Source organism: Monodelphis domestica, chromosome 2 (assembly GCF_027887165.1).
Source record: "Monodelphis domestica isolate mMonDom1 chromosome 2, mMonDom1.pri, whole genome shotgun sequence".
Classification (NCBI taxonomy): domain Eukaryota; kingdom Metazoa; phylum Chordata; class Mammalia; order Didelphimorphia; family Didelphidae; genus Monodelphis; species Monodelphis domestica.
In genome coordinates this window covers 406,558,353-406,630,441 of record NC_077228.1, presented here as the reverse complement: position 1 = coordinate 406,630,441, position 72,089 = coordinate 406,558,353, and the positions used below count along the sequence as shown (strand labels likewise).

The 72,089-nt window shown below is 36.7% G+C and overlaps 5 protein-coding genes and 1 pseudogene across 5 annotated transcripts; all 6 read right to left on the bottom strand.

Annotated features, from left to right (window-relative positions):
- Positions 1 to 7,300: 7,300 nt before the first annotated feature.
- Positions 7,301 to 8,353, bottom strand: LOC100031204 (trace amine-associated receptor 6-like). Its single transcript, XM_001380485.3, has one exon. It carries the CDS (start codon positions 8,351 to 8,353, stop codon positions 7,301 to 7,303), a length of 1,053 nt encoding a protein of 350 aa, XP_001380522.2.
- Positions 8,354 to 28,108: 19,755 nt separating this feature from the next.
- LOC100031197 (trace amine-associated receptor 6-like) lies at positions 28,109 to 29,120 on the bottom strand (annotated as a pseudogene).
- A 1,482-nt stretch (positions 29,121 to 30,602) lies between these two features.
- Positions 30,603 to 31,655, bottom strand: LOC100031188 (trace amine-associated receptor 7a-like). The gene has a single exon (XM_001380472.3). The coding sequence runs from the start codon at positions 31,653 to 31,655 to the stop codon at positions 30,603 to 30,605; it is 1,053 nt and encodes a 350-aa protein (XP_001380509.2).
- Positions 31,656 to 45,747: 14,092 nt separating this feature from the next.
- Positions 45,748 to 46,785, bottom strand: LOC100031181 (trace amine-associated receptor 6-like). Its single transcript, XM_001380465.2, has one exon. It carries the CDS (start codon positions 46,783 to 46,785, stop codon positions 45,748 to 45,750), a length of 1,038 nt encoding a protein of 345 aa, XP_001380502.2.
- A 12,320-nt stretch (positions 46,786 to 59,105) lies between these two features.
- LOC100031169 (trace amine-associated receptor 8a-like) lies at positions 59,106 to 60,143 on the bottom strand. Its single transcript, XM_001380456.2, has one exon. It carries the CDS (start codon positions 60,141 to 60,143, stop codon positions 59,106 to 59,108), a length of 1,038 nt encoding a protein of 345 aa, XP_001380493.2.
- A 4,155-nt stretch (positions 60,144 to 64,298) lies between these two features.
- On the bottom strand, positions 64,299 to 65,336 carry LOC100031163 (trace amine-associated receptor 8a-like). Its single transcript, XM_001380451.2, has one exon. The coding sequence runs from the start codon at positions 65,334 to 65,336 to the stop codon at positions 64,299 to 64,301; it is 1,038 nt and encodes a 345-aa protein (XP_001380488.2).
- Positions 65,337 to 72,089: the final 6,753 nt, after the last annotated feature.

Here is a 72,089-nt window from a genome sequence, read left to right as displayed (position 1 = left end):
TGTACCTGTTGATTCCTCAGATAAAATGTAAGCTACAGGGATTGCTGTTCATATATCTGATGCCGACTGCTGTCTCTGACATATTATAGTAGATACTTAATAAGTGCTTGCTTATTAATTGATTTATGATTACATAATTTCCTCGTGATCCCAGTTCATGTAATGATTTCAGTGTGTATTATTACCAATAATCACTTTTATTTTCCATTATTTCATGATTAGACATGAAATTTAGGATTTTTGAATGAAAATCATGCTAAACTTATCTTTGGAGAGTACTTTACTTGAAGAACAGGATATCTATCAATAAAAAAAACATTTATTAGACATCTACTGTGTCAGGGTTTGTGTGCACAGAATATACAGAAAATATTGAAGAACAATTTCTCAAAAAATATAGTAGGGCACCATATCAGCAGGAAAGTACTCTCCTATACAACTTACTTATTTCTCTGAAGTCACTTTTCTGCTTTTATCATTTGCCAATAAATACATAGGAATGATTTTACTTTTTTTCTAATTCAATAAGCAAACAGTGGATTCTACATAAGTTTTATGGTAGATAATATTTTCTGTATATTCTGTGCACACAAACCCTGACACAGTAGATGTCTAATAAAAGTTTATTTATTGATAAATATTGAATATATTTTAGTTGATGAGTTGAGAACTAAATATATCCACCTATTTCAATATTTGACAACACAGAACACTATTTTCTTTGATCCAGAGCACAGACCTCAATCGTTCCTATAACCAGTAATGTAACACTCTAATAATGTTACTACTCAGGAACTTATAAACTAGACTGCTTTTGGCTCCATGTGGCTTGGCTAGGAATCTTTCTTACAAACTCTACTTTGGGGTTGTCTTGGATAATTGTATTGCTGAGAATAGCTAAACCATTCATAGTTGTTTGTCTTACATTATTGTTGTTACTGTGTACAATGTTTTCCTTGATCTGCTCACTTTACTTTGAAATACTTCATATAAGTAGTTCCAGTTGATAAGCTCAACCCTCTTCCCCCATACTTCCACATATTTGAACTATCCCTATTAACCAAGCAAAATGGTTAAGCAACAACATAATCAATACATCGACTATGTCATTAAATATATGCAACATTCCTTGCTAAAAAGAGGTGAGTATATTTCATTATCCACTTCAGGACCTATTATTGGCTTTTCAATTATTGAGTTCAATTTCATTTTCATTATATTTTTATTTATACAGTGCTGGGCATTACAAAATTATTCTTCTAGGCCTATTATCATATAAGATCACATCTCCAGAGGTTCTATTTTATTTATCCATCAAGACACAAACTTCTCTGTTTGGAATCAGGGTCAAGCATACCTTTCTAGAATTTTTATTCCCTTCAAGAATACTACGATCTAGCCATTCTGGTCTTTGTGCTGGTTTTCACAGATAACATTCAATTTGCCATCTCTGTGCCTTTTAAACAGACTCCCCCGATGCTTAGAGTAGAATTTATCCTCACTCCTACCATTTAGAATCCCAACTTTTTTCAAAATTTATCTTATGCACTACCTTTTACATGAAACATTTTCTAATCCCCCCAATTTTAGTGCCTCCTACATCCTAAAGTTACCCCATGTTTATTTTGCATGTATTTTCTTTATATTTAGAAGATCACAGATTTATGAGAGACTTTAGAAGTCATCTCATTCAACCTTCTCATTTTACAGGTGAGAAAACAGATCAAAAGACATGATATGTATTTCCCAGTGTTAGAAGGGTTAGAAATAGCTTTTGAACTCAGGTTTGTGAACTCCTAAGTTTGCTATTCTTTTCACTACACCACATATCCTCAATATGTTGTCAACCTTAAACCAAACAAGCATACAACTCTGAGGCAAAGATGTTTATTATCCCTGAAAGAATTCAAATACACAAATATGGGGGCAAGTTGGTATTGGACAGACCCAAGGTCCCCCCTCAAGATACCGATACAAAGGAGGTACAGGCTTATATAGTGTTTCAAGACAAAGATCAGGGGTGATCTTTTAGAATTAGCTAATGCAGGAAATTTCAACCCATCACAAGAAATGTACTATCACTCTTTTGCAATGGCTAGTATGCAACTTTGATAAGTAGTAGAAGAAAGTGTGGGCACTGTTCAGGGCACGTTGACCATTTTGGGCTGGAGCATTTCAAAGTTACTTAAGGTATACATCTCCACTCAATAATCTTGATGTTCCAAAGTAATTATAAACATCAAAAAAGCCATTAGGAACATGTTAAACCGTAACAGTATATATGTGTAGGAAAGGTAGCAATATGGTACAGTGGAAGAATAGGGTCTTTGCCATCAAGGGTTGTTGATGTTGTTTAGTCATCTTAAGTCATGTCTGACTTTTTGTGATCCTTTTTGAGGTCTATTTGGAAACGATAGTGGAGTTGTTTACCTTCGCAGAGAAACTGAAGCAAACAAGTAGCCAAGGGTTATACAAATAGTAAGTATCTGAGGCCAGATTTTTAAATTTCCTGACTCCAAGTCTGGTAGTCAATCCACTCTGCCACCCAGCTGCCCCTAACTTGGCAACAAAGGATCTTGTTCAATTCCTTCTTCTGCCTATATAATTTGTGTGATCTTAGTCAAGTAGCTTAATTTCTCTGAAATTCAATTTCATTATTCTTAAATTTTTTAAATGAGAGGAGGTAGATTACATGACCACTGAAAATCTTTGTGGTGTGGAGGAGGGTAATAAATCTATGACCCTATGTAGTTTTCCTTGATAAAACTTTAATATATTTGAGGGCATGATCCATTTCATTTTTTGCTTCCAGTCCCCAGGACCTAGCATTGTAGATGGAGACTTTTGCTAAGCCTAGATCCCATTTCCTTTTTATCCATGTCAGTAAATAAGATCCTGGAGCTCAATGACCTCTGAAGTAAGTTGGCATTCTGGGAGTCAATATCCTATGCTTAATTAAACTTTTACATTTTATACAACAAAAGTCTGAATCAAGAAAGAAGGAAGTTTGGGTAGTAGATAGCTCAATTACCTTGTAAGTATTTATAAATAATTTCAACAATATTTAGAAATTGTCTTCCTACCTGCTGCCTTATTATTTAACTTTTTAGTCTTTTTTGTTTTGTTTTGTTTTGCTTTCAGCCATGTCTCACTTTTTGTGACTTTATTTGGAATTTTCTTGGTAAAAATATTAGAGGAGCTTTCCAAGTCCTTTCTCCAACTCATTTGACAGTTGAGGAAACTGAAGCAAACAGGGTTAAGCGATTTGCCCAAGATTGTGCAAACTAGTATCTGAAGCTAGATTTGAACTTGAGAAGATGAGTCTGACCTTGAGCCTACCATTCTATCCACTGGACCATCTAGTGCCTTTATTGAGCATTGGATTGCCACATTATTTTCATAAGCTTCTTGTATCAGGGGATATGAGAGAAAGTGTGCCATATTTTGAAATAGAAATACAGTGGGATTCACTGGACACCAATAAGAAGGATAGTATCTCCAAAGAGGAATCAGAAATGTCCAACTTATTGAAATAAAATTTTTAATGTATCTTAGAGGTCATCTTATACTATTAAAATATTTAATATAAAAAATCTGAGACCCATGTAGATTAAATTTAAGTCATATAAGGCATAAGTTTGGACTTCTGAACAACTAGACTTAAATATGACCTTTAGGGAAGACAATAATGGAGTGAATTTTGTGAATATAAGTGTTATGGCAGGTCAGAGACATTTTTTTCAGAATATGGAACCATATATTACCAGGGAATGTTTGAATTTGAATAGCTAGTTGCCAACCAGAGCTATGTAAGCCATAAAAGGCTTAGAAAAATCTTGATTCCATATATTATTTCTGGCCCCGAAAAATCAAGATGAAGGAAGGATCAGAGAGCATCACAATGATTTTATGTCCTAGAAATAAACATTTTTTTCCATGAAGAATAGGTTGAATCAAATCCTGTACCTCCAGTAAAGATGCAGGGGATTTCTCATACCAATATTATCAGCAAGAGAACAAGATGAACAGATTATAATATAATCAACTTGGAGACTTTAGAAACATCAATTTGGGAGTGAGGCCTTTGTAATCTGTGCCTACTCTCCAAACATTGGAACTATTAGATGGCTAAATGGCAGAGTATACAGGATGCTGGATATAAAGTCCAGAAGACCTGAATTTAAATGCTCTCTTAGACATGCTCTGGACAAATGATTTAACTGTGTCAATCCTCAGTTTTCTCATTTTTAAAAGGATGGACTTAAGTTTGATGGTCTCTAAGGTCCCCTCCAGGTCTAAAATGATGATCCTTTATGCTCCGTTTTGATTTGTTATATTTCATTTCTCCTATTCATATTTTAGAGAGAGAACTTTGTAATAAGCATATTGAGATATCTGGCAAACAAAAATATAGATTGTCTCAGGATTCTGAAGAGGAGCTGGAAACTATAGAGTATAATATTCATCACAGATGGGCCCTTTGTCCACTATAATAGCACTGAAATATATGTTATTTGACCCTTAAAGATGGTAGATGATCAAGTGCTATTTCTCTGGTAGTATCAGGCTGTAGACCAGTCTGGTGGGCCTTTTCCTTTTCCAATGATACAACACAATCTGACTGCTATCTTTTCTAAACAAAAAGGGTTTATTTGGGTGTTTTCACACAGGGAAAGGAAAGGAGGGTCAAGGGAGATTTCCCTAATGTGTAATTCTCTAGATCTCCTCCCCAAGCTATGGATCTGCCTTCTGTTCTTCCAGCTGTTTACCTCTACACTAACTGTCTCTGAACCCCCAAATATCCTATCTAGCTTTCTTGACTATTGGCCCCCAAAATAGTATTGGTAGACAAAAGATAATTCAGGTTGCTTTGATAAGGTGAAGGAGAATGGCAAAGTCACCCCAAGGGTTCAGACAAGAGGTTGCAGGTGTCACTTGATGACAACAGATCTTTCTGGCTCAGATTGGCTCTTCACAGTAAATAAGATAATAAATAAGAAACAAGAACTCTGGAACACGGTCATTAAGAACAGCTATAACTCTGGTAGATAAATCTCTTTTCAGAGACTGAATAGAAGATGGAAGAACTCTTGGGTGCTGGACAAATGGCTTCCAATCAAAAGTCCATTATTCATCCTGGCAGGAAGTGAAGTCTCCAAGTTCCCCTAGAGACAGGAACCAAAGACCCCCTCCAGCAATCTGCTCCTCATTTTATATCTTCCTGACATTCCTTGGAACTTAATCACTAGTGTTCCGTGCATGAGCCATCCTGGATTGAAACCCAAACCTCTGTCTTTTGTGAATCTTTTTTCTTGCTTTTTCTCATTCCTTTAGTACTGAACTAGATTCTCTCTTTTTAAGGCAAAAGCCAGTTAGAAACATGCTGTGAAAAGTCTAAGGTGTAAAATCTTTCCATACCCACTACAGATTCCATCTGGGGTATGCAACCAGCCAGCATTCCTTCTACATAATCAATAGAGTAAAATGAGTACTGAAATCATCTTCAGACCACTTAAGTAAATTAAAATGTTCAAGTACTGAGCAACAAAGGTTGAGAAACTTTCAAATATACCCCAAGAATGGATAAGCCCTTCTCTAAAAATCTGTGCTCTAAGACAGTCCAGGGCCTATATTCTGGAATATCTGGTTCCCATTAGGAGAATGCAAGACTAATATCAGCAATGTATTCAATTATAAAGAAGACACATTTCATATGACAATTTAATATTCAGTTTACAAATCACAGCACAAAGAGAATCATTATCTAACTGCTGTGCATTGAAATATAAAAAATTAAAACATTTTAACATATATATATAACTATAATTTAGTTCTTAAAGATTTAAAATAAACACATCTACAATCTTTTAAAAAATATCCTGTACTTTTTATTTAAAGAGAAAAGAATATATATCCATGGGCTGATGACTATGTAGCAAGTAGTAAGAAAAAAGTATAGTATACATTGTTGAAGCATAGTATGTATGATGGATAATAACGTATATATTTATATGTATACATATATATATTCATATACATACGTATATTTATTTATATATATATAGAATTGCAATTGCAACCTAAAATCAATTGCATTCAATGTTAATTTTATACTTATTTTTAGATGAATAAAGGAACCTCATATTAATTGACTGAGCAAAATAATGTTTTTCTAACATAGTCAATAACAGTAACAATTATGTTATATAATGATAAAATTATAATAATAGTTACAAAAATTAGAATCTGCTATAACTTGTGATTTGTAATATTATTATTATTACTGATATATATTTATTGTTGATAATGAGACAGCTACTTAGTATAGTGAATACAAATGCTGGACTTTTTATCTGAGATCAAATCCAACCTCAGATCCTTGTGTTTCTGGGCAAATCACTTTACTCATCTCTGCCTCAGCTTCCCGAATGTAAAATGGGAATAATGATAGCACCTACCTCTCAGGGTTGTTGTGAAAAACAAATAAGAAAATATTTGTAAAGCACTTAACACAATGCCTAATAGATAGTAAATTGTATATAAATGCTTGTGATTATTAGTATTATTACTGAATTAATGGTGTAAGAAGAAATTATAAAAGGCAATTACATTCCAAAAAAAAAACCACCTGTATGTGACTGAGAAAACTGCAAGCAGTATTCTCAGTAAGAAAGACAAAGACTTTTGGGGTAGAAAATCATTGTCATTGTATAATTTATTTTCTGGGGGAAATCCCTTCACTGTTTTTTTTAAAGGAAAAGATATAGAAAGAAAAAACCCTCAAATTTTATCATTTGGAAAACAGCTGAAAAGGTTTAGGATCTACTGATTCAAATAAATACAATTAATAGCAACACAGAGAATTATTCAGATTCATTAACAGTGAAACTTTTTTTAAAAAATTTAAAAGGAACAAAATATATCAGAGATGTTTTTGGAAGGATTCATAATAGGCAAAATAGGTGCCTTATCTCCTACAAATTAAAGACCAGGAGAGGGAGGGGATTAAATAAGATTATACAATATTCTTTAGGGAAGAAAAAAGTCCTTTTGTGCCTTCCTACTACACAGTTAAGGAATAATGAACTAAAACAAATATCAAATGAAAAAAGACAGGAATTGAGGTCATCTCTGAACACAGCTTTTAAACACTATTCACATGTAAATTGGCATGGTAAATGAATTTTATTAAACATGAAGTCTGAAATTCAGATTAGGATCGAATGTAGAGAACACACTTTAAACTCACAATAATAATTCACCTGTTTCACTTTTAACTTTGTTACATATTTTAGCATCTTCAGTCTAAAGCCTTAATTTGTTCAGAAAACAAATCTATTGTTGAAGAGTGACCTGTGAAGACTTTCCCAGTGACAATCAGTTTAATTGCTCTTCGAAACCAAGGGTAAAAGAAAGCATAAATCAGAGGGTTCATGGCTGAATTATAATAGCAAAGCCAAACTATAATTTCATATATATATGTTGGGGTGATGAACCCTAGGAATGCATCAATTATAGTTTCAATAAAGTAAGGGAACCATGCAATCAGAAATGCAGCCACTGCGATACCCAGTGTTTTTGCTGCTTTTCTCTCTCTCTTGGACACCCTGGCTTGGTAACTCTCTGAGGAAGACTCAGTTTTGCTGCTCATACTTTCAATCTTTCTAGCCTGGTGTTTAGCTACCAGAAAAATCTTACAGTAAAGAATGACCATAACCAGGGTAGGAATCAAGAACAACAGGAAGTCGATCAATACCCAGGTTTGATTCACAGCTATCTGACAGCCTCCCACACAGGTGAGGGCACTTACTAATTCCTCCAGCCCATCATCATTGACACCTGTGTAGAAAACTGAAAAACTAAATGTCAGGGCCAGGAGCCAGGAGAACATAATGCACATCCCTGAAACTGACAGAGTGAACTTGGTTGGGTAGACCAGAGGGTCAGTGACAGCAATATATCTATCAATGGAGATGAAACACAAGTGAAAAATGGAAGAATAACAAAATGACCCATCAAAACTGGAGTGAAATTTACAGAAACTCTCCCCAAAATACCAGCAACTCTCCACTGACCTCACCATACTGAAGGGCATCACAGTGGCTCCCATCAAGAAGTCAGCACAAGCCAAGGAAGCAATGAGAAAATTGGCTGGAGAGTGCAGCTGCTTGAAGTGAAGAATTGAAATCATTACCAGAAGGTTTCCCGAAACAGCCAAGAGAGCCCCAAATCCAAAGGTCAAGTAGAGGATGACTTGAAATCCTGGGGAATAGGAGGTTTTGATACAGGACCCATTTGTGTTTTCATAGCAGAACTGCACAGCTGCAGGCTGGGATCCATTGTTGTTGCTCATTGTTCCACTTTCTGAGCTTGGGAGTATCTCTGTATTTCTTTGGAATCACAGAGAAGTTATCTCTGAAAATGTAAATATTACTGGTTGCAGGAAAAAGATAAATTAAATGTATGTCTGTCCAAAGACTCCATGCATTATGATCCATTTCCCTAGGTAATATTTGTAGAACACATAGCACATTAATGACCTTGCACATAATGGGCACTAAATAAATGTCTAATTCCCTCCTTCCTGGATATCAACAAAGAATTCCCACCCTCTATTTTATTAATCATATGTCCATTCAACTCAGAACTGCTTCCCTTAATCTAAGCCACTAAATAAATGAATAGATTTGAATGTCTACTAAGCATTGGCATCATTACAGTGAATACTTATCAGCATGGTTAAATTCCCCCTTTAATTCCCTAGTTCTTACCTCTGACAAGCTCCTCAGCAAAGTTCAGTGAAATGCTAACGGATTCTTCAGTTCAAGGGTCACCTTTTATTACTTTGCTCTGTTTGCCAATTCCAAGGTAATGCCCATAGTACCCTGACGTTCCCGGAGCTCAGCCAAAGAAATGCCATTCATAGAAAACCCATAAGATAGAATCCCTTTGGTGTTAGGTGTGAACTAGGAGAGGAAACTTTTCCCAATAACCATTAATAAGAAGTTTATTCTGCTACACTACTGTGTATAAGAACATAAATTATTCATTTTGTTTTGTAAGATTTTGATATTTGTGTGTCTGCCATTATGTTTTGTGGATTTCACTTTTTGATGGACATATTTCTGGTGAATATCCAGGCTTCTCACATGTATGTATATAAACACACATATTTCTGTTGGTATAAATCCATATATGAGTTTCAAGTATATATTCAAATGTTGACACCCATATACCTATAGACATTTCTATATATTTGCAGGTATAGCCCTCAAAGAGAGAGAAATAGAGCGAGATAGAAAGATACACACTATATCTATATATACACAAGTGTATATTTGAACAGTTTCTCCTGATCCTTAAACCATAAGTATATAATTCATTTGGTATTGGCTGTCCATGTAGAGCATAACTGCTCAATAAATTATGAGACATTTTTTCTATTTCTGGCCGGTTCCCCAGACCACAAATATATGAGTTGTTATTACTTCATCCATTCTTTAAGTCTGTTTACTTTGGATCTGCATGAATATACTTGGATCCACTGATAGAAACTTTGAGAACCCTTGGCCATTTCCATATTACATTAAGGCATCAGAGAATGACTTTATTGGAAGCTCAGTATCTATATTCTATATGTGTGTTCATATTTCCTCAATGTGAGGAACTTCCACTGTGGAAATTTCTTTCTACAAAATGGATCAGCAACTACTGTGCAATTTATAATGTTAAAGAATTGCTGAAGGAGCTCTAAGGGAGGGTATTCAGAGGCTAAAAGACTAGTCAAGGCTCAGGGCTTCATAATCACAAAGCAAGTCTTCTTTCTACTTCTCAATGCTGGTGTCCCAAAATTACTAATGCAGTTTAAAACTTTAATAACTTAAAACTACACTAGGACTTTTATGATACCCTGTATACATACATTACATATTCATGTGCATTACATATTATACATAGATATATGTGCACAACTTAAATACATTCATATATAAAATGTATGTAAACAGTGCAAGTACACTAATACACTCACATCTATGCTTATTAGACATGTTCATTATATAGGAAAGAGAAGGACAAGATGTTAGAATTAAGTAAATACCTTGGAATCTAAAACACCAGTTGACCACTTGGGTGAGTTTCTGTGTAGCATAAAGAACCCCACTATCTGTCTATAAGATATCAAGCAAAGCCAGCCTAAAACTTCATACTGGCAACTCCCCTCCAAACTATATTCTCTCCTATTATAGCTACTCAATAACCGCAATTGGTTAGACTCTAGGTGACAGGACTGGGGTGAACTGTGCCTATTTATGATTTCATTCCTTTGGGCAAATGGTGGTATGGAAATTCCCTTCACTAATAAGAGCTAACAACTTGTGGGTATTTGTAGTCCTTGAGAGTTGGCTATAGGCAATGAGAGGTTATGTGACTTGCCCTTGACCACAAGTGAATTTAATGTCAGAGAAAGGAAAAGATCCCAAGACTCTATTTCAGAATTCTGACTTCAAAATCAAGCCATCATCCATGATGTCATGCTGCACCTTTTTTGCATTAATTCTAAATAAGTAGTTAGTCCTCTATGCATACAGTAACTTAATAGACATAAAATACACACTATGAATTACAAGTTAGTAAGCCCCTGTTTAAAATGAGCAGAATTTTTTTTTAACCTTGACTTTCTGTCTTAATAACACTCTAAGACCAAAGGGCCAGGCCTAGGCAAATAGGATAAAGTGATTTGCCTAGGGTCACATAGCTCAGAAGTCTCTGTCACTATGAAGGAAGATTTGTACCCAGGACCTCTTTTCTGCAGGGCTGGCACTCTATCCACTGAACCACAGAGCTGTCCCATGAGAAATTTCCAAGGAGGGCAAACCTTTGTCAGATTCAATAAAGGGGAAATTAGCTTTCCTGAGGGCAGTGTAATTATGCATGCATCTTGAATGGCCTATCCCAAACTCACTTCCAAGTGAGTAGTACTTGAAAGCATCTAGCATTAGATAATTTCCCTTTGTTCTTCTAATACCTTTTGGGGGACCAGTGAGGAAAACTGAACTTTTCCAATCAACATATTTTTTATTTTACATACAAAAACAGAAGCAATGGCACTGAATGGGCTTATCCAGCATGTTGAGGATACTCTGGACATATCATGAGATCTCTTCAGTTCCATATTACCATTGGCAATTAATTGTCAATTGTCAATGTGGTTGACAGTTACCACAATAGGGAAAAGAGACACCAACATTGTTCAGTGTATAGGGAGCCAGGCCTATAGATGGAAAATCTTGGATTAAAATCTGGCCTCAGGCACTTTCTAGCTGTGCAACCCCAGGTAAATCACTTAAACCCCCTTGTTTAACCCTTACCACTCTTGCCTTAAACCAATATCTTGTATGGATTCTAGGACAGAAGGTATTTATTAAAAAAGAAAAGAAAGAAAATAAAAGGGGAAAAAGCCACCTCTCCTACCAACTCCTAACACTTTGGGATGGACTCTCAATGGGTTTCAAGACTGATGATTGTTTGTTTATTGAGAACCAAAAGACATCAAGATGATGAGATATCTTTTTATTTGCTCATAATTTGCATTTATGTGAGGCAGAGTTGTACAAAGTCATAAATCTGCATCAGTTATACACAAAATTATGTCTCAATTTGCACCATGGATTCATCACTTCTTTGTCAGAAGATAGGTAGCATACTTCATCATTAGTCCTTTGGAATTATGTTTGATGACTGTGTTGTTCACAATTCCCAAGTTGTTTTAAATTGTTTTTCTATACAATGTTGTTGTCATTGAATTAATTGTTCGTCAGGGTTTGTTTACTCTGCATCAGTTCATATGAGTCTTCCAGGGTTTCTCTGAAACACTCGCCATCATTTCTTATAGATCATTTGTATTTCCCCTCATTTATATAGCATTACATCTTTAGCCATTCTCCTAGTTGATAGGCAACTCATCAGTTTCAAGTTCCTGGATATCAGAAAAAGAGCTACTATAAAATTTTCATACATATGTGTTCTTTTCCTCTGTCTCTGATCTCTTTAGGGGTAGAATCATAGAAGTATCATTGGTAAGTCAAACGGTATACAGAATTCCATAACTTTGGGACCATTTTTCCAAATTGCTTCCCACAAGGACTACGCCAATCATAGATTCATCAAAAGTCTATGACCTTTATAGTTCTAAGAGTTTTTGGAAAGAAATTCAAGTATTCAACAATGATCTAGTCTTGGAGGAGACTAAAATCTAAATAGAATTCATGACACACAAATTATATCATGATATATACCAGTCTTCTCCAGAAAATGGTCAATCTTATTCCATGTGGGAAGAAAAGTCACAAAGAAAGGTAACAAGTTAATTCTTCCTTCTTGCATTATCCTTTAACTTTTCCTGTGTATCTATTCTATCCCCAGGACTTTCAACAGTAAGGAAGATACCATTTATTGTATTTTTTTTGTCATGCAGAATGTTGAATGATATTATACAGATAGTGCATGCTGTGAATTTTAGATGTACTCCACTCTGCTTAGTTTTTTTTTTTTTTTTGGCTTTCCAGGTACCAAGTACCTATTCTTTTTTTTTTAATTTTATAGTATTTTATTTGATCATTTCCATGCATTTTTCATTAAAGACAAAGATCATTTTCTTTTCCTCCCTCCCACCCCCTGTGGCCGACGCGTGATTCCACTGGTATCATATGTGTTCTTGACTTGAACCCATTGCCATGTTGTTAGTATTTGCATCAGAGTGTTCGCTCAGAGTCTTTCCTCTGTCATGTCCCCTCAGCCATTGTAGTCAGGCAGTTGCTTTTCCTCAGTGTTTCTACTCCCTCAGTTTGTCCTCTGCTTATGGATAGTGTTTTTTTCTCCTTGATCCCTGCAGATTGTGCAGGGACATTACACCGCCACTAATGGAGAAGTCCATTACGTTCGATTATACCACAGTGTGTTTGTCTCTGTGTACAATGTTCTCCTGGTTCTGCTCCTCTCGCTCTGCATCACTCTGCATCACTGGAGGTCGTTCCAGTCTCCATGGAACTCCTCCACTTTATTATTCCTTTTTGCACAATAATATTCCATCACCAACATATACCACAATTTGTTCAGCCATTCTCCAATTGATGGGCATCCCCTCGTTTTCCAATTTTTGGCCACCACAAAGAGCGCAGCTATGAATATTTTTGTACAAGTCTTTTTGTCCCTTATATCTTTGGGGTACAGACCCAGCAGTGCTATGGCTGGATCAAAGGGTAGACATTCTTTTATCGCCCTTTGTGCATAGTTCCAAATTGCCCTCCAGAATGGTTGGATCAGTTCACAACTCCACCAGCAATGAATTAATGTCCCTACTTTGCCACATCCCCTCCAGCATTCATTACTTTCCATAACTGTCATGTTAGCCAATCTGCTAGGTGTGAGGTGATACCTCAGAGTTGTTTTGATTTGCATCTCTCTGATTATAAGAGATGTGGAGCACTTCTTCATGTGCTTATTAATAGTTTTGATTTCTTTATCTGAGAACTGCCTATCCATGTCCCTTGCCCATTTATCAATTGGGGAATGGCTTGATTTTTTGTACAATTGATTTAGCTCTTTATAAATTTGAGTAATTAAACCTTTGTCAGAGGTTTTTATGAAGATTTTTTACCAATTTGTTGTTTTCCTTCGGATTTTAGTTACATTGGTTTTGTTTGTACAAAAGCCTTTTAATTTGATGTAGTAGAAATTATTTATTTTACATTTTGTGATTCTTTCTATGTCTTGCTTGGTTTTAAAGTCTTTCCCTTCCCAAAGGTCTGACATGTATACTATTCTGTGTTTACCCAATTTACTTATGGTTTCCTTCTTTATGTTTAAGTCTTTCACCCATTTTGAATTTATCTTGGTGTAGGGTGTCAGGTGTTGATCAATTCCTAATCTCTCCCACACTGTCTTCCAATTTTCCCAGCAGTTCTTATCAAATAGTGGATTTTTGTCCCAAGACCTGGGATCTTTGGGTTTATCATATACTATCTGGCTGAGGTCACTTGCCCCCAGTCTATTCCACTGATCCTCCTTTCTGTCTCTTAGCCAGTACCAAATTGTTTTGATGACTGCTGCTTTGTAATATAGTTTGAGGTCTGGGACTGCTAGGCCCCCCTCATTAGTGTTTTTTTCATTATTTCCCTGGATATCCTTGATCTTTTGTTATTCCAAATGAACTTTGTTATGGTTTTTTTCCAAATCAGTAAAGAAATTTTTTGGGAGTTCCATGGGTATGGCCCTAAATAGATAAATAAGTTTGGGCAGGATGGTCATTTTTATTATATTGGCTCGTCCTACCCATGAGCAGTTAATGTTTTTCCAATTGCTCAAGTCTAGTTTTAGTTGTGTGGCGAGTGTTTTGTAGTTGTGTTCATATAGTTCCTGTGTTTGTCTCGGGAGATAGATTCCTAGGTATTTTATTTTGTCTAAGGTGATTTTGAATGGGATTTCTCTTTCTAGTTTTTGCTGCTGAGCTGTGTTGGAGATATATAGAAAAGCTGATGACTTATGTGGGTTTATTTTGTATCCTGCAACTTTGCTAAAGTTGTTGATTATTTCAATTAGCTTTTTGGTTGAATCTCTAGGATTCTTTAAGTAGACCATCATGTCATCTGCAAAGAGCGATAATTTGGTCTCCTCCTTGCCTATTTTGATGCCTTCAATTTCTTTTTCTTCTCTCATTGCTACTGCTAGTGTTTCTAATACAATGTCAAATAATAGAGGTGATAATGGGCATCCTTGTTTCACTCCTGATCTTATTGGGAATGCATCTAGTTTATCCCCATTGCAAATGATATTAGCTGATGGTTTTAGATATATACTGTTTATTATTTTTAGGAATGACCCTTCTATTCCTATGCTTTCTAGTGTTTTTAATAGGAATGGGTGTTGTATTTTATCAAAGGCTTTTTCTGCATCTATTGAGATAATCATGTGGTTCTTGTTGGTTTGCTTGTTGATGTGGTCAATTATGTGGATGGTTTTCCTAATATTGAACCAGCCCTGCATCCCTGGTATAAATCCTACTTGATCATGGTGGATGACCCTTCTGATTTCACTTGCTGAAGTCTTTTTGCTAGTATCCTATTTAAGATTTTTGCATCTATATTCATTAGGGAGATTGGTCTATAGGTTTCTTTCTCTGTTTTTGACCTGCCTGGTTTTGGAATCAGTACCATGTTTGTGTCGTAAAAGGAGTTTGCTAGAACTCCCTCTTTGCTTATTATGTCAAATAGTTTGTATAGTATTGGGATTAACTGTTCTCTGAATGTTTGATAGAATTCACTGGTGAATCCATCAGGCCCTGGGAATTTTTTCTTAGGGAGTTCTTTGATGGCCTGTTGGATTTCATTTTCTGATATGGGATTATTTAAGAATTCTATTTCCTCTTCTGTTAGTCTAGGCAGTTTGTATTTTTGTATATATTCATCCATATCACTTAAATTGGTATATTTATTGCCATATAATTGGGCAAAGTAATTTTTAATGATTGCCTTAATTTCCTCTTCCTCAGAGGTGATGTCCCCCTTTTCATCTTTGATGCTGTTAATTTGCTTTTCTTCCTTCCTTTTTTTAATTAGATTGACCAGTACTTTGTCTATTTTGTTTGTTTTTTCAAAGTACCAGCTTCTTGTCTTATTTATTAAATCAATAGTTCTATCACTTTCAATTTTATTAATTTCTCCCTTAATTTTTAGGATTTCTAGTTTGGTTTTCTGCTGGGGGTTTTTAATTTGGTCACTTTCGAATTTTTTTATTTGCATTTCCAATTGATTGATCTCTGCTCTCCCTTGTTTGTTAATATATGCACTCAGGGATATGAATTTACCTCTGATTACTCCTTTGGCTGCATCCCAAAAGGTTTGAAAGGATGTCTCGCCATTGTCATTTTCCTCAATGAAATTATTAATTGTTTCTATGATTTCTTCTCTAACTAAACGATTTTGGAGTATCATATTGTTTAGTTTCCAATTAGTTTTTGATTTGGTTTTCCATGTACCATTACTGATCGTTATTTTTATTGCCTTGTGGTCTGAAAAGGCTGCATTCATTATTTCTGCTTTTCTGCATTTGTGTGCCATGTTTCTGTGACCTAATGTATGGTCAGTCTTTGTGAATGTGCCATGTGGTGCTGAGAAGAAGGTGTATTCCTTTTTATCCCTATTTATTTTTCTCCATATGTCTATTAACTCTAATTTGTCTAAGATTTCATTTACTTCTTTTACCTCTTTCTTATTTATTTTTTTGATTTGATTTATCTAAATTTGATAATGGTTGGTTCAAGTCTCCCACTAGTATGGTTTTATTGTCTATTTCTTCCTTCAATTCTCCTAGTTTCTCCATTAGAAATTTGGGTGCTATATTATTTGGTGCATATATGTTGATTAGTGATATTTCCTCATTATCTAAAGTCCCTTTTAACAAAATATAATTACCTTCCCTATCCCTTTTGATCAGGTCTATTTTTGCTTTGGCTTTATCAGATATCATGATTGCCACTCCTGCCTTCTTTCTGTCAGTTGAGGCCCAGAAGGTCTTACTCCATCCTTTAATTCTGAACTTGTGGGTGTCAACCCGCCTCATGTGTGTTTCTTGGAGACAACATATGGTAGGGTTTTGGATTCTAATCCATTCTTCTATTCGTCTACGTTTTATGGGTGAGTTCATCCCATTCACGTTCAATGTTATGACTGTCACTTGTGGACTCCCTGGCATTTTGATATCTTTCCCTAATTCTAAGCTTTCTTCTTCAGCTCTACGTTTTAGTCCAGTGATTTACTTTAAATCAGTCCTCCTTGTATTTCCCTTTCTACCCCCCTCCATTCTTATTCCCTCCCTTATTTTCCCCTGTAGTCTTTTTAAAAATCCCCCCCCACCCTCTCCCTCCCTTGTACTGCTTTCCTCCCCACCAGTCTGTTTTTTACCCTTCTACTCCCCTATAGGGCGCAAATCTGTTCTCTTCCCCAATGGATTGGATTGTTCTTCCCTCTTTGGGTCAGTTTCAAAGTACGTAAGAGTTGAATATTTCCTATCTCCAACCGCTTTACCCTTCCAGTGTATCGATGTTCTCCCCCCTCCCGCCATGAGCTTCTTTGTGACATATAAATTTACCCCCATTTGATTCTTTTCCCATTTCTTTTAGTCATAACCTCTTTTCTTTTTTAGTTTTAGTCATGTATATATATACATACATATGTATATGTATTTATGCATGCATATCTCTATATACCTATTTATGTCTTGTCCTTTCATCCTATACAGTTTGTCACTGTTCCCCCTCTGAGTGTAGTTCTTCTAGCTGCTTAGGTGATAGCAACAGTTTTTAAGAGTTGCCAATGACCTCTTTTCTTATAGGGATACATATCATTTTAACTTATTGAGTCTCTTAAAAAAAAAAAAAACCTTTGTTGTTGTTGTTGTTTTTCCCCTCTTTTTTAATTACCTTTTGATGATTCTCTTGAGTTCTGTGGTTGGACTTCGAATTTTCTGTTCAGGTCTGGTCTTTTATTTATGAATGCTTGGAATTCCTCTGTTGTGTTAAATGACCATACTTTCCCCTGTAAGAATATAGTCAGTTTTGATGGGTATTTTATTCTTGGCTGTAGGCCTAGTTCCCTTGCTTTCCGGAATATCATATTACATACCTTTCGGTCCTTCAGTGTGGATGCAGACAGATCCTGTGTTATCCTCACCATGTTTCCATGGTATCTGAATGGTTTCTTTTTGGCAGCTTGTAATGCCTGTTCTTTTATCTGATTGTTTTTGAATTTGGCTATAACATTTCTTGGTGTTGTCAGTTGGGGATTAAAAACAGGGGGTGATCTGTGGATTCTTTCAATCTCCACTTTCCCCTCTTGTTCTAGGATTTCGGGACAGTTTTCCTGGATAATTTCCTCTAGTATTATGTCCAGGCTTTTTCTTTTGCCGTGATCTTCTGGTATTCCAATTATTCTTAAATTGTCTCTTCTTGAACGATTTTCTAAATCGTCTGTTTTGTGAATGAGATGCTTCACATTTTCCTCAATTTTTTCATTCTTTTTGTTTTGTTTTATAGTGTCCTGCTGCCTTGTGAGGTCACTTGATTCTAGTTGTTTTACTCTGGTTCTTAAAGATTGGATTTCATCTTTGGCTTTTTGGTCGTCTTTTTCCTTCTGGTCTGAGTTTCTTTGAAGATTGTCTTTCATCCTCTTTATCTCATCTTTCATCTCCTTTGCCTCATCTTTCATCTCCTTTGCCTCATTTTCCAGCTGGATGATTTTGGCTTTCAGGACACTATTTTCTTGTTTTAGTTCAAGTGCCTCTGTTTCCATATGACTTATCTTAATTTTTAAGTTCTTTTCCCAATTGTCTTCAGCCTCTCTTAGTTGTGTTTTGAGTTCTTCCACAGCCTGTATCCAATTCGCTGGGATTTCTGGTTTATCGTTTGCTGATCTCTCCCCCTCTGTTCCATTTGTTGAGTAGTAGCTGTCTATTGTAGTTTCTTTCTTCTGTTTCTGTTGTTTGTTCAAATTCACCCCTTCTTTCCTCCCTGTATTTGTCTGTGCTCTTGTTCCTCTCATTTTTTTGTTTTTTAGGGACTTCTATCAGTCTCCCCTCTTGGAGCTTTAACAGAGGATCTCTTGGTGTAATCTCTGAGGGAGGGTTGTTGGGGGTTTGAGCTTTCCTGTCCTCTGGAGGCTTTTGATTGGCTTAAAGTCCAGCAGTCAGTGAGGATGGATGGGGAGCCTGGGCTTCCCTGTGTTCTGGAGACTTTTGATGGGATTGAGTTCAGCTTAGTTGGGCTGGGTTTATTCTGAGTTTTAAACTTCCTGGACAGCTGGAGCAGATATGGAGGATCTCTAAAGCTCTGGCCAGGCTGCCAGGTCTATGCTCCTTCTAGGCTGCCATCTTGACTTCGCCTCTAGGTTTCTGTTTTTTCAGAAGACCCAGCTCTCTAAGGGGGGAGAGGTTGTGGCTTGCCTGGACTCTGAGGGCTCCTGATGAGATTAGGTTCAGGTGGTGTGGGCCAAAAGATCCCAGAGCCAAAAAAAGGAAGAAAAAAAAAAGCAGCCACCTCCTCTTCCACAGTCTGTGTTGAGTGCCCAGAAACTGGCCCGGGTTACTTTCAAGGAAAGCTCTTTGGAGCAACCCCTTTGCCAGCCCTGAGTTTTCTGTCCTTTCAGTAGCTCTGAGGGCTCCTGATGGGATTAGGTTCAGCTGGTTCTTTCAGAAGACCCTGCTTTCTAAGGGGGGAGGGGTAGTGGCTTGCCTGGACTCTGATGGCTCCTGATGGGATTAGGTTCAGGTGGTGTGGGCCAAATGATCCTGGAGCCAAAAAAAGGAAGAAAAAGAAAAGCAGCAACCTTATCTTCCTCAGTCTGTGTTGAGTGCCCAGAAACTGGCCCGGGTTACTTTCAAGGTAGTCTCTTCGGAGCCACCCCTTTGCCAGCCCTGAGCCCTCTGTCCTTTCAGTAGCTCTGAGGGCTCCCGATGGGATTGGGCTCAGCTGGTGCCCCAAAGCTGGGACCTCCCCCAAGACCCAGAGGGAAGAACCCAGCCAGGGGGCCACAGGCTTCCCCCTTCTCTCTATGCTTCCCTGCCGTCTGTGTTGGGCGCTCCGGAGACTGGCTCGGGTTGCTTTCAAGGTGAGTCCTCAGAGCCCTGAGGTTCCCGCTGCTGCCTTGGGCTCAGCACTCTGGGTTGGGGGGGATGGTTCCTGGGACTTTCTTTCTGTCTACCCCTTAGATCCGAGTGATCTAGGGTTCTGGCTTTTGGGGTGTGGTACCTTTTGATCCAGATCCAGGAGGAGGTTTCCCCAGGTCTATCCTGTTGTTCAGCTTGAATTTCGGTGGCCTAGGAGCACTCTGTTTGCGATCGGTAGGGAAGGGTTTCGGAGGTCTGAACTTTCGCTGCTTCTACACTGCCATCTTGACCCCAAGTACCTATCCACTCTGCTTAGTCTTTATAATTCTAGCAACCAGGAATGTATACACCCCCACTTAAGGATTAACTATAGGGGAGGATGGTCTATGACATGTGTGTACTAGCAAGTGAGAAATCAGAAACAACTGTCTGACCCCCTGGGCTGTCCTAAGACAAGTTTAATCCACCATTGGTATATGTGAGACACAGGAAATGATATAAAGAGCAGCCTTTATATTTTGCATGACTTCCTGTGAGGGGGGATTTTTTGGCTTTTGTGGCTTTTGCGGACTTGGGCGATGGAATTTGACTTGGAGGAGCTCTGAAGCATGGGTCTAGGTGGGACTGCTTCCCTTAAGTGACTGTGTGGTGAGTGTTAAGGCTGACTTCTCTTTCCCTTGACCCTTCTGAAGGTTCCAGCCTCCAAAGAGGCCCTTCATCTTGGAGGAGGCCTCCTAGCTAGAAGCCAAGTTAGATTTAATCTTCTGGGAAGGCCCCCTAGCCAAGAGGCCTTGGAACTCCCCTTGGCTCAGGCCAGGCTGGAGTAGATCTTTACCCTTTTCCCTCTTTCTCCTTCTTTTTAATTTCTTCCTCCTATTGTAAATAAACCACCATAAAATCCCATTCTGACTTGAGTATTTCATTGGGATTTAGAATTTAAATCTCTGGCAACCCTTAAATAATATATTTAGTCTCAACCCTAAATTTTACACTTGTGTTTGTTGAGTGAAAATATTGAAGGCTTTGTGAGAACAAAGCCAAGAAAAGATTTAATATTTCAAAGCCATTTAAAGGAGAAATGCATCGATACTCAGGTAAAATATGATTTTATTATATGAAATGAAAAAACTCCAGAGACATGTATGAAGTAGAAATTTTTGCATCAACAAGGTCATGAAAGCAGGCCAAGGCAGCAAGAACAGACAACAGTTTTCAATCTAAGCAAAACTATTTTGAGCCCTTGGAGGTGAAAGGGCATTGACATTCCAGCTAACAGGCAGAAATAGTCACAGTAAGACAGTCACTGTTAGAAAACTATACCATAAATATCACACACTCAAACTTAACCAGAGTCTGCACCTAATAAAAATTATTCTGAGAGGGCTTGACCCAGGGCTTGTCAAGTTTTGTGAGAAGTCATGAACACTTAGGAAGCAAAACACACAAATGACAAGTGAATATAAAATGATTGACTGGACTATTTCACAGGATTCTGAGAATGCGAAGGAAAATTTTGGAGCAGGAAAATGAACTAGAAGATATGAAATCATTTGAGATTACACATCGAGACAAGAAATGAGAAGTTAATGGAATTAAGAAGCGAGAGAGACCTGAAAAGCCAGGAGAGTTTATAGAGCTGAAGCAATTGGTAAATATTAGTTCTATATAATATTAGGCAGCAATTCTTAAATAGCAGAATCAGAGGTACACCACAGTAAAAATTCTTAAAAAGTATTATGACCTACTCTAACAAAAAATGATTCTTTTCCCCATCATCTAAAAATTCACTGTCAGATTTCTTATTATAACCCTTATTCTTGTTCAAAAAATTCATGGGAAGAGAGTCAAGATGGTGGCTTAGAAACAGCAGCAGTTCAGACCCCTGTAAACTCTTCCTCACCAATTACAAGCACAGTGCTTTGAGGGGACTGAAAACCAAATCTAACAACAGGACAGAGCTAGGGAACCCTCCCCCTGGACCCAACATAAAAGGTATGCCCCTCAAAAGCCAGAATTCTAGAACATGTTGTTTTAAGGGGAAGGAAGAAGGAAAGTCCCAGGACCACTCCCCCACCTATAGCACTGAGCCTCCAGCAGTGGGTGGAATCTCTGGGCAGGCAAGGACACTAGTCTGGAGTTAGTACCTTACTGGCAAAGCAGAGCCAAGCTCAGGGTGTTGAACACAGGCAGTGTAGAGGCAACTGGAGGAGAAGCTCAGAGAAGGCATCCTAGTCTCAGCCAAGATGCTCCATCCTGCCCCTCCCCCTTTTCTGGAGGTTTTGGCCTCAGGGCACAACCAGTTTTGCAGATCAACTCCTCCACCCTGGTTCAATCTCATCAAAAGGGCAGATAAGTCAGAGGGCAGAGAAGCTCAAGCTCCAACACCCCTCCCTCACAGACTGATCTGAGAGCCTTGCTTACTAAGCCCCAAGGGCAAAAGCTGCAACAAATTACAGGCAGCAACCTTGACAACAGGGTAGGAAGCCCAGCTCCTTTTCATCTTCTGTTGTCAGCTGGGAAAGACCTGACTAACCTGATCAATCAGCAGAACAGAGAAGAAGCCCCTTCAGGACAGAATAGCCCAAACCTACAGATCCAGTACATAATGAGAGGAACAAGATTACAGGCAATGACAGAGGGGAAAGAAGGGGGAAATATGAGTAAACAACAGAAAAAGAAAAAAGAAATTACAATCAACAGCTTCTATCCAGGCAATAAACAAAGAGCAAACGGAATAGAGGACAATCAAGGAACACCAAGTAAAAACACAGAAACTCCATTGAATTGGACACAGGATTTGGAAGAACTAAAAATACAATTCAAAAAATAATTAAGAGAGGCTGAAGACATAAAGAACTTAAAAGAACTTAAAAAGCAAAATAAATCAACTGGAAACAGAAAATAGTGTCTTGAAAGCCAAAATTAATCAGCTTGAAAATGAGGCAAAGGAGATAAAAGATTAGAAGGAGAAGGATAATCAAAGAACCAGGGATGAAATTCAGAATCCAACAACTAGAAGCAAACAACTTTACAAGGCAACAGGAAACTATACAACAAAATCAAAAGAATGAAAAGATTGAGGAAAATATGAAAAACCTCATCCACAAAATGGAAGATCTAGAAAATAGGTCAAGAAGAGACAACTTACGAATCATTAGTCTACCAGAAGACCATGTCAAAAGAAAATGCCTAGACATCATTCTACAGGAAATTATATAAAAAAAAACTGCCTTGATATTCTAGAGCAAGAGGGAAAAGTGGAGATTGAAAGAATCCACAGATCACCTCCTGTATTTAATCCCCAACTGACAACACTCAGAAATGTAATAGCCAAATTCAAGAACTATCAGACCAAAGAAAAAAATATTACAAGCTGTCAAGAAGAAGTCATTCAGATACCATGGAACCACAGTTAGAATAACATAGGATCTGGCTGCACTTACACTGAAGGACTGAAAGGCATGGAAAATGATATTCCGGAAAGCAAGGGAACTAGGTCTACAACCAAAAATCAACTACCTGGCAAAACTGACTATATTCTTGCAGGGGAAAGTATGGTAATTTAATAAAATAGAAGACTTCCAAGTATTCATAAAAAAAGATCTAACTTCAACAGAAAATGTGATGCCCAAACACAGTACTCAAGAGGATTACCAAAAGTTAATAAAGAAAGGAGGAAAAAACAAACAAACAAAAACCTTTTTTTAAAGGAACCCGATTAGTTAAAATGATTAATATCCTTACAAGAAAAGAAGATATTGGTAACTCTTAAAAAATTTTATTATCACCTGAGTAGCTAGAAGAAATATACTTAGAGGGAACAGTAAAAACTGAATAGGATGAAATGCAAAGACACACACACACACACAACTAGAGTTAAAAAAGTGGTTAATAATAAGAGAAATGGGAAAAGAAATAAAATAGGGTAAATTTATATGTCATAAGGAAGCACATGGCAGGAGTGGGGGAGAACACCAATACACTAGAAGGGTAAAGATGTTGGAGACAGAAAATATTTAATTCTTATGTGCATTGAAATTGACTCAAAGAGGGAAGAACAATCAGATCCATTGGAGCAGAAAATTGATTCATGCCCTATAGAGAAGTAGAAGGATAACAAAAGGACTGGGAGGGAGGGAAGCAATACAAGGGAGGGAGTGGGTGGTTTGGATAATTTAAAAAGACTGTAAAGAAAATAAGAGGGGAATAAGAAGGAAGGGGGGTAGAAAGGGAAGTAAAATAAGGGTGGGAATTAGTGGGATTGATTAAAAACAAAACACTGGTGTAGAAGGAAATAGTGAAAGAAGAAAGGGCAGGACTAGGATTGGAAATCAAAATGTTGGGAAATACACAGCTGGTAATCATAACTCTGAATGTGAATGGAATGAACTCACCCATAAAATGCAAGGAAATAGCAGAGTGGATTAGAAATCAAAATCCTACTATATGTTGTCTAAAAGAAACACAAATGAAGAAGGTAGACACACATAGGGTAAAGGTAAGCAGATGGAGCAAAATCTATTGGGCATCAACTGAGAAAAGGAAGGCAGGAATCAAAATCATGATATCTGATAAAACCAAAGTAAAAATAAATCTAGTCAAAATAGATAAGGAAGTTAATTACATCCTGATAAAAGGCAGTATAGACAATGAGGAAATATCAGTACTCAACATGTATGCACCAAATGGCATAGCATCCAAATTTCTAAAGGAGAAACTAGTGGAGCTCAAGGATGAAATAAATAGAAAAACTATACTAGTGGGAGACCTGAACTTTCCTCTATCAGAACTAGATAAATAAACCAAAAAGTAAATAAAAAAGAGGTAAGAGAAATGAATGAAATCTTGGAAAAATTAGTTAGTAGATATGTGGAGAAAAATAAATAGGGACAACAAGGAATACAACTTTTTCTCAACAGAACATGGTACATTCACAAAGATTGACCATGTAGTAGAGCATAAAAACATTGCAAAAAAAGTGCAAAAGAATAAATAATAAATATCACTTTCTTAGACCACAATTCAATGAAAATAATAATTAGTAAGGGTACATGGAGAGGCAAATAAAAATTAATTGGAAATTAACTATGATTCTCCAAAATCAGTTAAAGAATAAACCCAAGAAATAATTAATAATTTCATTGAAGAAAATGACAATGATGAGACATTCTTTCAAAATCTATGGGATGTAGCCAATGCAGTACTTAGGGGGAAATTTATATCCTTGAGTTCATGTATTAACAAATTAGGGAGGGCAGAGGTCAATGAATTGGGCATGCAAATTAAAAACTAGAAAGTAAACTAATCAAAAATCCTCAGATGAAAACTAAATTAGAGATCTAAAAATTAAAGGAGAAATTAATAAAATCAAAGTCAAAGAACTATTGGTTTAATAAATAAGCCTAGAAGCTGGTACTTTGAAAAAATAAATAAAATAAACAAAGTACTGGTAAATCTAATTTAAAAAGGAAAGAAGAAAACCAAATTAACAGTATCAAAGATACTGCTAATGAAGAGGAAATTAAGGCAATCATTAAAAATTATTATGTCCAATTATATGGCAAAAATATGGCAATCTGGGTGATATGGATACTGACAAATTATGAATTGCCTAGATTAACAGAAGAAGAAATAGAATACCTAAATAACTCTATATCAGAAAAAGAAATTGAACCAGCTGTCAAAGAACTACCTAAGAAAAAATTCCCTAGGACCAGATGGATTCTATCAAACATTCAAAGAAAAACTAATTCCAATACTTTTCAAAGTATTTCACAGAATTAGCAAAGAAGGAGTTCTACCAAATTCCTTTTATGAAACAAATATGGTACTGATTCCAAAGCCAGGCAGGTTAAAAACAGAGAAAGAAAACTATAGACCAATCACCTTAAAGAATATAGATGCAAAAATCTTAAATAGAATATTAGCAAAAATAATTCAGCAAATGATAATGAGAGCTATTCATTATGATCTGGTGGGATTTATTCCAGGAATGAAAGGATGGTTCAATATTAGGAAAACTATTTACATAATTGACCATATCAAAAACAAACCAACAACAATCATGATTATCTCAATAGATGCAGAAAAAACCTTTGACAAAATACAACACTCCTTCGTACTGAAAACACTAGAAAGTATAGGAAAAGAAGGGCCTTTCCTAAATATAATAAACAGTATATATCTAAAACCATCAGCCAATATCATCTGCAATGGGGATAAACTCGAAGCCTTCCCATTAAGATCAGGAGTGAAACAAGGATGCCCATTATCACCTCTATTATTTAACATTGTACTAGAAACACTAGTAGTAGCAATTAGAGAAGAAAGAAATTGAAGGTATTAAAAAGGCAATGAGGAGACCAAGCTATAACTCTTTCCAGATGATATGATGGTCTACTTAAAGAATCCTAAAGAATCAATTAAAAAACAAGTTGAAATAATCAACAACTTTAGCAAATTTGCAGGATATAAAATGAACCCACATAAGTCATCAGTATTTCTATATAATTCCAACACATCTCAGCAGCAAGAATTAGAATGAGAAATTCCATATAAATCACTCTAGACAATATAAATACTTAGGAATGTATCTGCCAAGGAAAACAAAGGAACTATATGAACACAACTGCAAAACTCCACACAATTAAAACTAGATCTAAACAACTGGAAAAACACCGATTACTCATGGGTAGGACAAGCTAACATAATAAAAATTATAATCCTACCCAAATTAATTTACTTATTTAGTGCCATACCCATTAAGCTTCCAAAAAACTTTTTACTGAATTAGAAAAAACTATAACAATGTTCATTTTGAAGAACAAAAGATGAGGGATATCCAGGGAAATCATGAAAAAAAAAATGCAAAGGAAGGTGGCCTTGCAGTTCCACATCTCAAACTATACTATAAAGCAGTGGTCATCAAAACAATTTGGTACTGGCTAAGAGACAGAAAGGAGGATCAGTGGAATAGACTTGGGGGAAGTCAGATCAGCAAGACAGTCTCTGGTAAACCCAATGATCCCAACTTTGGGGACAAAAATCCACTATTTAATAAAAGCTGTTGGGAAAATTGGAAGACATTATGGGAGAGATTGGGTTTTAGATCAACAACTTACCCTACACCAAGATAAACTCAGAATGGGTGAATGACTTGAATATAAAGAAGGAAACTATTTAAAAAAATAGCTGAATACAAAATAGTATACATGACAGATCTTTGGGAAAGGAAACATTTTAAGACCAAGCAAGAGTTAGAAAAAATTACAAAATGTAAAATAAATAATTTTGATTACATTAAATTAAAAAGTTTTTTGTACAAACAAAACCAATGCAACTAAAATTAGAAGGGGAGCAACAAATTGGGGGGAAATCTTCATTACAAAAAACTCTGACAAAGGTCTAATTACTTGAATTTATAAAGAGCTAAATCAATTGAACAAAAAATCAAGCCATTCCCCAATTGATAAATGGGCAAAGGACATGAATAGGCAATTTTCACTTAAAGAAATCAAAACTATTAATAAGCACATGAAAAAGTGTTCAAAATCTCTTACAATACTAGAGATGCAAATCAAAATAACTTTGAAGTATCACCTAGCAGATTGGCTTACATGACAGCAAAGGAAAGTAATGAATGTGGGTAGGAATGTGGCAAAATTGGGACATTAATGCATTGCTGGTGGAATTGTGAAATGATCCAACCATTCAGGATGGCAATTTGGAACTATGCCCAAAGGGTGCTAAAAGACTGTCTGCTGTTTGATCCAGCCATAGCACTGCTGGGTTTATACCCCAAAGAGATAATAAGGAAAAAAATTATATAATAATATTCATAGCTTTGCTCTTTGTGATAGCAAAAAATAATGGAAAATAAGGGAATGTCCTTCAATTGGGGAATGGCTGAACAAATTGTGGTATATATTGGTGATGGAATCCTATTGTGCTCAAAGGAATAATGAACTGGAGGAATTCCATGTGAATTAGAATGACTTTCAGGAATTGATGCAGAGTGAAAGGAGCATAACCAGAAGAACATTATATACAGAGACTGATACACTGTGGTACAATCGAATATAATGGACTTCTCCATTAGTGGCAATGCAGTGATCCAGAACAACTCAGAGGGATTTATGAGAAAAAAAAACACTATCCACATTCAGAGGAAAAATTGTGGGAGTAGAAACACAGAAGAAAGACAACTGCTTGATTACATGGGTCAATGGGGATATGATTAGTAATGTAGACTCCAAATGATCATCCTAGTGTAAACATCATCAACATAGACATAGGTTTTGATCAAGGAAACATGTAAAACCCAGTTGAATTACATGTCACCTATGGGAAGCGGTGGGGGAGGGGAGGGAAAGAATATGATTCTTGTAACCAAGGAAAAATGTTCTAAATGGACTAATTAAATAACATTTCAAAAAAAAAAAGGAAAGAAATTAATGGTTAGGGTTGAAGAATCATCTTGTAAGATTTTTCCAGTGACAATGAGTTTTATAGCTTTTCTAAACCAAGGGTAAAAGAAACCATAAATTAAGGGATTCACAGCTGAGTTATAATAAGGAAACCAACAGCAAATCTCTTAAACATAAGCAGGAATGATGAAGCCTAGGAAAGCACCAATTACTGAGTCAAGTGAGTAGGGTAACTATGAAATCAGAAATAAATCACAGCTATGCCCAATGTTTTGGCTGCTTTTCTCTCCCTCTTGGACACTCTGGCTTTATAACTGTTTGCAGATGAAGATTCCCCTGTACTACCTGTACTTTCAACCTTTCTAGCCTGAATTTTAGCTACAAGAAAAATCTTAGAGTAAAAATGATCATAATGTGGCTGGGTATGATAAACAACAGAAAATCTATTAGGATACATTTCTGATTCACGGCAAGCTGGCAGCCTCCCACACAAGTGAGGGCACTTATTAACTCCTCCAGTCCACCTGTGTAGAAAACAGACCCACTGTAAGTCATTGTGAAGGCCCAGGAGAGAGCTATGCACAACCCAGAGACAGAGAATGTGAACTTGGTTGGATAGGTGAGAGGGTCAGTGACAGCAATATATCTATCAATAGAGATGAAGCACAAGTGAAAGAGGGAAGTTAAACAAAATCCTGCATCAAAAGTAGTATGAAGTTTACAGTAACGGTTGCCAAAGTACCAACAACTCTCCACAGACCTCACCATGCTGAAGGGCATCACAGTGGCTCCCACCAGAAAGTCAGCACAAGCCAAGGAGGCAATGAGGAAATTGGCTGGAGAGTGCAGCTGCCTGAAGTGAAGGATGGAAATCATGACCAGGAGGTTTCCCAAGACAGCCAGGACAACCCCAGTGCCATAGGTCAGGTACAGTATGCCTCAGTGTCCTTTGGAGTATGGAAAATGAATGCAGGAGCCACTGATGTTATCCTAGCAGAGTTGCACAGATGTACGCTGGGACACATTGCTGTAGGTCATGATTCTTCTCTCAGCACAATGCAGTCTTTATATGCTTTGTGATCAACCAAAGAACTAACCACTGAAATCTCCAATGGCATTTTAAAAAGAACATATTAATTTGATGTCCATGTAAGAATTACCAGTTACACCCTCAAAGCCTGAGGAACCTGTTTTATTTTAATGATCAATCTCCAGTCACTTTATCTAGCCAGAATTTGGTGATAATATCAGTAAGCAAGTAGATATTTAATTTTAACCAAAAAGCAAGCAAGGAATTTATTTTGGCCAAGTCTATAATGGATTTATATCATAAGCACAATATGCCTTATCTGATGATTTGAGAAAACTGCCTTTGGATTGTCTTATCCAATAACTCTAACAAATTTCTTTTTTGTAAACAGCAAGGAATTGTGATGCATTTAGCTACTTTATTACTAATACTCTATAAATGCTGGTTGATTATATTATTGTAATTATGGTAACATATTGTTGCAAATAAAGCAGCTATTTGGTATAGAGTATACAATACTGGAACTTGAATTTGAGATTAAATGTAATCTCAGACACTTGTGACCCTGGACAAGTCACTTCACCTCTGTCTGCCTCAGTTCCCTGAACTGTAAAATGGAATAATAATAGCACCTACCTACTAAGGTTGTTACAGAGAACAAATAAAAAAATATTTTCACTTCGCACAGTGCCTGATATATGTTTGATTCAATATAAATGGTTGTCGTTATTTTTATTAATGAATACATGGTGTAAGAAGCAATAATAAAATGCATTTACATTCTAAAAAACACCTGTGTGGGGCTAAGGTTAGTAGAAGTAGCTTTTTTCCTTGATGAAAGACAGAGACTTTTGGGACAGAAAACCAGTTTCATTGTATCACTTTCCCTGTAGTTTCAGTTTTCATTATTGGCCATAGGAGGGATTAATCCTTCCCTTCACTTTCTTAAAAAAACAAGAAAAGGGAAAAGAGAAAAGAGAAGAGCCATCAAAATCTTATCATTCAGAATATAGTGGAAATCTTTTAGGTTCTACTGATTTAGATAAATTTAATTAATAGCAACACAGAGAATTATTCAGATTTACTATCTGAAATTTTTTTTTCAAAAAATTTTTAAAGGAAGAAAAGATATCAGACATTTTTGGAAGGAATCATAGTAGGCAAAATAAGAAATGAAAGATTAACAGAAAGAAAGGGATTAAATAAGATTATCAGATATTCTTTAGAGTATAAAAAGCCCTTTTGTAGATCCCTAGTAGACAATTAAGGAATAATGAAAAATAAAATAAATGTCAGATAAAAAAGACAGGAACTGGAGGTCATCTTTGAAGATAGATTATAAACACTGTTCACCTGTGTTTTGGCTTGGCAAAAATTTTTATTAAACATTATTTCTGAAATTGGGATTAGGACTGAATGTCAAGAGCACACTTTCATCTCACAATAATTTACCTGTTTTACTTTTAACTTTGTTACATATTTTAGCATCTTCAGTCTAAAGCCTTAATTTGTTCAGAAAACAAATCTATTGTTGAAGAGTGACCTGTGAAGACTTTCCCAGTGACAATCAGTTTAATTGCTCTTCGAAACCAAGGGTAAAAGAAAGCATAAATCAGAGGGTTCATGGCTGAGTTATAATAGGCAAACCATAATAAAATTTCATAGACATATGTTGGGGTGATGAACCCTAGGAATGCATCAATTATAGTTTCAATAAAGTAAGGGAACCATGCAATCAGAAATGCAGCCACTGCGATACCCAGTGTTTTTGCTGCTTTTCTCTCTCTCTTGGACACCCTGGCTTGGTAACTCTCTGAGGAAGACTCAGTTTTGCTGCTCATACTTTCAATCTTTCTAGCCTGGTGTTTAGCTACCAGAAAAATCTTACAGTAAAGAATGACCATAACCAGGGTAGGAATCAAGAACAACAGGAAGTCAATCAATACCCAGGTTTGATTCACAGCTATCTGACAGCCTCCCACACAGGTGAGGGCACTTACTAATTCCTCCAGCCCATCATCATTGACACCTGTGTAGAAAACTGAAAAACTAAATGTGAGTGCCAGGAGCCAGGAGAACATAATGCACATCCCTGAAACTGACAGAGTGAACTTGGTTGGGTAGACCAGAGGGTCAGTGACAGCAATATATCTATCAATGGAGATGAAACACAAGTGAAAAATGGAAGAATAACAAAATGACCCATCAAAACTGGAGTGAAATTTACAGAAACTCTCCCCAAAATACCAACAACTCTCCACTGACCTCACCATACTGAAGGGCATCACAGTGGCTCCCACCAAGAAGTCAGCACAGGCCAAGGAAGCAATGAGAAAATTGGCTGGAGAGTGCAGCTGCTTGAAGTGAAGAATTGAAATCATTACCAGAAGGTTTCCCGAAACAGCCAAGAGAGCCCCAAATCCAAAGGTCAAGTAGAGGATGACTTGAAATCCTGGGGAATAGGAGGTTTTGATACAGGACCCATTTGTGTTTTCATAGCAGAACTGCACAGCTGCAGGCTGGGATCCATTGTTGTTGCTCATTGTTCCACTTTCTGAGCTTGGGAGTATCTCTGTATTTCTTTGGAATCACAGAGAAACTATCACTGAAATATTTAATATTACTGGGAGGAAAAAAAAGATAAATTAAATGTCTGTCTGTTTGAAGACATTCATGCCTTATGATCCATTTCCCTAAGATAACATTTGTAAAGCACTTAACACATTGCCTTGCACATAGTAGGCACTAATTAAATTCCTAATTCTTTCTCCCTTTATTATAAACATAGAACTCCCATTCTGTGTTATGCTAACCATATGCCCAATTCAGATCAGTAGAACTGCTTTCCCAAATCTAAATTATTAAATAAATAACTAAATATCAATGAAGGATTTTGATCATGACAGTTAATTCTTATCTACCTAGTAAAAATTCACTTTAATTCCCTAGTTCTTACCTCTGACAAGCTCCTCAGCAAAGTTCATTGACATGCTAAAGGATTCTTTGGTTCAAGGGTCACCTTTTATTACTTTGCCCCATTTTATAGTGCTAACTCTGAGTTAATGCCCAAAGTACTGGGGCTTTTTAGGAACTTAGCCAATGAAATGTCATTCACAGAAAAGCCCAAGATAGAATCCCTGTGGTGCAAGGTGTGAACTAGGAGAGGAAACTTTTCCCAGTAACCATTAAGAAGTTTATTCTGCTGTGCTACTGTTTATAGGAACATAAACTATTCATTTGTTTCATAAGATTTGGATATTTGTGTATGCCATTTTGTTCTGTGGATTTCATTTTTTGGTGGTCAGATTTCTGGTAGATGCCCTGGCTTCTCCCATGTATGCATACAGATACATATATGTGTTGTTATAAAGCCATACATGAGTTACAAGTATATATCCTTATGTTTACACACATATACCTATAGACTTTTGTATATATTTGCAAGTGTAGCTACCACAGCATAAAATGGCACTCTTTTAGGACATCTTGCCTACATGTATATAAACACACATATGTATATACATACATGTGCAAGTTTTAATGGTTTCTCCTGTTCCTTAAACCATGAGTTATAATTTCTCTGGTATTGTCAGGCCTTATAGAGTTGTGTTGGCAAACCTATGGCACCCATGCAGAGGGGGTTGCTCCCTTCCCCTTCTCCACCTTACCTGAGCACATTTTTCACATCACCCACTCCTCTGCCCAGCAGCCCAATAGGAGTGCTTCTTCCCTCCCCTGTCTGGAGTAAGGGAGCAGCTCACATGTGGTGTGAGAGGGTGGTTTGGGCACTCAGTCTATAAACAGTTTGTCATCAGTGATATAGAGCATAACTTCTCAATAAATTATTAGAAATTTTTATATTTCTGGCTGGTTCCCCAGACCACAAATAAATGAGTTGTTATTACTGCATCCATTCTTTAAGTCTGTTTACTTTGGATCTGCATGAATATACTTGGATCCACTGATAGAAACTTTGAGAACCTTGGGAATTTCCATATTACATTAAGGCATCAGAGAATGACTTTATTAGCTCAGTATCTATATTCTATATGTGTGTTCATATTTCCTCAATGTGACGAACTTCCACTATGGAAATTTCTTTCTACAAAACAGATCATCAACTACTGTGCAATTTACATTGTTTTTTTTTCTTTTCTTCTTTCTTTTTTTTTCATTTTAAACATTATTTTATTTGGTCATTTCCAAACATTATTCACTGGAAACAAAGATCATTTTCTTTTCCTCCCCTTCCCCCCTCCCACCACTTTTCCCTCTCCCATAGCCAAAGCAACAATTCCACTGGTTATCACATGTGTTCTTGACTCGAACCCATTTCCCTGTTGTTGGTATTTGCATTAGAGTGTTCATTTAGAGTCTCTCCTCAGTCATATCCCCTCAACCCCTGTAGTCAAGCAGTTGCTTTTCATCGGTTTATCCTCTGCTTGGGGATAGTATTTTTTAGATCCCTGCAGATTGTTCAGGGACATTGCATTGCCACTAATGGAGAAGTCCATCACCTTCGATTTTACCACAATGTATCAGTCTCTGTGTACAATGTTTTCCTGGTTCTGCACCTTTCACTATGTATCACTTCCTGGAGGTTGTTCCAGGCTCCATGGAATTCCTCTACTTTATTATTCCTTTTAGCACAATAGTATTCCATCACCAACATACACCACAATTTGTTCAGCCATTCCCCAATTGATGGGCATCCCCTCATTTTCCAATTTTCGGCCACCACAAAGAGTGCAGCTATGAATATTCTTGTACAAGTCTTTTTCCTTATTATCTCTTTGGGGTACAAATCCAGCAGTGCTATAGCTGGATGAAATGGCAGACAGTCTTTTATCACCCTTTGGGCATAGTTCCAAATTGCCCTGCAGAATGGTTGGATCAATTCACAACTCCACCAGCAATGAATTAATGTCCCTACTTTGCCACATCCCCTCCAGCATTCATTACTTACCATAGCTGTCATGTTAGCCAATCTGCTAGGTGTGAGGTGATACCTCAGAGTTGTTTTGATTTGCATCTCTCTGATTATAAGAGATGTAGAGCACTTTTTCATGTGCTTATTAATAGTTTTGATTTCTTTGGCTGAGAACTGCCTGTTCATGTCCCTTGCCCATTTGTCAATTGGAGAATGGCTTGATTTTTTGTACAATTGATTTAGTTCTTTGTAAATTTGAGTAATTAAACCTTTGTCAGAGGTTTTTATGAAGATTGTTTCCCAATTTGTTGCTACCCTTCTGATTTTGGTTACATTGGTTTTGTTTGTGCAAAAACTTTTTAATTTGATGTATTCCAGATTATTTATTTTGCATTTTGTAACTCTTTCTAAGTCTTGCTTGGTTTTGAAGTCTTTCCCTTCCCAAAGGTCTGACATGTATGCTATTCTGTGTTCGCCTAATTTTCTTATAGTTTCCTTCTTTATTTTCAAGTCATTCACCCATTTTGAATTTATCTTGGTGTAGGGTGTGAGGGGTTGATCTAAACCATATCTTTCCCACACTGTTCTCTAATTTTCCCAGTAGTTTTTATGAAATAGTGGATTTTTGCCCCAAAAGCTGGGATCTTTGGGTTTGTCATATACTGTCTTGCTGAGGTTGCTTGCCCCCAGTCTATTCCACTGATCCTCCTTTCTGTCTCTTAGCCAGTACCAAATTGTTTTGATGACTGCTGCTTTATAATATAGTCTGAGAACTGGGACTGCAAGACCCCCTTCCTTTGTATTTTTTTTTTCATTATTTACCTGGATATCCTTGATCTTTTGTTCTTCCAAATGAACTTTGTTATGTTTTTTTTTCTAAATCAGTAAAAAAAAAATTGGAAGTTCCATGGGTATGGCACTAAATAGAGAGATGAGTTTGGGTAGGATGGTCATTTTTATTATATTGGCTCATCCTACCCATGAGCAGTTAATGTTCTTCCAATTGTTCAAGTCTAGTTTTAGTTGTGTGGAAAGTGTTTTGTAGTTGTGTTCATATAGATCCTGTGTTTGTCTCGGGAGATAGATTCCTAAGTATTTTATTTTGTCTAAGGTAATTTTGATTGGGATTTCTCTTTCTAGTTTTTGCTGCTGAGCTGTGTTGGAATTATATAGAAATGCTGATGACTTATGTGGGTTTATTTTGTATCCTGCAACTTTGCTAAAGTTGTTGATTATTTTTATTAGCTTTTTGGTTGAATCTCTAGGATTCTTTAAGTAGACCATCATGTCATCTGCAAAGAGCGATAATTTGGTCTCCTCCTTGCCTATTTTAATGCCTTCAATTTCTTTTTCTTCTCTAATTGCTACTGCTAGTGTTTCTAATACAATGTCAAATAATAGAGGTGATAATGGGCATCCTTGTTTCACTCCTGATCTTAATGGGAATGGATTTAGTTTATCCCCATTGCAGATGATATTAGTTGATGGTTTTAGATATATACTGTTTATTATTTTTAGGAATGACCCTTCTATTCCTATGCTTTCTAGTGTTTTTAGTAGGAATGGGTGTTGTATTTTATCAAAGGCTTTTTCTGCATCTATTGAGATAATCATGTGGTTCTTGTTGGTTTGCTTGTTGATGTGGTTAATTATGTGGATAGTTTTCCTAATATTGAACCAGCCCTGCATCCCTGGTATAAATCCTACTTGATCATGGTGGATGACCCTTCTGATCACTTGCTGGAGTCTTTTTGCTAGTATCCTATTTAAGATTTTTGCATCTATATTCATTAGGGAGATTGGTCTATAATTTTCTTTCTCTGTTTTTGTCCTGCCTGGCTTTGGAATTAGTACCATGTTTGTGTCATAAAAGGAGTTTGGTAGAACTCCCTCTTTGCTTATTATGTCAAATAGTTTGTATAGTATTGCAGTTAGCTGTTCTTTGAATGTTTGATAGAATTCACTGGTGAATCCATCAGGCCCTGGGGATTTTTTCTTAGGAAGTTCTTTGATGGCCTGTTGGATTCCTTTTCCTGATATGGGATTATTTAAGAAATCTATTTCTTCTTCTCTTAGTCTAGGCAATTTATATTTTTGTAAGTATTCATCCATATCACCTAGGTTGGTATATTTATTGCCATATAGTTGGGCAAAGTAGTTTTTAATGATTGCCTTAGTTTCCTCTTCATTGGAGGTGAGTTCCCCCTTTTCATCCTTGATGCTGTTAATTTGCCTTTCTTCTTTCCTTTTTTTAATTAGATTAACCAGTACTTTGTCTATTTTGTCTGTTTTTCCAAAGTACCAGCTTCTAGTCTTGTTTATTAGCTCAATAGTTCTATCACTTTTGATTTTATTAATTTCTCCCTTAATTTTTAGGATCTCTAGTTTGGTTTTCTTCTGGAGGTTTTTAATTTATCAGTTCTCAAGTTTTTTGATTTGCATTTCCAGTTCCTTGATCTCTGTCCTCCCTAATTTATTAATATATGCACTCAGGGATCTGAATTTTCCTCTAAGTACTGCCTTGGCTGCATCCCATAAGGTTTGAAAGGATGTCTCGCCCTTGTCATTTTCTTCAACAAAATTATTAATTGTTTCTATTATTTCTTCTCTAACTATCCGATTTTGGAGTATCATATTATTTAATTTCCAATTAATTATTGATTTGGTTCTCTGTGTACCCTTACCGATCAATATTTTTATTGCCTTGTGATCTGAAAAGGCTGCATTTATTATTTCTGCTTTTCTGCATTTGAGTGCCATGTTTCTGTGACCTAGTGTATGATCTATTTTTGTAAATGTGCCATGTGGTGCTGAAAAGAAGGTGTATTCCTTTTTGTCCCTATTTATTTTTCTCCATATGTCTATTAACTCTAATTTTTCTAAGATTTCATTCACCTCTTTTACCTCTTTCTTATTTATTTTTTGATTTGATTTATCTAAATTTGATAGTGGTTGGTTCAAGTCTCCCACTAATATGGTTTTACTGCCTATTTCCTCCTTCAGTTCTCCTAGTTTCTGTATTAAAAATTTGGATGCTATACCATTTGGTGCATACATGTTGATTAGTGATATTTCCTCATTGTCTATACTCAATTTTACCAGAATATATTTACCTTCCCTATCCCTTTTGATCAGGTCTATTTTTGCTTTGGCTTGGTCAGATATCATGATTGCAACTCCTGCCTTCTTTCTATCAGTTGAGGCCCAAAAGGTCTTACTCCAACCTTTAATTCCAACCTTGTGAGTGTCAACCCGCCTCATATGTGTTTCTTGAAGACAACATATGGTAGGGTTTTGGGTTCTAATCCAATCTGCTATTTGTCTATGTTTTATGGGTGAGTTCATCCCATTCACGTTCAAAGTTATGATTGTCACTTGTGGATTCGCTGGCTTTTGATATCTTCCCCTAGTTCTGACCTTTCTTCTTTAGCTATATCCTTTTGAACCAGTGATTTACTTTAGGTCAGTCCCCCTTGTCCCCTCCCTTGAGATGCTTCCCTTTCTAGCCCCTCCATTTTTATGCTCCCTTCCCCTCCCCCCTCTCCTTCCTTCCCTTTTTATACTCCCTAACCCCCCCCCCTCCTTAATTTTCCTTTCTTTCTTGCCCTATTGGATAAGGTAGAATTCAGGATTCCACTGGATCTAGATGTTCTTCCCTCTCAGATTTGATTTCACTGAGAGTAAGGTTTAAGTAATTCCACTTCACACTCTCTTCCTCTCCTTCTCATATGAGAGTTCTTCCCTCCCCTTCTCATGTGTATCTTTATATGGGAAAGATCATTCTATTAAGTCCCCCCCCCCCTATTTCTTGAAGTAAATATTAGTATTATCGAAGGTTCCCCCCTCCCTTTTCCTTTCTTTGCCCCCACTTTCCCCAAATCTTCTTAATGCCCCAATCTTTCCCTATGCATGTTTCTTCTAACTACTCTTATGATGCTACAATTTTTGAGTTACACAAAACATTTTCCCCACTTATTAATATATATAATTTGATGTAAACGTAGTCCTTATAGAAGAGAGTTTGACTTAAAGAAAAAGATAAGATTTATCTCCTTTCCCCTTTCTTTCATATTTACCTTTTCATGTTTCTCTTGCTTTCTGTGCTTGGATATCAAATTTTCCATTAAGTTCTGGTCTTTTCTTAGCAAATGCTTGGAAATCTTCTATTTTGTTGAATGCCCATACTTTCCCCTGGAAGTATATAGTCAGTTTTGCTGAGTAGTTGATTCTTGGTTGGAGACCCAGCTCTCTTGCCTTTCTAAATATCGTGTTCCATGCTTTACGGTCTCTTAGTGTGTTAGCCGCTAAGTCATGTGTGATCCTTATGGGAGTCCCCCTATATCTGAAGCTCCTCTTCTTGGCTTCTTGTAGGATTTTCTCCTTTTCTTGGAAGCTCTTGAATTTGGCGATTACATTCCTGGAGGTTGTCTTTTGGGGATTTAGTATAGAGGGTTTTCTATGAACCCTTTCTATTTCTATTTTGCCCCCTTGCTCCAGAATGTGGAGGCAATTTTCTTTTATAATCTCCTGTAGGATAATATCGAGTTTATTGTTTATCTCTGGTTTTTTTGGGAGACCGATAATTTGGAGGTTTTCTCTTCTCCCTCTGTTTTCCAAATCTGTGACCTTCTCAGTGAGATATTTTATGTTTTCTTCTAAATCATTAATTTTTTAGGTTTGCTTTATTGATTCTTGCTGTTTTATGATCTCACTTTCTCCCGAGTTGCTTAATTCTGGTCGTTAGGGACTGGTTTTGCTTTTCAGCTATGTCTGCCCTTCTATTGGATGCTTCGAGCTCTTTTTCCAATTGAGTAGTCTTATCTGTCATACTGCTGATCTCTTTCTCCCATTTTTCTTTCCAGGTTTCCATCTTTTGGATAAGTTCCAGTTTGAGATCTTCCAGAGCTTGTTGATAGTTTCCATTTTGGGAGGCATGTTCTGATTTTTTTTGGATTTCCTCCTCATTCTCTTCTTTTCCTTGGGTACTTCCACCATAAAAGTTTTCAATAGTCACCTTTTTCCCTTTCTTCCTGGAGGCTTGATTTTGGGCCATGTGAGCCATCCCTTTGGTGGTTTTATTCCCCATTCCTTTTTGGTCTGGGGTCTGGGTGATATGGGCGGGTTTTTTTGTGAATTTAGGTTGCCTCAGACTAGTTCTTCCCAGCCTCCGAGGTTTCTTAGAGTGCTGGGGCCCTGATCACAGCCAAACTGCCCAGGTGTTCAGCTCAGCCCAGATAATCAGCACGTGGTCCACCCCTGGTGTTTAGCTCCAAGGAGATGTTCAGCGCAGCCGCCCCAAGTACAGCTCCGCAGACCCCTATGCTCAGAGCTGGGTTCTCCCGTGAAACCACCCTGAGACGTTTTTTGCTGGCAGTCCTCAGATCCCAAGGACCCTGGAGTGCCCCTCCCCCCCAGACAGAGACTTTCCCCACTCACTCACTGTCCCAATGAGCGCTCAGGTAGCTCACTCTGGTTTGGTGGGGGAGGGAGGGGAAGGGCGGCTCAGTTCACGTTTCTGTGCAAGCTTTTCCTCCTTATTATAGTGTGGAAATGTTCAAATCCCACGTACCTTCACCTCTGTGGGATACTGGGGAGTACTGGGTTGTCCTTCTTTTCCTCCAAAGGTGATTTTTATGCTCCTTTGATGTAGTCTATTTCATTCGGTCCTGGGGAGAGGAAGCTTGTGGAGTCTAGATTGCAGCCATGATTACCCGGAAGTCTCTCACAATTTACATTGTTAAAGAATTGCTGAAGGAGATATAAGGGAGGGTATTCAGAGGCTAAAAGACTTGTTCATGGTCATATGACCAGATGTCATATGTCAGAGGTCAGGGCTTCATAATTACAAAGCATGTCTTCTTTCTACTTGTCAGTGCTGGTGTCCTAAATTATTAGTGCGGTTTTATAGTTGAATAACTGAAAACTACACTAGGACTTTTATGATACCCTGTATACATACATTACATATTCATGTGTATTACATATTATACATAGATATATGTGCACAACTTAAACACATTCATATATAAAATGTATGTAAACAGTACGTGTACACTAATACACTCACATCTATGCTTATTAGAATGTATATCATATAGGAAAGAGCAGGACAAGATGTTAGAATTAAGCAATACCTTGGAATCTAAAAAATCATTTGACCACTTTGGCGAGTTTCTGTACAGTATAAAGAACCCCACTGTCTGTCTATAAAATATCAACCAAAGCCAGCCTAAAACTTCATACTTGCAACTCCCCTCCAAACTATATTCTCTCCTATTATAGCTACTCAAAAACAGCAGTTAGTTATCATTCCTACTCCAAGAAGACAAAAATGATATCACATAATTATATACAATCATGAGATGCCTTTTGACTAGCTCATAAATTGAATTTACATGAGGTAGAGTTGTACAAAGACAGACTGTGATGGCAACTGGGTAGTGTGAAGGATGTTCCTAGGAATAAGTTGAGTGAAGTAATTATTAATACGTAAATTTGGCATCTTACACAATTCATACGCAAAAATATATGTCTCATTCTGCACCATGAATTCATCACTTCTTTGCCAGGAAGTGGATAGCATACTTCATCATTAGTCCTTTGGAATCATGTTTTCTCATTGTATTCAGATTTCCCAAGTCTTTTAAAGTTGTTTGTCTTTACAATGTTGTTATGGAATAAATTGTTGTTCTGGATCTATTTAATCTTTATTGGTTCATACAAGTCTTCCAGGGCTTCACTAAAACTATCTCCTTCATCACTTCTTACAGGACATTTGTATTTCATCTCATTTTTACATATAACTTAATCATTAATATATAATAATGCCCTAATTGATGGCAATCATATCAGTTTCAAGTTCTTTGATATCACAAAAAGATGTTATAAATATTTTATATGTGTATTATTTTCCTCTTTCTTTAATCTCTTTAGGAGTATAACCATATTTGTATTCATAAGAAAATCATGAACTGAGCATAGCTCCATCAAAATGCTCTAATAGTCCTACTTTCCCACAGACTTTGCAAATATATCATTTTCCTTTTAAAAATGTCAGATGATGGGTATGAATTAGAATATCAAAAATTACTTTAATTCCCACTTCTCTAATTATTAGTGACTTAGAACAATTCTTTAAATTTAGCTCTAGATAACATTAATTTTTTAAAAAGAACTAGCAATTTATGCCCTTTCAACATGAGCAATTGGGTAATAACTCATTCTTATTAATTCGAATCAATATCTTATCTTAGAAATGAGAGTTGTCTGTGAGAAATGATATAAAATTTTTCACTTTTTTAGTTTCCCTAGTAATTTTAGTCCAATTTAGATTAATTTTATGCAATCAATTATCCAGTTTATCTTCCTATTTCTTTTTATTTTCTAATGAACTCTTACCTTATACAAATATCTGAAAGGTAATTTCTTCTAATTTGTATTTGCTTTCTTTTATGCATATATCATATATTCATTTGATTGTTATATTTATTGAATTGTTTTTTATAACTAGCTTCTCTCATACTGTCTCATTTTTCCTATTAGCCTTTATTAGTAGGAAATTTATTCCACTCCCTGGGATTTTTAGTTTTATTGAACACTAGGCTGTTGCGTTATTTGCTTATATGTTCTATATAAAATTTGCCTACGTTTGTTTATAATGGACTCTCCTTGGTTTAGGTGTCAAAACCTAAACTTAAATATGTATAATAGAAGGAATTTAGTAGGTTCCTTATTATAAATGTTTTTTTCAAATTTGTATGCAACATGGGATATAATTAATAGTTAGACTTTCTATAATTTGTTCTTTGATCCATCATTCTTTAGAATTAATTTATCTAAACTTCAATTAGTTTTAGTCATTTCTTTAATGGCTTTTTACTGAATACAGTTTTTATTGTGTTATGGTCATTAAAGGATGTGTTTAAATTTTCTGCATTTGTTAGTGAAGTTTGTGCCTTGACACAAAGTCAGTTTTCACCATCATCTTGAATAGCTGAGAAATAGCTATAGTCCTTTCTATTCCCAATATTTTTTTAAACCCTTACCTTCAGTCTTGGAGTCAATACTGTATATTGGTTCCAATGCAGAAGAGTGGTAAGAACCCCTAGGCAATGGGGGTCAAGTGACTTGCCCAGGGTCACACAGCTGGGAAGTGTCTGAGGCCAGATTTGAACCTAGGACCTCCTGTCTTTAGGCCTGACTCTCAATCCACTGAGCTACCCAGCTGCCCCCTGGATTATGCTTTCTGTGCTGCTATTCTGTTTTATGTTTGAATTCATCCCATTCCCATTTTTATTTTAGTATCATTAATTACATATTTCCTTCCATTTTATACTCAATTTTACTTCTTGCTTCCTCCTTAGAAAGAAGAGGTGAGAAATGAAAATTGCTTTGTACTAAATTAAATCTGTTTCTACTCTTCTGTCCTTTTCTCTTTCCCTTCCTTTACCCTAAACCTAGATTATTCCTTTTTTCCCCCTGTCCTTTAACCTTTAACCATAATTTACTCTTAATGGTTTGATTAGTTTTGCCTCTAATTCATTTCTTCCTTGAATATAACTTCCCTCTAATGTGTTCTTCCCTTCTCTCTGTTCACTCTTACTTCCCTATTGGGTCAAACGTATTTTTGCACACAACTCTTTGGTTATGTACATCCCACCCTACAGATGAAAGTTACATTCCAGTGATGTCTTATCTCTCTTGTATTGCTCCTGGGGACAACCTTTCACAGCCCATCCTCCCTTAACTGCTGTCCTCCAGTGTTAGGTCAATAAGCATTTATCAGACAGCTACTATGTCCTGGGCAATGTGGAGAACACTGAGTATATGATGGAAGGCATACATATCCAGTACTCTAGTCACTAGTACTCAGGCTCTTTAGAGGGGAGAAAAAATTAAGCATTATGAAGAATTAAGCTATGGGAGTAGGAAGTGCCTCAATACAAGGAGATGACACAGGAAGCTTTGCAGTAGTCTGGGTGAAAGTTAATGAGAGCTTGGGAATGTGAGTGATGAGGAGACTTTTGTGAGAACTGTGGGAACATCTTTCTCATGTCTTTCCTTCACTCAAATACCCTCAGTAGCTCCTCTTAGCTTAACATACTAATTCCAGAGACTGATATTTGAGGTCCTCTACAAAATGGTACCAATAAACATTTCTATCCCTATCTCCTACAACTTACCTTCTCAGACTCTGTCTTTTTGATAAGCCAGTATATTTAATTATAAGGTCAGAGATTTAAGGCTGAATGGAAACTCAGGAGTTATCAGAACCTACTCAAAGTCATATAGTTATGATGGAGATAAGGTTTGAATATAGACCTTCTGAACCCAAATGCAGGTTCTTTGTCATTAGAACACATTACTTCTGACCAGTTTCTGTCCTCACTCTTACTTCTATTTTCATGTCTTTACTCATTCTACCCAGTTTTTCTTGGAAGATACTCCTCCCTCTCTTTCAAACTATTGAAGTCTCTTCCTTCAAGGCCCAATTCAAACACCATTTCATCCTTTAAGAAATTCCAGACACTCTCCCTTCCCACCTTTCTGGGTCAGAGCAATCTCTACCTCCTTCCACTTTTGGCCAAAGTTGAAAGAGAACCTGGTAAAATGGAGAGAGCACTGGACTTGGACTAAGGAAGACTTCAGTCCTAATTCTCCTTTAGATATTTGCTATGTGAAGATACTGGACAAATCATTTAACCTCTCTAAGCCTCATCCATAAAATAAATGCTATATTCTATGACCTATGATACCACATAGCTCTAAATTTATTATCCTAGTCTCATGGTTTTTTATCTCACTCTCTCCTTTGCATTTTTATCATTCTCCTTTTAAATCATAATTAGTATGCATAGCTTCCTCCTAGATACATTATAAATTATATTATAAGTATAATCTGAATGTGTATATGTGTATATGAATATATGTATATATTGAGAGAGAGAGAGACACTTGTGCCTCTGGAGACTAACACAGTACCTATTAAACAAGTAAATTTTCAAAAAATAATTGTGAAGTTTGTAAATTAATGTTATTATCATTTATAACAAACAAAAATTATTAATCCATTTTACCACATCCATGTGAATTGCTAAGTAAGTAGCTGAGTAAAGTCATGGGGGCAATAAGGGTAAAGTACTTTGAGTAGGTATTTGAGGAAGTTATTGGCCCATTCAGATTTACTTAAACACTAATTTGAATTCATATCAACCAACAAATACAAAAGGAAAACTATAGACTTCCAATTAACGTTTTTAGGGGAAAAAGAAGCTGGTGAATTTCATAGTTGACCACAACCCATAGGTATAGAAGGGCTTTTTGGGGGGGATTCAAGTATTCAACAATGATCTAGTCTTGGAGGAGATTAGAATCTAAATAGAATTCACAACATATAAATTATACTATGATAGATACAACTTTTCTCCTAAAAAGGAGCATCTTATTCCATATGGGAAAAGGAAGTAGTCATGAAGAAAGATAACAAATATATATTTTCTTCTTGCATGATTATTTAACTTTTCCTGTGTCTGCACAGTTTTAATATTTTGAAAGGAACCATTTACTGTATTTTTTTTAAATTAATCAGGATATTGAGTAGTACTATACACATAATTTGTTCTTGTGTGAATATATTGAAAGGTTTGGGAAAACAAAACCAATAAAGCGCCATTTTAGAACCACTTAAAGGAGAAATACATCAATAATCAAGTGATTTATATTTTTATTATATGAAATTAAAAACTCCAGAATGTAATAAGCAGAAATTTTTTTAACAATAAGTACATGAAAGTAGCTTGAGGCAGCATCAATAGAAAACAGAGTTTTCAGAGTACAGGAAATGTGTGTTTGAACTCTTGCAGGTGAGAGGGCATTGACATTCCAGTTAAGGGGCAGAAGTAGACACAGTAAGACAGTCAATATTAGAACACTCTCCCTCACACATAACACACTCAAACTTAGTGTAAGCCCATCCCTAAGGAAAAAAAAACACTCTGAGAAAGCTTATCCCAGAAATTGTAAAGGTGTGTGAGAATTTACAAAGAGTAGGAACCAAAACATGCAAATTTATTTCACAGAATTCTGAGAGTGGGAAGGAAAATTTTTGAGCAAGAAAATGAACGGGAAGTTGTGAAATCATTTGAGATTACATATCAGGACAAGAAATGAAAAGATAGTTGAATTAAGAAGTGAGAGAGACCCAATAAGCCAGGAGAGTTTATAGAGCTGAAGCACTTGGTTAATATTAGATCCATATGATATCAGAAGGCAATTTTTAAATAGTAGAATCAGAGATATACCACAGTAAAAATAATTTTTTTTAAACCCTTACCTTCTATCTTGGAGTCAATACTGTTTATTGGCTCCAAGGGAGAAGAGTGGTAAGGGCTAGGCAATGGGGGTCAAGTGACTTGCCCAGGGTCACACAGCTGGGAAGTGTCTGAGACCAGATTTGAACCTAGGACTTCTGGTCTCTATGCCTGGCTCTCAATCCACTGAGCCACCGAGCTGTTCCCCCCACCCCCCAGTAAAAATTCTTAAAAAGCATTATGGCCCAATTTAATGGGAAAAAATGAATCTTTTCCCATTTTTCTAAAAATTGCTAGTTTTTTACATTTACATTTTACATTTACTTGGCAATTATGAAGGTTGAGAAAACTATAAATATCAGGAGAAATTCATTGTCAGATTTCTTATTCTAGTCCTTATTCTTGTTCAGAAAATAAATTCATGGTTGAAGAACCATCCTGTAAGATTTTGCCAGTGACAATGAGTTTTATAGCTTTTCTAAACCAAGGATAAAAGAAAGCATAAATTAAGGGATTCACAGCTGAGTTATAATAACCCAACCAATAGCAGATCTCATAAACATAGGCAGGAGTGATAAAGCCTAGGAAAGCATCAATTACTGAGTCAAGTGAATAGGGTAACCATGAAATAAGGAATGCAATCACTGTGATGCCCAGTGTTTTGGCTGCTTTTCTCTCCCTCTTGGACACTCTGGCTTTGTAACTATCTGAAGAGTCCCCTGTGCTCCCTGTATTTTCAATCTTTCTAGCCTGAACTTTAGCTACAAGAAAAATCTTAGAGTAAAGAATGATCATAATGAGGCTGGGTATGAAAAACAACAGAAAGTCTATTAGGACCCAGTTCTGATTCACAGCAAGCTGGCAGCCTCCCACACAAGTGAGGGCACTTACTAACTCCTCCAGTCCATCAGCATTGACACCTGTGTAGAAAACAGACCCACTGTAAGTCATTGTGAAGGCCCAGGAGAGAGATATGCACAGCCCAGAGACAGAGACTGTGAACTTGGTTGGATAGGTGAGAGGGTCGGTGACAGCAATATATCTATCAATAGAGATGAAGCACAAGTGAAAGAGGGAAGTTAAACAAAATCCTGCATCAAAAGTAGTATGAAGTTTACAGTAACTGTTGCCAAAGTACCAACAACCCTCCACAGACCTCACCATGCTGAAGGGCATCACAGTGGCTCCCACCAGAAAGTCAGCACAAGCCAAGGAGGCAATGAGGAAATTGGCTGGAGAGTGCAGCTGCCTGAAGTGAAGGATGGAAATCATGACCAGGAGGTTTCCCAAGATAGCCAGAACAATCCCAGTGCCATAGGTCAGGTAAAGCATGACTCGGTGTCCTTTGGAATAGGGAAAATGAATGCAGGACCCATTGATGTTCTCGTAGCAGAGCTGCACAAATGAAGACTGGGACCCATTGTTGTAGGTCATCATGATTCTTCTCTCGGCACTGTGCAGTTTTTATATGCTTTGTGATCAACCAAAGGGCTTACCACTGAATTCTCCAATGGCCTTTTAAAAAGAACATATTAATTTGATGTCCATGTAAGAATTACTAGTTACACCCTCAAAGCCTGAGGAACCTATTTTATTTTAATAATCAATCTCCAATAATTTTATCTAGCCAGAAGTTGGTGATATCAGTAAGCAAGTAGATATTTAATTGTAACAAAAAATAAGCAAGGAATTTATTTTGGCCAAGTCTGCAGTGGATTTATATTGGCATAATTTGTGCTTTATCTGATGACTTGAGAAAATTGCCTTTTGGATTGTCTGTTCCAGGACCTCTGAGAAATTCCTTTTTTGTAAACAGCAAGGAATTGTGATGTAGTTAGCTATTCTATTCAGGGGACACCCTTTATTAACATTTCCTTTCCCATTCTGCTAGATAAAAGTTAATGACCCAAGCTCCTTATGCTCTAAGGAAGCCAGCTAATGGAATCCCATCCCCTGAAAGGCCCTAAGAGAGTCCCTGTAGTGTAAGGTGTGAATTGTTAAAATACATTTTTTTTCTCCAGTAATTACTTTGAGAAAGATATTTTGGAAACAGCCTTTTACTATATAATTTGAGGGTAGGTACCTCTACTGGTAATTTTCCAGTGACTTGTCCTTCAATGATCCAGTTACTTCTACTACCTTAAGGATATAAAGATGTAATTCATGATCATTTCCAATGATTCTATCTACCAATATCAGTTCCTTCAGTTGCTCTATTTATTTGTTTATATTATTTATTTATAAGTAGAAAGCAAGATTCTTAGAGGTCATAAAAAGAATAAAATCTCCTACTTTAATATCCAATATCTAGGATTTTAATGGTGATTGTTTCCAGTAACCATGGTCAATCCATGTCTATACAATTCTTGCCTATTCCTTTCCTCAAATTAATTTCATTAGGGTTCATAATGAGACATATATGGGCATATGCAAACATGTGTATAATATATATGCTTTGAATACATTGAGATAATTTGTTTTGTTTGTTTTGCACATATTTATTAAAAGAAACATTGTTCTTTTCTTTTTTCCCTAATAGGAGTAGAGGTTTGAAGGAGATAGAGTATATTTCTGTTCATTTTAAAAATTGATATGGGAGCATATACCATGTGAAATGTTACAGATGAGACCATCATATTATTATTGGCTTTACTCACCTGTTTTTCTTCATTACAAATAACTCCTGATGGAATATGAATAACCTCTAAATGGTTGTAATGTAAAAAAAAGGCATCAATTAAAAAAAGATTCCCATTCTGAAAAAAGCAACAACAATGGTCTTTAGACCTATATATTATTTGCCAGTGACAGGAAATGGGTGGGTCAATAAATGAAAAAGCACTTATTACTCAAGACATCATGCTAAGGACTGAAGATATCAATTAAAATCTGAGAGTCTCTGCCCTATAGAATCTTACATTCTAATAGAACAAGCTAAGACACATAGTCAAGGTTGGCCAGGGAAGAGAGTTTTGGATACTCACAGAGAATTGTGAATGAGGATATTCATGTCTCATATCTCTGAGACCTAGTTTTGATGAAGAAAATGATGATAATATAATAACAAAAGCTTGCATTTATATAACATTTGGAAGTATACATTGTACTTTAAAAATATTTTGTTACTTAATCCTTTCAATAACACTAGGAGTTAGGTGCTAATTTCCAGATATGGATACTGAGGCAAAAAATTTAGAGTTGGCCAGAGGAACATAGCTAGTGATGTCTAAGGTTAGATTTGAACTGAGGTCTTCAGGTCTCCAAGTCCAGCAAATAATTTCACACTGAGCACATAGAGCAATAAGCAAAAACAAAATTATCCAAGGAGGTATAAATCAGAATCAGAGAAAGTAAACAGTAGAGTTATACATGCTAAACAATACAAAGTTAAGAAGCTCTTCTATTGGGAATGAGATAATTCAACTCAACCAAGAATGGAGGCCCAGATTTCACCTAAGGGTGGATTCCATGAATTCTCTAGTGTAACAAGTTGGGATAAAAGCATGATAGAAACTACAAGCTCCTTTCAAGTTGCATTCTTCCTGAGCCTTATTCTCCCTAAGGTATCCTGAAGTGGCGTTGCCATCATCCATTTGTACCAAAACTGGAATCCAGATGTTCTAGAAGCAACTTTAGAACCTGAAAAAACTCTAAAAATGTCCTAAGAGAATCTGAACCATTCCTCTGAAGCTTTAATCAGTTCTTCCTGATCCCTCAGGCAGGTGCAAAGGACTCCTTTATCAGATGAGGAAACTGAGTCACACAGAAATTAAGTACCCAACTCAAAAACAGAGCTAACAAGGAAAATGCCATAAAAGCAAAGAAAAATAACAAAGCAAACCTAGAAGCAATAGAAAGACATAACTTCAAGTGAAACAAGCTAGGAACTGTAGTAGAGTTCTGAAAATAGTTTATGAACACTGTTGACCAATAATTCTACTTGTCAAATGGATTTTGCCAGCCATCACTGGGACTGAAAAAGGGAGTTTAGTTCTAAAGTTAAGAAAATATCTATCAACAACAAAACATAAGTGAAAAATGGAATCACAAAATGATCCTTTGAAATGAGTGAAATATATACATATGTATAAAAATAAAAATATTTGTGTAAATATATATGTGTATACATATATATTCTATCATCTCTCTGATTATACATCACTATATCTGTAACCTATGATTTCATTGAGACAGAACAGTCATATAGAGCATAACTCTTCTGAAACTGTAGAACTTTCCCCAGCATTGCTATAGGAAAAAAGGTAATGATTATGTAGTGAGTAGAGTCAATTTAGCCAAGCAGATGCCTACATGATAGATTTCTCATCAATGGGATCACCACTGAAACCAATCTAGAAGCCTTTCAAATTTGTCTTTGACATCACATTACAAGGCGAAGCCTTGAAGAGAGCAGGATGACCTCTACTTCATAGAAAGCACTGGAATAGGACTTTACTAAGGCAATGAAGACATGGTCCACCTATCTATGGGTATTGTGTATATTTGCTGTGTATCTGTGTGTATAGAGGTAGGTAATGTTATAGCTAGGTGTTAGAACTAGATAAAATCCAATTATATTTGCCCAAATATATCCAAGTATATTTACATGAGAAGCCCTGAAAAACAGAGTTAAGCATGAATAAAAGGGGAATAAATACCATTACCAGCCTGGTTCTAGCAAATGTGAAAAAAAAATGAAAATATATTTGAGGAGATTGTGGTAGGAGCCTCACCTGTTCCAAAAGATCCTAACACCCTACTTTAGTGTCATGACATGTTACTAGTGTTTTGATGAAGGATATTCTGCCGTCACAAATGACTTGATACAGGAAAGAATGATATAAACTAGTTCTGCTTTTAATTCCAAGAACCTTAGAACAATGATAGGTAAAATCTAGGCAATTTCATTCTGAATGCCCACTGCATAAGTCAGAGTAAATATGGTTGAACTTTATTATTCAGAAAGATCATAGGGCCATAGATTTATATCATGACTTGGAGCTAGAAGAGATCTCAGGGGTTGTTGAGTCTAGTCCTCTCGTTTTCTCATTTTACAGATACAGAAACTGAGACTGATAAAAAGTTAAGTGACTTTCCTAGGGTCACATAGCCAATAAATTGTTATGAAGCAAGATTTCAACTCAGGTTTTCCTGTATCTAAATAAGTACTCTATCTACTGTGCCACCTAACTGACTAAGATTCAACTTCATTAAAAAAATAATTATTTATTTGTTTCATTAAAATGCCCAACTAACTTCCTCCCTCTTTCCCCACATTAGAGAAAATACCATTTGGCAAAAAGATATATATATATCTTTATATATATATATATGTATATGCATACATATATATAAATATAAATCTATGTCTTACTTATTTTTATCAGTTCTTTCTCTGGAGGTGGACATACACCAGTAATTCTTCAAACAATATCTCTGTTGCTTTAAATAATATTTTCTTGGTTCTGTTTCACTCTTGATAATTTGAATTTTACTTTTTATTCAGAGTTCAGGGTCCAAACTTATTTTTTTATTATTCATGCTAAATTTTATCATTCATAGAAACTTATAAAAAAGAAACTAAATTTACATATCAGACATAATAGCAGACACTTCTAAAGATTATAAACATTTTAGTGACTAAATCTTAACCACATCTCTTAGTAACAACCTCCCAGTAGCAAGTGTGAGAGGCTTATTCTAAGGGCCAGTTTTTCACCCATTTGTTGTTCATTTGGTCAGTTGTGTCTAACTCTTTGTGACCCTATGGACCACAGGATGCCACGCCCTTCTGTCCTCTACTGTCTCCTAAAGTCTGTCCACGTTCACGTTTTTTTGCCTGCATGACACTATTCATATTGATCTTCACAGCAATGGACTTTCTTTTTGTCTTCAGATGCAGTATTTGTACCTGAGGAAGGGCTGGTCTCAGATAGACTTCTGTGCCTCTCCATCTCTGCCACAGCATCCTGTCAGGAGGGAACCCATTTTAAGACTTTACATGTACTTGTTCATTATTCTCATGGCAGTGATTGTAATGTGGCTTAAACCAGTATATCCAGGAATGGGAAATAAGTGATCAAGTCAGGGATTCAGTGGAAGTGACCTACCTTTTGTGCTCAGGTGGTGATAAAATTTAATGCCGTTATGAACCTAGTTCCTTTCTAGGAAGCAGGGTCCTGCTGTTATTTTGGGGATAAAGAATACTCTAAGATGTACTTGTTCTGTGGCTGAAGAGACCTACCCATTTCCTTCTTTTCTTCTAAACCTTAACCTTCTCTCTTAGAATTAGCATATAGTATTGATTACAAGGCAGCAGAGAAGGAAGGCCTGGCCAATGGGGGTTAAGTGACTTGGCCATGGTCACACCATCAGTAAAAGTTGGAATTCAAATTTGAACCCAGGACCTCCCATCTCTAGATCTAGTTCTGAATCTACTGAGCCACCTAGCTTCCCTGACCTACCAGTTTCTGAAGGAAAATGTCTGGCTTTCTCTCATCAACTCTGATTAGAACCATCTATGGGCAGTACAATGGATAGAGAGTACAGACCTGGACTTAGGAAGACCTAAATTCAAATACAGCCTCAGACACTTACTAGCTATGTGACTCAGGGCAAATCACTTAACCCTGTTTGGCTTCACTTTTTCCATCTATAAAATGAGCTGGAGAAGGAAATGACAACATTCCAGTATCTTGGTCAAGAAAGTCATAAATGGGTTCTCAAAGAGTTGGACATGACCGAAAAATGACTGAACAGCAAAAATTTCTCTCATGCTTCTGGATGCTACAATTCTCTGTCACTGGGACAAAAATTCACCTTTTTTTTGATCTATCACTAAATCTGATGAACAGAGAGAGCACACAAATGAAGTCTCAGAATATACTCTGATCTATTCTCTCACCAGGGACCAGGGTTAGTGGGGTCAGACCTGCTACCATCAAGTTGCTGGGCCATCTACTGATTACTCAACACATGCCACAGTCCATGCAGTCACCCAGAACATTCTAGAGGAAAAGTGGTTTCTAATAATGGTATCTTGTTATGTTTTCCCTTGCATTTCAGTTCTCAGAGTCACTACCTGGTGGAGTTGGAGGCTATTGGCCATGACTTGCAAACACTCTGCTAATAGCCAAAGTTGACTACAATCAGGGAGAGGGTTACTTTTGCAACCTTGGGCTGTCTTAGAGTACAAACAATGGTTGTGAAGAGTTTTACATACCCAAAAAGGGTTGATCTGATCCTTGAGATAACAGAGAAAGACTGGAATTTATGGCATGGGGAGGGGCTGTCTGAAATAGCAAGACCTGCTTTTTTAGGGAAATAACCTTTGAAGCTATGTGAAGGATAGATAGGAGAAGGGGATGCCTTCAAGAAAGATTACATAGGAAGCTTTTGCAGTAGTTTGGGTGAAAGTTAATGAGAGCTTGAACTAAAGTCATGGTAGTGTGAGTGATGAGGAGACTTTTGTGGGAAATGTGGGGACAACTTTCTCATATCCTCCCTTCACTCAAATACCCTCAGTGGCTTTTCCTAGCTTAGTATACAAACTACAGAGCCTGTTATTTAAGACCCCCAATAGTCTGACACTAATGGACATTTCCATCCCTATTTCATAACACTTCTCATCACCTCAAGTTCGGTGTTCTAGATAAACTTCAGTATGCTTAGTCATGGGAGATGACAGAGATTTAGGGTTGGGTTTTCAATTTACAGCTGAGGAAAATAAATCTAGATTAATTTAATGACTTATTCAAGGTGTCACTGATCCTGACAGAGGCAAGATTTGAACCCAGATCCTCTGTCTCCAAATACAAATTCTTTGTCACTGAGCACACAGAATATATGACCAACTTCTGTGCTTATCCTTACTCCTCCTGCTTCATATCTTTGCTCGTTCTCTCTAGATTTTCTTGGAAAGTACTTCAATTACCTCCCTTCTCAAACTATTGAAGTCCAATCCTTCAAGGGCCAATTCCAACACTATTTCATTCTTCAGGTGATTCCAATTACTCACCCTCCTGGATGTAAGCAATCTTCATCTACTTCCATCCTCAGCCAAACTCGAAAGGGACCCTGCTTTAAAGGATAGAGCACTGGACTTGGACTTAGAAAGACTTGAGTCCTAATTCTGTCTCAGATATTTACTAGCTGAAGACACTGGACAAGTCATTTAAACACTACACGCCTTAATTTCCTAATCCTTAAAATAAGTGTTGGACTCTATGAGCTCACAACTGTAAACTGTGATCCTATTCTCATAGATTATTTTCTCAATTGCCTGTTTGCACTTATTTCATTCTTCTTTGTATTGTAGTTGTGAGTATACATAGCTCCTTCCCATATAGACTATATAATAATCATATATATATGTATATATACATACACAAACATCTTTAACATTATCTAATATCTATCTAATGTTTATAGCTCAGGAGGCTGACACACAGCATCTACCAAATAGATTTTAAAGAAATGTCTGCAAAATTTACAAATGAACTAATATGTTGTTACTGTCATTAATAAGTCATGGTACAACATCTATGCAGGCTTTCAAGATTGTTGAATGAAGTCATGAGGACCTGAAGGGTTAAGGAAACCACCAGTCATGAGTTGGGGGAGCTAGCAGCCTATTCAGATTTACCCAAATACTGATTTTTCTTCATGCCAGCTGACAACTACAAAAGGAACTTATATAATGTGCCAAACCTATAAAATTCCATTTTAAGTTTCTATGAAAAATTTTAAAATTTGGGAATTTAATGGGTCAAAATGACATGTAATTATAAGAGAGTATTTTGGAGCTGTAGATATTCAGCAATGTTTTTTACCAGAGAGGCACTTGTAATCTAAGGGATATATAACAAAAAAGGGACCAGCTAGGTGGCTCAATGGATAGAGATTGGAGATTCGAGGTTCAAATGTGGCCTTAAACATTCCCTAGTTGCATATCCCTGGGCAAGTCACTTAATCTTGACTGTGTAGCCCTTACACCTCTTCTGGCTTGGAACCAATACTTAGAATTGGTTCCAAGACAGAGGAAGTAAGGGTTTTAAAAAATAAAAATGGGGTGGAAATGGCCATTGGACATTTTCTTCTATAAAGAGACATTCATATGCCATATGAAGAGAAGAAGTAGTCTTGGGGAGAGTTTATAAATGAACCCTTCTTTCCTGCATGTTTTTTAAATAATAATTTTTCCAGATTGTATATTAAAACAATATTTCAATATTCATTTTTGATATTTTAAATTGCATGTTCTCTCTATCCCTCTGAACCCTCCCCAAGAATGCAGGTAATATACATTATACTTATATCATCATATAAAACATACTCCCATTGTCATATTATGAAAAGGACATATATTGCTTTCACAAAAGAAGAATTCTTGCAAGAAATAAAGAATAGTATGCTTCAAATTTCATCCAGACTTTGTCTATGCCTTCTTGGCAGTAGATATCTTTTTTTTTTTTGTCAAAGGTCTCTCGGAGTTCTCTCCTTTATGATCCTTTAACTTGTCTTGGGCACATGTTTTTGTTCTTGATTTTTATTTTTACATTTAAACTATTATCTTCCTTCTGAGAATCACTAAGATGTTTTGTTTCCAAGGTAGAAGAGTGGTAAGGGCTGGGTCTTGTTGGAATTACTTGGTGTCAGAATTTGGCCTGGAAGGATTAGACTTCAGTAGTTTGGGGAGATTGGCACAGTTGAAGTGCATTCTGAGAAAAGCTGGATAGAGTGAGCAAAGATATGGAAGTGGGAGAAGTAAGGATAAGCCCAAGTGACTTGAGCAGGCTCACATAACTAGAAAGTATCTGAGGTCAAATTTTGAACCCAGGACTCGTGTCACTAGACCTAGCTTTCAATCTACTGAGCTACCTAGCTGACCTCTCTACTTTAAATTATAAGGAAGGGACCATTTATTGTATTTCTTGTATCACTCAGGATGTTGTTGACACACAGTAGGTACTTTGTGTTGAATGAAAAGGCTGAAATATTTGTTTCTGTTATTGTTGAGTTGTGAAGAAATAAGTATCAGACTGACTATATAATGTCAGTCTGAAAAGTTTGTACTCAGGTATCTAGATGGTTTACCTCAGTCACTAAACTTATAGTGAAGTACAGGGAATACTTCTCCCTGTACTGGGCCAGTACACACCACTGTCTTAGAGATCAAGGGTTTATAAAAATAAAAATTTATTCATCTAAAAAATGATTAAAAGGGTATTAGATAAGGAAATCCCTAATCTAGAGTTTATCTAGCTAAAGGTTTCCCAAACTACATAGTCCTCATAGACTAGCCTTCTGATCTTGCAAGTCCTAACTCTAAATCCCTCTTATCACTTGACTAACCCCCCCCCCAAAAAAAAAACACTTATCTAACTGCCCTGTCACTAAAACCATATCTCTTTACATACATACCAGTGTAACCTGGTAAACCCAAAGATGTCAGGGCCTACCAACTGGCTTGGCAGTGAGGTGAAACCTCAAAATGCCAGCACACCAAAAGTCTGAGTCCTCCTACTCCCTCTTCCTTCAAGTATTCCTGCTCACAGTTAATGATATCTATAGTAAGAATCCAGAAAACCTTTGGAGGTAGTCAGAATCCCTTCTAGATCAAAGATGACTCAAGAAAGATTTACAAAGTCCTCAAAACCAACTCAGGGACTTTGCTATCACTAGGAGGTCTTTCCTAATAATCAGTGTTGTTCTCTCCAAAATATTGCCCATGGGAACAAAACCAGGTTTAAATCTCTCCAGTCCAGATGAGACCCTCAGAGAAAAACAAAAGCAATCTGGACCTGGTCAGTAACCAAATCCAACTGACTTCCAGTACCTCCAGTGTTCTCATCTGCCAGCTGAAGAATTTCCCCTGGATGCCCCATGTTCCAGACTCCTGGTCATACCTGTATAGTCTTGCATGAGACTGATTTACTTTTGCAAACTTATTTATATAGCAATACCTAATTACCTTATTTCTAATTCTACCACTACAGTTGTTTCAATCCTGTCCAACTCTTTGGGACCCCATTTGGAGTTTTCTTAGCAAAATACTGGACTAAAGGGGGTACCTAGGTTACTTAGTGGATTGAGGGCCAGGTCCTGGGTTCAAAACTGACCTCACGCACTTCCTACTTGTGTGATCTTGGGCAAGTTAGTTAACGCCCATTGCCTAATCCTAACCACTCTTTTTTTTTTAATTTTATAATATTTTATTTGATCATTTCCAAGCATTATTCATTAAAGACAAAGATCATTTTCTTTTCCTCCCCCCAACCCCCATAGCCGATGCGTGATTCCACTGGGTATTACATGTGTTCTTGATTCGAACCCATTGCCATGTTGTTAGTATTTGCATTAGGGTTTCCTTTAGAGTCTCTCCTCTGTCATGTCCCCTCAACTGCTGTAGTCAGGCAGTTGCTTTTCCTCGGTGTTTCTACTCCCACAGTTTATCCTCTGCTAATGAATGGTGTTTTTTCTGCTGGATCCCTGCAGATTGTTCAGGGACATTACACCGCCACTAATGGAGAAGTCCATTACGTTCGATTATACTACAGTGTGTTTGTCTCTGTGTACAATGTTCTCCTGGTTCTGCTCCTCTCGCTCTGCATCACTTCCTGGAGGTCGTTCCAGTCTCCATGGAATTCCTCCACTTTATTATTCCTTTTTGCACAATAATATTCCATCACCAACATATACCACAATTTGTTCAGCCATTCCCCAATTGATGGGCATCCCCTCATTTTCCAGTTTTTGGCCACCACAAAGAGCGCAGCTATGAATATTTTTGTACAAGTCTTTTTGTCCATTATCTTTTTGGGGTACAGACCCAGCAGTGCTATGGCTGGATCAAAGGGTAGATATTCTTTTGTCGCCCTTTGGGCGTAGTTCCAAATTGCCCTCCAGAATGGTTGGGTCAGTTCACAACTCCACCAGCAATGAATTAATGCCCCTAGTTTGCCACATCTCCTCCAGCATTCATTATTTTCCTTTGCTATCATGTTAGCCAATCTGCTAGGTGTGAGGTGATACCTCAGAGTTGTTTTGATTTGCATCTCTCTGATTATAAGAGATTTAGAACACTTCTTCATGTGCTTATTAATAGTTTTGATCTCTTTATCTGCAAACTGCCTATCCATGTCCCTTGCCCATTTATCAATTGGAGAATGGCTTGATTTTTTGTACAATTGATTTAGCTCTTTATAAATTTGTGTAATTAAACCTTTGTCAGAGGTTTCTATGAAGATTTTTTCCCAATTTGTTGTTTTCCTTCTGATTTTAGTTATATTGGTTTTGTTTGTACTAAAGCTTTTTAATTTGATGTAGTCAAAATTATTCATTTTACATTTTGTGATTCTTTAATCCTAACCACTCTTATGCCTTGGAAGGAATACATAATTCTGATTCTAAGATGGAAGGTAAGGGTTTAAAAAAATACTGGACTAACCTTTGTCAAAACAAAAACCAGAAAAAAAATTTAATAATTCACAGTCATCTTGATGGAAAAAATGGATCAATAATTTCAGTTTAGTTTTATTGTATGAAAAGACTCAAGACATAAAACCAGTCTTTTTATTTTTTTGCAAATAAGTTAATGAGCCAAAGGAGTAGGGGACGGGGGCAAGAAGGACTGATATACCAGATAGAGAGCAGAAATAATATCAGTAAAATAATCAGTATTAGAAATGATCTCCCTTAGATCACACACTGGAAATTAGTCCAAGTCTGTATCTCATAACAACCACACTAGTGTTATTCAATGAATATCACAGGGAAATTCTAAATCATGCTCTCTCTCTCTTTGGGCTATAAGAGAAAGAGAATCAGGCTCTTTCCAGAGGCTGCCAAGCTATGTGGGGTGTCAGGGACAGATAGGAGCCAATAGATATAAATGACAATTGAAAGATGGCTGACAGGTTGGGGTCCAGAGGAAAGAGAGTGAGAGAGATTCCTGTCTATCTAGATCTTCCCCCTGAAAGGCTGACGGACTTAGGCTTGGTAGCCTAAGCCTCTAAGAGGTTCAGATTGGTGGACGCTGGTTTTTGTCATAGCAGAGCAATGTTCAAACCCAGGGTATAAAGGGGTTGTGAAAGTATCTTCTTCTTTAGGACTGTTTCTTCTTTTCTTCAGATTTCTGCCACTATTGGTTAGGGTTTGGGGAGGATGATGAAAAGGTTCAGGGAAGGATGAGAGCTTTTGCTCAGGATCCAGTCTCCATTAGGACCTTCTTCTTTGCTGTCTCAATTCAGAGAGAGAGAGAGAGAGATCAACTGCCTCTCCCCTGGAATCTCTTTTTCCCTCAGGATTCTAAGTCTTACCAACCCATCCATGGATGGAAATTTTTTGCATTTCTTCCAGTTTCTGTCATTCAAAGTCCCTGCATTATTCTTGTATTACAGAATACACATCAGAAAAGTAAAAAGAAGTTCCCTGAATGAAAGAGGTAAGTGGGAGGGATCCAGTGAGCCAAGGAATTGTTTAGAGCTGAGGCACCAAGTAAATGTTAACCCTTTGAATATCTGTCATCATTTTGTTAATACTAAAGTTACAGAGAAATAAAACTGCCAAAAACTCTGAAAATCATTATGACATTGTCTAATGGAAAGAATGGCTCTTTTTTTAACCTTTTCTGAAAGGTGTTGCTAATTTATTATATTTAATATCAGTCATTTGGCAATTTTGAATGAGCAAAAACAATTCAGAAAATTATACACATCAGGAGACATTCACAGTCAGATCCCTCATTTTAAACTTCATTCTTGTTCAGAAAACAAACTCATGGTTGAAGAGCCATGCTCTAAGACTTTGCCAGTGACAATGAGTTTTATAGCTTTTCGAAACCAAGGGTAAAAGAAACCATAAATCAGGGGATTCACAGCTGAGTTATAATAAGCAAACCAACAGCAAATCTCATAAACATAAGCAGGGGTGATGAAACCAAGAAAAGCATCAATTAATGTATCAAGTGAGTAGGGTAACCATGAAATCATGAATGCAATCACAGCTATGCCCAGTGTTTTGGCTGCTTTTCTCTCCCTCTTGGACACTCTGGCTTTGTAACTATCTGAAGAGTCCCCTGTGCTCCCTGTATTTTCAATCTTTCTAGCCTGAACTTTAGCTACAAGAAAAATCTTAGAGTAGAGAATGATCATAATGAGGCTGGGTATGAAAAACAACAGAAAGTCTATTAGGATCCAGTTCTGATTCACAGCAATCTGACAGCCTCCCACACAAGTGAGGGCACTTACTAACTCCTCCAGTCCATCAGCATTGACACCTGTGTAGAAAACAGACCCACTGTAAGTCATCGTGATGGTCCAGGAGAGAGCTATGCACAGCCCAGAGACAGAGAATGTGAACTTGGTTGGATAGGTGAGAGGGTCAGTAACAGCAATATATCTATCAATAGAGATGAAGCACAAGTGAAGGAGAGAAGTATAACAAAATGCTACATCAAAAGTAGTATGAAGTTTACAGTAACTGTTGCCAAAGTACCAACAACTCTCCACAGACCTCACCATGCTGAAGGGCATCACAGTGGCTCCCACCAGAAAGTCAGCACAAGCCAAGGAGGCAATGAGGAAATTGGCTGGAGAGTGCAGCTGCCTGAAGTGAAGGATGGAAATCATGACCAGGAGGTTTCCCAAGACAGCCAGGACAACCCCAGTGCCAAAGGCCATGTAGAGGATGACTCGCAGTACAGGGGAGTAGGGAGTCTGAATGCAGGAGCCATTGACATTTTCATAGCAGAGCTGCACAGCTGCTGGCTGGAACCCAATGCTGTCACTCATGATTCTTCTCTAGGAAGCTTGCAATGCTTCTGGGCTGATTTTTTGTGCTCACGCAGAGCTCACCATTGAAATGTCCAATGGTTTTATTAGAAAATAATGTATCAAATTAATGTCTATACAAAAACTACCAATTATACTTTCAAAGCATGATGAACCATTTCCAATTTAATTGTCAATCCCCAGAATTTGTTGAAATATCTCAGAGAGCAGCATTGATAGTTTATCAAAAAGCAAGCAATTATGTTTGACCTGAATATTTGAGAAAATAGTCTTTTGATCTTCTAAGCTGTATCTCTGAGAAACTTTCTTAGGGAAACAGCATAAATTGTGCTGTTGTTGCCCATTTCAAAGGGCACTTTTTATTAACATCTCCTCAGTCCTGTCAGATCAAAGTTATGTCCCCAATCCTCTGAGTTCTAAAAGTCAGCTAAAGGAACTCCACCCCTGAAAGGCTCTGAGCCAGAATCCCTGTAGTATAAGGTGTGAACTATGAGAGTAGATTTTTTTTCCTCCAGTCATCATTACTTAGATAGTTATTGTGAAAACAAGTGTTTAGTCTATCATATGAGGCAAGAGACTCCTGATAGATTTCCTCTGAATTGATTCTCAATGATGTCACCTATATAAACAATAGTGATTTTGTAACCTTTGGTGCCTTAAGCATGTAGAAAAATAATTCCAATCTTCCCAACATTTTTGTCAAATATTGAGCTCTTATCCCCAAATTTGGAATCTTTGGGTATATCAAACACTAGATTGATGAAGGTATTTACCCTTAATCTATTTCATTGACCCAACCTTCTATTTCTTAGCCATTACCAGATTGTTTTGATGATCACTGTTTTAAAGTACAGTTTAACATCTGGTACTTACTGCTAGGCCTCTGTCCTTCACATTTTTTTTTCATCAATTCCTCTGATATTCTTGACATTTTTCTTCCAGATGAATTTTTTAATTTATTTTTTCTAATTCTATAAAATAATTTTTCAGTAATATGATAAATATGGCACCTACTAAGCAAATCATTTTAGGTAGGATTGTGACTGAAATTTTCTTGACAAAGATACTGGAGTAGTTTGCTATTTCCTTCTCCAGCTCATTTTTTATGGATAAGAAACTGAGGCAAACAGGATTAAATGACTTGGTCAGAGTCACATAGCTAGTAAGAATCTGAGGTCAGATTTGAACTCAGGATGTTCATCATGTTCATCATCATGAGTTCAAGACTCATCTGTCTTCCTGACTTCTGGCCTAGTACCTTATCATTTATACAACCAAATTTTTTCATGTAAATATATATATGTATATATATACATACATATATGTACACACATATACACACACATATACATACACATATACACCTATATAACTAACACATCTATATATATATATTCATTGAGAGAATTTCTTTTGTTTGAGTATTTGTTAAAAGAAAATTTCTGTTCTCTTTTCCAGGAGAGTAGAGGTAGAAGGAAGAGAGAATAGATTTTTGTTCATTTTAAAACAGAGAGATGAAAGGGTGCATTCTATTTGAAAACATGCACTTTTAGATTAAATCATTGTAATATTAATTTTTACTTATTTTAAATTAATTTTACTCAATAATTTTACTTTTTTTACAGAAGACTCCTTGAAAAGTAGAAACAATCTATAAATGTTTGTAATGTAAAAGTCTGTCAAGCTCTGTGTTCTAGATAAACTTCAATATGCTTAGTCATGGGATCAGAGATTTACTGTGGGTTATCAATTTACAGTTGAGGAAAATAAGAAATAGATAAGTTTAATTACTCATTCAAGGTTGCACTGATTGTGACAGAGACATTATTTGAACTCAGATCCTCTGTCTCCAAATACATATTTTTTTTGTGACTGAGCATTCAGCATATGTCCCATTTCTGTACTCATCCTTACTGGTCCTGCTTCCATATCTTTGGTCATTCTCCCTCAATTTCCTTGGAATGCAGTTCCAATGCCTCCCTTCTCAAACTATAGAAATCTAATTCTTCAAGGCTCAATTTCAACATCATTTCATCCTTTTCACCTTCTGGGTATAAGCTATCTTCACTTTCTTCCACCCTTGACAGAACTTGAAAGGAAACTTCATTAGTGGATACAGCTCTGGACTTGGACTTAGGAAGACTTGAGTCCTAATTCTCCCAGATACTTACTAGTTGTGTGAAGACACTGGACAAGTCATTTAAATCCTCTAGACCCTGGTTTCCTAATCTTTAAAATAAGTGCTGGATTCTATGACCTCACAACTGTAAATCTGTGATCCTATTCTCATAGATTCTTTTCTTAATTCCCTGTTTGCACTTCTTTCATTCTTCTTTGTATTATAGTTGCAGGTGTACATACCTCCTTCCCACATAGATTATAAAACAATCATATATATATATATATATATACACACACACATATATATATACACACACATGAACATTTCTATCTTTTTATTTTTCTATCAATCTATATATTTATTATCTATCTAATCTGTGTAGCATTGTAGACTGACACACAGCATCTATAAAATAAATAGAGTTGTCTCCTATATGATCATTTAACTTGTCTTGGGCACATGTTTTTGTACTTGACTTTTATTTTTACATTTAAACTATTATCTTCTTTCTAAGACTCACTATGATGTTTTGTTTCCAAGGCAGAAGAGTGGTAAGGGCTGGGTCTTATTGGAATTACTTGGTGTCAGAATTTGGCCTGGATGGATTAGACTTCAGTAGTTTGGGGAGATTGGCACAGTTGAAGTGCATTCCAAGAAAAGCTGGATAGAGTGAGCAAAGATATGGAAGTGGGAGAAGTAAGGATAAGCCCAAGTGACTTGAGCAGGCTCACATAGCTAGAAAGTATCTGAGGTCAAATTTTAACCCAGGATTCTCTATCACTAGACCTAGCTTTCAATTTACTGAGCTACCTAGCTGACCTCTCTACTTTTAATTATAAGGAAAGGACCATTTATTGTATTTCTTGTAACACTCAGGATGTTGTTGACACACAGTAGGTACTTTGTGTTGAATGAAAAGGCTGAAACATTTTTTCCTGTTATTGTTGAGTTGTTTCAATTCTGTCCAAATCTTTGGGACCCCATTTGGAGTTTTCTTTCTTTCTTTTTTTAATAGGCAATGGGGGTTAAGTGACTTGCCCAGGGTCACACAGTTGGGAAGTGTCTGGGGTCAGATTTGAACCTAGGACCTCCTATCTCTAGGCCTGGCTCTCAATCCACTGTGCTACCCAGCTTCCCCCCTACTCCCATTTGGAGTTTTCTTAGCAAAATACTGGACTAATCTTTGCCAAAACAAAAACTATGAAATAAAAAAAAATAATTCACAGTCATCTTAATGAAAAATGGATTAATAACCAGTTTCAGTTTAATTTTATTATATGAAAAGGAAAACCTATAGGGACCTAAAACCAGCCTTTTTTTGGAAATAGGTTGATGAGCCAATGGAGTGGGGGATGGAGGTGAGGTGGACCGACATTCCAGGTAGAGAGCAGAAATAATCTCAGCAAAAATAATCAGTATTAGAAATGATCTCCCATACATCATACATAGGAACTTAATCCAACTCTGCATCTCATAACAACCACACTAGTGTTATTCAGTTAGTATCACAAGAAAATACTAAATAGGGCTTTCTCTCTGAACACTAGGAGAAAGAGAATCAGGCTCTTTACAGAGGCGGCCAACCTATGTGGGCTATCAGGGACAGATAGGAGCCAGTAAACATAAATGACAATAGAGCAAATAGGTGAGAGGGAGAGAGAAAAAGAGAAAGAGAAAGAGAGACAGAGAGAAAGAGAGACAGACAAAGAGACAGAGTCAGAGAGAGACAGAGAGAGAAACCAAATAAGCCAAGGAATTGTTTAAAACTAAGGCAAGAGGTAAATATTAATCCTTTTAATATCTATCATCAATTTTTTGAATATGAAACTTACAGAGAAATGCAACAGACAAAACTCTGAAAAGCATTATATTGTCTAAATGAAAGAATAGTTTTCGTTTTAACCTTCGCTGAGACATGTTGCTAATCTATTATATTTAATATTAGTCATCTGAGAATTCAGAATGAATAAAAATGACAATTCAGAAATTATACATATCAGGAAACATTCACAATCAGTTTCTTCATTTAACCTTCATTCTTGTTCAGAAAACAAACTCATGGTTGAAGAGCCATGCTCTAAGACTTTGCCAGTGACAATGAGTTTTATAGCCTTTCGAAACCAAGGGTAAAAGAAACCATAAATCAGGGGATTCACAGCTGAGTTATAATAAGCAAACCAACAGCAAATCTCATAAACATAAGCAGGGGTGATGAAACCAAGAAAAGCATCAATTAACGAGTCAAGTGAGTAGGGTAACCATGAAATCATGAATGCAATCACAGCTATGCCCAGTGTTTTGGCTGCTTTTCTCTCCCTCTTAGACACTCTGGCTTTGTAACTATCTGAAGAGTCCCCTGTGCTCCCTGTATTTTCAATCTTTCTAGCCTGAACTTTAGCTACAAGAAAAATCTTAGAGTAGAGAATGATCATAATGAGGCTGGGTATGAAAAACAACAGAAAGTCTATTAGGATCCAGTTCTGATTCACAGCAATCTGACAGCCTCCCACACAAGTGAGGGCACTTACTAACTCCTCCAGTCCATCAGCATTGACACCTGTGTAGAAAACAGACCCACTGTAAGTCATCGTGATGGTCCAGGAGAGAGCTATGCACAGCCCAGAGACAGAGAATGTGAACTTGGTTGGATAGGTGAGAGGGTCGGTGACAGCAATATATCTATCAATAGAGATGAAGCACAAGTGAAAGAGGGAAGTGTAACAAAATCCTGCATCAAAAGTAGTATGAAGTTTACAGTAACTGTTGCCAAAGTACCAACAACTCTCCACAGACCTCACCATGCTGAAGGGCATCACAGTGGCTCCCACCAGAAAGTCAGCACAAGCCAAGGAGGCAATGAGGAAATTGGCTGGAGAGTGCAGCTGCCTGAAGTGAAGGATGGAAATCATGACCAGGAGGTTTCCCAAGACAGCCAGGACAACCCCAGTGCCAAAGGCCATGTAGAGGATGACTCGCAGTACAGGGGAGTAGGGAGTCTGAATGCAGGAGCCATTGACATTTTCATAGCAGAGCTGCACAGCTGCTGGCTGGAACCCAATGCTGTCACTCATGATTCTTCTCTAGGAAGCTTGCAATGCTGGGTTATTTTTTTTTTTTGTGCTCACGCAGAGCTCACCATTGAAAAGTCCAATGGTTTTATTAGAAAATAATACATTAAATTGATGTCTATACAAAAACTGCCAATTATACTTTCAAAGCATGATGAACCATTTCCAATTTAATTGTCAATCCCCAGAATTTGTTGAAATATCTCAGAGAGCAGCATTGATAGTTTATCAAAAAGCAAGCAATTATGTTTGACCTGAATATTTGAGAAAATAGTCTTTTGATCTTCTAAGCTGTATCTCTGAGAAACTTTCTTTGGGAAACAGCATGAATTGTGCTGTTGTTGCCCATTTCAAAGGGCACTTTTTATTAACATCTCCTCAGTCCTGTCAGATCAAAGTTATGTCCCCAATCCTCTGAGTTCTAAAAGTCAGCTAAAGGAACTCCACCCCTGAAAGGCTCTGAGCCAGAATCCCTGTAGTATAAGGTGTGAATTATGAGAATAGATTTCTCCAGTCATCATTATTTAGATAGTTATTGTGAATACAAGGGTTTAATCTCTCATTTGAGGCAAGAGACTCCTGACAGTTTTCCTCGAATTGGCCTTCAATGATGTCACCCTTATAAATGATAGTGATTTTTGTAACCTTTGATGCCTTAACCATATAGAAAAATAATTCCTGATAGTCTCCAAAGAGCCTATTTACCCACATCAGCTCCTTCAGCTGCTCTATTAACAAGTGGGAAATGTAATCATAAAGTCAATAAAAAGTTTGAGGTCACAATATGAATAAAAATTCTTACATTAATATCCAGGAATTTTGGTATAAGTGCTTTCAGTGTAGACTTTAGCCAAGGCATACTTTCCCTGTGAAATTCTTGCCCAAACCTTTCAAAATTTGAAAAAACTTTACAAATTTAGGGTACAGAGTTTGGGGTACATACGTGAATATTTATATACTGATATTGTTGTTGTTATTGTTGTGTAGTCATTTCAGTTGTGACTGAAATTTTCTTATAACATCTCTCTTTATATTTAAATCATGTGCTCATTTTGACCATATATTGGTTTATGGTAGGAGATATTGTTCTAAACCTAATTTTTGTCACATTCATTTCCAATATGCCCAGCAATTTTTGTCAAATATCGAGTTCTTATCCTTGAGGTTGGGATCTTTCATTTTATCAAACACTAGCTTGTTGAGGTTATTTACCCAAAATCAAATCTACTGAAGTCAGTTTTGAACTCAGGAAGAAGAGTCTTCCCAATTTTTGGTCTATTACCTTCTCTACTATGCAACCTAATTTTCTCACATATAGATATATACGTATATAATACTACACATATACATCTACATAACTAACATATCTATATATATTCATTGAGAGAATTTGTTGTCTATTTGTTAAACACAGATTTTTGGTCTCTTTTCGAGGGGAATAAAGGTAGAAGAAAAAGAGGATAGATTTTTGTTCATTTTGAAAGAGATGAAAGGGTGCTGTCTTTTTGAAAAGTTACATGCACTTTTAGAGGAAATCATTGTAATATTAATTTTTACTTATTTTAAATAAAATTAGCTAATTTTACTCAACTATTATACTTTGTTATCAGAGGGTTCCTTCTAAAGGAGTTTGTAATATATATAATATAAATAAATGTTTGTAATGTAAAATGAATTAGGTGATCTTCATTTTTAAGATGAAGTTTCACTCATGATGAGAAAGTATAATATTGATGATAATCAATGCACTGGAATTCATATGGAAACTCAGCAAATGAGAGACTTGTTTTGGAGAAGTAAAAGGTGCCAGAATTGATCATCTTCTTCCAGCACATCCTCTTCTCTGATGGCAGTTCTCATAGCCTGCTCTGTCTCTCTTACACCATGTAGAAGTACAAAATATTTTGAAATTTGCTCCCTATCAGTGACCCAGGAAGGGGATGGGTGTGGGAGGAGAGAAACCTTCTCACAAATTCTGCCCTCAAAGTTTTTTTGAGGAAAATTCTGAAAGCTGATGTACAGATTTTATCTTGTACACCACTGTAATTCATTCTGCATTAAATGGTATGCAGCAAATGATATTTTGCAGTTTCATATTCAACATGGCTTTGCTATAGGTAAGAGAGATTGAGAAAAAGAAGAAACTGTAAAGGTTAAAATTATGGTTGAGACTGAATGTAATAATTATCTTTGGTCACCAAGGATTTTATTTATAAAATCCTAATGAAACACCCAAACTCAGCTGGAAATTTTATGATGATTTAATTGATATGGTGGAGGGGATTAAGAAGAAGGAAGAAGGATGGGGCTAGTACCAGGAGGGAAGATTAGGAGATCTAGAAAGTAAGGTTTTGAGTATGAAGGAGGAAAAAATCAGCTTAACCTCCAAAGGGACTCAACTAAGATGCCCGAGATTGAATCAACTCAAGGGCAAAACTCACTGCCAAAATCTAGACAAATAACTGCCACTACTCCAAGATGTCAGAACACCTAACACGCTGCCACCCAGAGTTACCTCTCCAGGGAAAGAGGAAGAGAGCGGAAGTGATGTGCCTTATATAGATTGCTTTACGTCATTTTCCTGCATCTCATCTGTACCAAAGATGGCTTAGTTTGACTTAGGACAGCCCAGGGGTCTGTCCGTTTTTTCTGCACATGTCTGTTGAAGGCCATATCCTCAGATAATTAAATCTTGAGTTTGATGCAGACCTTCCTAATCTTGTTAAACTAAGAATGGTGGAGAAATGTAGAGTCTCCATTGTTACTGATCTGGAAACAGCTAAATCAGATCTTCTAAAGAACAGTCTGATTAGGGTGGAATGGTTTTAAAATTCACAAGTCTTCATTGTCACTTATGTAGGATGAGGAAATTATACATTTATTTCAACTAGAAATATAAAATGATGAATTATTATAAAAATCATTCATTTAAATTTTTACTTTATAAGAATGTCATGTTACATTGTTAGTAGTATGCAAAGATCCACCTAAGAAGGACAAAGAAGTCTTTAGAAAATAAGTGAGCCTCATAATTTCACTTCTGAAATAAAAAAAATAAGATTTTATGTTTAATATGTAGAAATAGTTTTAGTGTCTACAAGTGTTTACATAGTCTTAGTATCCCCACGGAATATAATTTAAAGGTCACCTCAAAATATGCCTTTTTGAGTTTGATCATTACTTATGTAAAATAAGAGAAGATAAATTAAGAACTTGGAAATCCACTTCAGAAACAACAAAAAGCACTAACAAAAATCCATGAAGGCAGTAAGAATGTGATAGAATTAAATTATTTCATTTCAGAAATCCTAGCTAAATATTCTAAATATTTTAGTGAGGATGAATTTGTGAAGGTGAATATGCTGAAAAAAAGCTAAAACCCTTCAGAATATTCCACCATCTGAAAATTCCCTTCTAAAGCTATGCTGTTTTCTCTTCCTATTTCCTGTGTAAGACTGAAACACTCTTCTAAAGCTCCTATTTCTGCAGAACAAAGCATCACATAGCAAGTTTGATTATTGAGGGAAAATGGCTCTAGTATCAACGACTTCCATTCAAAATGCTTTTTAATTTAATATTGTCAGTTTTCAGAGGGGCAAATGTTTCAAGAGAGATATCAGGACTTTTTGTTAAGCAAAAACCAAAATGACTATTTCATAGCAAATCATTAACCAATTATATGAAAGGTCAGTTATTAAGACCTGTATTTGTTCTCATTTCTACTTCCTAAAAGATAGAAATCCACTCTCCATTCTTATCTCTGCTCTAGACCTGCCTACCCATGGCATGAGTTTATGAGTGAGAAGAACATGATAGAAACAATATTTCACCTTTGAGGAAAGAGTCTTCTTTTTTTCTTACCTTTTCCAGTGGGTCCAGGGCACTGGGAGAAAACATGAAGAGTAGCAATTTTAGGGACCTAAATGTAATTTAGAAGCCTTCAGAAGTAGATGTATGATGCAGAGTAGGTATGATGGAAGTTAGTGTTCGTGTGGTGATATGGAAGACTAGGCAGTGGTTACAGTTACTAGAATTCTGTATCATGATGAGATCATGTGTTTGAATGCAGAACATGAGATTGAGGAGGTTTGGGGAAACCTTTCCTCAGTCTGCCTGGGAAAAGGAAAGGGCATGAAGGGCAGAAGCTGGAGGCCATCAATGCCCAAAGACATGGACCAAGAGCTCCCTAAATGTTGTAACACAAGTTTGACAAGGACTGTACTTGGAATGTTTTTATGGTGATAAAGATTCTTGCCATATCTTTCCCAGGCTGAAAACCCCATCTAATTCTTCTTTTGATTGGTATGAGAACTTTTTTCTGCTCAGTTCACTGCCTAGTTTTCCTTTCCTTAGACAATATGGTCCCCAGCCCCTCCATCCATACTTCTGGTGGTTTATCATATTGATGTTAGACTTACTAATGAATCTGATTGGCTTAGCTACTCAATTCAGAACTTCAAAGGTCAAGCAATCCTCTAGCCTCAACCTACCTGAGAGCTAGGATCACTGTTATAAGCCACTACACATGGCTCTGCTTTAGTGTATCTTACTGAAGCCAGACCTTACAGGACTCAGGAGAGATGGAGTGCAAATACATGGATTAACTTTAGTACCATTTTCTTTGTTGAGAGAAAGGAATGTAGAAGATGGAAATCTTGAACAAGATGTCTACCAAAATAGGATATAAACAATCTCATTAACAACATTTAAAAAAAAAAACTCTTAACTTTCATCTTGGAATCAGTACTATGTATTGGTTTCAAGGCAGAAGAGTGGTAAGGGCTAGACAATGGGGGTTAAGTGACTTGCCTAGTGTCACACAGGTGGGAAGTGTCCAAGGCCAGATTTGAACCTAGAAACTCCCATCTCTAGGTCTGGCTCTCAATCCACTGAGGCACCCAGCTGCCCCTATTAACAGCACTTTTGAAGATGATTAGACCATTCAATTCCTTGCCTGTGGAAAAATCAGACATTGAGCATCAAATGGAAGAAACAAGATTAAGATCTGGAAAAAGAAGAGAGCCAGACTGATTTTCCATGCAAGGTAAAAGGTCATCAATAGTTATAGTTTCTCAAAAGGGTGATAGCTTCCAGCTAGAGACAGTAGTTTGGTTGTGAGAGATTATGGGTTCTTTTTTATTACAGATTTTGAAGGAAATAATACCCATAAGGGACATGGTACAGACAATTTTGTTAACAGATGGTTTGTGTTAAATTTCCTCTGAGTTCTGTTTCAGTTCTAATATTCATTTCTATTGTAAATCTCCAGATTAATTAGAATTAAGAATTAAGTCCTTTGTCCACTTAAAAAATGGGGGGAGAAAAGGAATGGAACAGATGGCCATCTTGAGCAAGATGCATACCCATATAAAATGGAAACATTTCCATTAATGGCACATTTGAAGATGATTGGCTGATTCAATGGAATTCAACTCTAGTTTTGAGGTTTAGCAAATCTTTGGAGGTTACTTCTCATATGCTAACATAGAGGTTCCCAAACTGAAGTACACATACTGTTGGAGATATGAGAAGTTTGTCAAGAATGTACTGAGAATGTTGTTAAATGATCATATTGTTCTATTGAATTATTCCAAAATTACTAGTGTTTATGAAAATAAAACAGGTTCCATAATTTTCTCTGTGAAAAATTAATAAAAACTATTTGGTTTTAGTTTTTAGATTTATTTGCACAGTATACTTTATGTAGGAGTCATGACTTCTGGGAAAGTTTGGGAACCCCTATACTAGATATCCACCCTGGAAAGATAGCATACTGCTTGTATATTCTTGTCTTGTATCCCAGAACACTATTTCTTTTTTTTTTTTTTTCAATCCTTATGTTCCATCTTAGAATCACTACTGTGTATTGGTTTCTAGGCAGAAGGCCAGTAAGCCTGATAATGGAGGTTAAGAGCCCAGGGTCTCACATCTAGGATGTGTCTGAGGTCAGACTTGAACTTAGGACCTCCTGTCTCTAGGCTTGGTTCTCAATCCACTGAGTACCCAGCCACCCCCTTCAGAACACTATTTCTACAGATCCATTATTCTCAGTCACAAAGTATAGCCTTATTTGTCTACCCGGGAAGGAAGATCTCTCCTTTGTTAGTGTATCTGGGCATATTCATTAACATCATGTAGAATGTGGAAAGATCCTTTTAATAGATTCCAACCCTACTCTCTATGGAAAGAGCCTGAAATGGGGAAAGTTTCAATGGTCCCTTCCCTCCTCAATCTCTGTGTAATATTCTTTGGCCTTCCAAACTCTTGAGCCAGGTTTGAGTTCTTGTGTGCATCTACTGACTCTTTTTCTTATTTGTGACTTAAAGTCTCTCACTGCCTGCACATCCAATTAGCCTTTCCAAACTCATTATACACTATTCACCCTTCTGTCCTCCATGGTCCCTCTGAACTGGCTCTGCTGTTCTTCACAGACATCTTTCCATTTCCTGCCTTTTTGCTTCTGCACACATTGTCTCCAATTCCAAAAATGCTATATCTGTACCTCCACCTTTTACCTTGCTCCCAATGTCTTGGCTTTGTGAGAGGGGCAGGGCATAGTGAGGGCACCTGAAGAGGAGCAATTTTAGAGTGTGAAATTCAATGTGGGAGCCTCAGGAAGTAGATAGGAAGCACAGTAGGTGGCACAGAAGTTAGCCTGAGAAGGGAGGCAAGGCTAGACAGTGGTTTCAGGTAAGCCTTCCAGCAGCTTGCCTAGGAAAAGGAAAGGGCATCAAGCCAGAGGCTAGAAGCCCTTGT

Coding starts and splice junctions, on each gene's coding strand:
- LOC100031204 (XM_001380485.3), bottom strand. CDS start 8,353: ATGAGCAACAACAATGGATCCCAGCCTGCAGCTGTGCAGTTCTGCTAT.
- LOC100031188 (XM_001380472.3), bottom strand. CDS start 31,655: ATGAGCAACAACAATGGATCCCAGCCTGCAGCTGTGCAGTTCTGCTAT.
- LOC100031181 (XM_001380465.2), bottom strand. CDS start 46,785: ATGACCTACAACAATGGGTCCCAGTCTTCATTTGTGCAGCTCTGCTAC.
- LOC100031169 (XM_001380456.2), bottom strand. CDS start 60,143: ATGAGTGACAGCATTGGGTTCCAGCCAGCAGCTGTGCAGCTCTGCTAT.
- LOC100031163 (XM_001380451.2), bottom strand. CDS start 65,336: ATGAGTGACAGCATTGGGTTCCAGCCAGCAGCTGTGCAGCTCTGCTAT.